General features: G+C 42.7%; 1 protein-coding gene and 1 long non-coding RNA gene across 2 annotated transcripts; one reads left to right on the forward strand and one right to left on the reverse strand.

Annotated features, from left to right (window-relative positions):
* Positions 1-27,201: 27,201 nt before the first annotated feature.
* Positions 27,202-34,109, reverse strand: TUSC1 (tumor suppressor candidate 1). The gene is made up of 2 exons (XM_045021951.1): positions 34,027-34,109; positions 27,202-31,391 (listed from the first exon to the last, which is right to left on the reverse strand). The coding sequence occupies exon 2, from the start codon at positions 31,297-31,299 to the stop codon at positions 30,730-30,732; it is 570 nt and encodes a 189-aa protein (XP_044877886.1). The 5' UTR covers positions 31,300-31,391; positions 34,027-34,109; the 3' UTR covers positions 27,202-30,729.
* Positions 31,737-37,587, forward strand: LOC123373130. The gene is made up of 4 exons (XR_006580575.1): positions 31,737-32,077; positions 34,027-34,196; positions 35,261-35,313; positions 35,891-37,587. It is a non-coding gene; the product is annotated as an uncharacterized LOC123373130 (long non-coding RNA).
* Positions 37,588-72,089: the final 34,502 nt, after the last annotated feature.

Raw genomic sequence — 72,089 nt, forward strand, 5'->3', positions numbered from 1 at the left:
CATTTTTCATGCTCTCGGATTAGTCTGGCATTTTATCCTTAGTTCATCACAAATACAAAATCACTTAGTCTGCTGCCTTCGCGTACGTTGACAGTTGCACAAGCATTGGTTTATTCAGAGGCCTAGCTTTGGGGAGAAGAAGTTTGTGTGTGGCCAGAAGGAAAACTCTGCATGATATTCCATCATACACATACATTATACTGGTATGTATATAGGGCTTGAATCCCCTCACACTTAAGCTGACTATACTACGGACTTCTGCTGTCATAGCTAGGTTGGTCACGTGTGTGAGGGGATGTGATCTCTGACTGACAAAGCTGTGCCAGCAGATAGCCCTAGTGCAGATGCACTTATATCAGAAAAGCTGCACTTTCACTAGCATAGCTGATTTCATTTGAGGGGCGTAGTTTGCCTTTACTGATAGAGAGTGCAGCTTTGCCAGGAGAGCAGCAGCCACAGTAGAATTTCTTTGCCATTATAGTACACCAGCCTAGACCAAGAGAGAACTCCTAGTGTAAATATAGCTTTAAACTAGTGTAATTCAGGACTAACTCCACTGATGTCTCTTCAGTTATATCAGTGTCAAACAGGTACAAATGAGAGAAGACGCAGGCCACACGATTCTGCTAAACTACCATTTACTTTGCTGCTTTCCCTTCTGTCAAATCTGAGACACCAATATTTGTCAGAATAAAAAGGTTGTTTCCCCGCTCCCCATCTTTGCTACTGACCAAGTCTTCTTGCCTCATCCATTCAGTTAAGATTCTGTTCAGGGTTTACAACATTAGTCACCTCTATGCTGATAATTTTGTATATGTCATTAAGACTGGATTGAGGTGGCACTGGGGAAAACAGAATGAGGTTTTATTATATAGGACAAAACTTTCCCCTAAATAGACACAGTGGCCAAAATGTCTTCTCAGTTACACCAGTGTAAATCTCTAGCAATTTGAGTGGTTAATTATGCCAGTGCAAACCCATAGTAAGTCCATAGAGATTCCCTGTATTTACATCAGCGTAAACCACGAGAATCTGGCCCTAAATACTGATTGTGAGCAATCATGGAAAAGGAAAATAAGTGCACGATAAAGTAGCTTATCAAGGTATATTTCTAAGTGTGGGTAAAATTTTAAAAGGCCTAAGGTCTTAGGAGCCTAAGTCTATTTTAAAGTGACTTTGGCATTTAGCAGCTTAAGAGTCATTGAAAGTCAACGGGACATAGGAGCCTAACTCACGTTTGAAACATTTACCCATCCTTTTCACAAATTGCCGTTACGGTTGGGGAGGACAAGCTGTATGTTTCATACAAAACAGAGAGACTGAATCCCTGCCACAAGTGCGAAATGGAACACAATCTTAACTATAGAGTTAGCAGCAGCACCTCCACAATATAATGTGTACATCCAAGTTGCCTATTAAATTCACCAATTAAAGAATTCTCAACTGGCAACATGATGGCAAAATTACTGAAGTTGGTATAAGAAGATAAATTTTGGCATTGAAAAAACCAAACAAAAATAAAAAAAACCCAGCAGGTCTGCCCCACCCCTGTCCAATTGATCCCGACACGCAGTAATAACTCTTTACGTTAACATGGGAAACATCTGGAACTAAAAAGTTCTGCTTTCTAATTGCATCTCATTGTAGCTTTATGCTGTAGTTTACCATTTCTTTTAATATCTCATTCATTCAGATGTTCAAAGGCTGAAGTGTGTCTGATTTGCCATTTTCAGGCACTAATTGCAGGCTGCTTTTAATTGCAAAATGGACAATATCAGTGTAACGACAGTTATCTTGTTTTGGGTCACAAGGCTACTAATACTCTAGGCTGTAGAACATGTCCCTTCATTATGATTTAATGTTATTTTAGTGGGCTTAAAATTTTATTTTCAGGTGCTAATTGGTGCACCCTTGAGTCTAAGCACTGGAAATGTCAGCCATGGCAGACATGATCTTGTTTATTGACTATTGTTCTGGGAACCTCTGCCCCTATTTTCATCTCCACTATGAACAATTCTGCAGTACTACATGTTGTTCTATCATGAGGAAATAATACAAGCTTGTTTATACAAGGGCTAATCCTGTCCCTCTATCCACAGCCATGGAGAACCCTATTTCAATGGGAGTTAAGGGTCCTAAGCACCTTGTGGGATCAAGGCCTTGTTGCATGGAGGGGGCTGGATTTGAAGTCTTTAATGTAGGAACGGTTGATTTTCTACAGCATACATAGCTCTGCTCTGCAGGGAGTCCCTGCAGCCCAACACACATGGTCAAATCCAAGAGGGCACCATATCTGCAATTGCAAGGCTCTATTGGTCATTTCTCTCCAATGTGTCTGTTCAAGAACCAGTGATGTTTGTCTAGCCTTGCAGTAGCTGCAAAGACATCAAGATGGTGGAAGAAAACTGAGTTCCCAGAAGCAATACAGGATCCTCTGTACCAAACTTCACTACTCAGGCTTGGGCTGGTGGGAGGAATAGCCCCATACATCTTCTCAAGTAGGTCCAGATACTTAGACAGCTGTCCCTCTCTTGCAAACCACAGGACATTCACCTGATGGAGAAGGCTCTTCCTCCACATCAGAGCTGTAAGCTATGTTTGTCAAGCATTTCTGACTAGATGTTTCTTCCTTCTCTTCTCTTTATCCTCCTCCCCCCCGCCACACACACACACACACACACCATACCAAGGCCTAAAGACAACAGCAGGTAGAAACGGCCAATCCCTTTGCGCCCTCTGAGGTCAGACAACAGAAGTATATACTGAAAATTGCTACATCTAGCAATGGTGGTTAGTGCTTCTAGCTCGGACACATCAAGATAATTTTTGGTGGGTGAGTTTAACCCTTCCTATCTATAGCACATGTTTTTAGTTGTAGTGAGCAGAAAGAATGGTGCCAATTCGGAAGGATACTAGTCATGTTCATATTCTGTTTACTGGGCGGTGGGGGCAAAGAAATGTCAGATGGTCAATTTTCAATGACCATTTTTTAAAATAAGCAGTTTATTTCTGTGAATATGGTGAAATATATCTTTAAAAATATCAGTTTGGATGCATTTGGAAAAGAGTGGGTTTTAGTCCTGCTTTACCTGCTAAATTTGACAAAATCTTTACTGCACAGTCATGTCTGGCTTCTCCATACCATTATAAAATGAACTATGCACTACGCCAAGTGGAGATGGAAGTAGCCAGGGACAAGCTGGCCTGAAGAAGCAGCATAAGGATCTCTCTACTGGATTTTGATAGTACAGATCACCATGATGTCAGTAGGCTGGAGTGGCACGCTGAAGCACCAAAAGAAAGTGTAAGGGAGAGTGGTCAGATCTTTCTGCTGAATGGGAGTTAGTGTTGGTTTAGATGAGAAGAAGTGAAACCTATTTAATGTTATTTTAGTGGGTTTAAAATTTTATTTTCAGGTGCTAATTGGTGCCCCCTTGAGTCTAAGCACTGGAAATGTCAGCCATGGCAGACATGATCTTGTTTATTGACTATTGTTCTGGGAACCTCTGCCCCTATTTTCATCTCCTCTTTGGGAACCTGTGAGCAGTGATTGTGCCCAACAATCTTCTTAAAAATTAAGTATTTTTATTTCACAGTTGGAACAAAGCATTAGAGAACAAAGGATTTGGTAACAAGACCCAGAGCTCCCATTCACAGCAGAGTGTGGAACTGTAGCTTCCTCACCATGCTCTTCAGGCTACTCTCGCCATAGAGGTGACTTGGCCTTCCAGCCGAGCCACTTTAAAGCGTTCCACCCCTTCCTTTAGTTCAAGTCCAATACAAAACACCCAAACAAGGGTCTTCAGCCCCCTGCGCTAAGCCTTCAGGGCCTTCCTTACAGGTGGACTCCCAGTGGCAATGGCCATTACCAGTGTAATATTGTGGGTTGGTTTTATTGGGAGGGGAGATGTAAAACAATTCTCTAAAACATTTTTTGTAATAATTAGCTATAGCTGACCCTAGGATTCCTTTTGTTGGGGTGGGATTGGGGGGGGCAGTTGCTCTTTTTCTTCATCTCGGCAGTGGCCTCCCTACCTGTTTCACTGTCTAACCACTGGCTCCTGGCTCCAATCCACCAACCAATCAGGTCAGCTTTACCCATCTACCAAGGGCCTCTGGCAGCCAGTTCTAGCTCAGGGACAGCTTCTTACCCCACATTGGAACAGCCTGTCTGCTGTCCTTCCCAGCAATCCCTCAACTGCTGGGTTTCCCCCCTCTGAACTCCAACAATCAGTGCAAGCAGAACAGGGCACTGCTTGCTGACCAGGGCTGACTGGCCTCAGACCTCCTAGTCCATAAAAAGGCAGGCCACCCTGCCACAGATTTAAAAACAGAACAGCCTACATACATCTGTAGTACTACCTAATCTTACATTTCCCTACAAGCTGGGTTAGACGTACTTTCCTCAAGTTACAGGAACAGAACACAACCAATTTATGTTCTCCTAGCAAGACCAGAACCTTCTGAGCATCTTTTGGTCTCTCCAATTGGTTCTCTCCAACCCACCTATTCAAACTGGTTTGTGTGCTCTCCAAGAACAGCAGGTTAGAGTAATTAAGCCTGCTCACTTGGGCATGGTTTCTTAATACCTGTCATGTGTAAACTTTTAGGCCCAGATCATCAAATGCGTGTAGGCTCTTAACTTTCAGTGGAAGTTCTTAGGTGAGTTTTAGAAAGTGCCTCCTCTGTTTTTCCCTAGGTGGATAGGTTCTGCTACCCAGACGGTCCCCTTGGGTGAAATACTTTGTATCATGGAATGGAGTGGAACACCACACTAGTGACAGATCAAGACATAATGTTAAAGATCACCAAGGCACTTGTCACCGATACGGATCTATTTAGGACTGCCTGTGCAAAAGAAGCACACAAAACCAGAGTGTGACCGCAATGTCCCATTACATCATTAACTGCAAGAGTGACTGGGAGAGGAAAGTATAGGAAACTGATTTTTGTCTTCTTGTATTGTTCACAAAATTCACTTGCTTTCGGTGTTATTACACACTACATTTTTAAGGGCTCCCCACTTGTCTGTCTGGAAAGATCACTTGCTCAGTGTAACTCCAAGAATTGCTCATGCATGAATCATGGTTCTCGGAACTGCCCAGACAACAAAGCTTGTACTCCAGCAGCTGCATGAGGCAGGCAAAGAGTCAGCTCTTTCCCTTCCTTGGCTGGGTAGCACAGGTTCAGCAAGGGCACCACTTGTGGGCCCCACTGTTATAATGAATAGCTTAATTCAAATAGAAAATCCAGGACAAGACTGAAAATAAGCCTGTTACCCAATTCCCCCAGGTAAAATACTCAAAGATTTATTTTCATAGCGGCTTTTTTTTGTGTGTGTGGGGATAGGAAAAACCATAAAAACATCCAGAGTCCTTATGTTTTTTGAAAAAGAATAAAAGTAAAACAAATCAAACACCACATATACCAAAAGAGTCAGGCTGTGGCAGGGTGTTGGCCACTAGCACTCTCCTGAAAGCATGTGCCAAACACATGTAGTACAGGTAAGGTTGCCAATTTTGGTTGGATATATTCCTGGAGGCTTCATCACATGACAGTCTTTAATTAAAGATGAATCTTGAATTCCTAGAGACTCCAGAACAATCCTGGAGGCTTGGCAACCCTAAGTACAGGGCTGGAAATTTTTTCACCACAACGTATGGATAGAGAACTCCACAGAGGTTGTTGTTTTGTTTATTCACTGTGGATCCAGAGCAGGCAAACGCCTCTGCACCCACATACCTCGGCAGATTTTTCTTGTCAGGGGCAAAAATTATCTGCATGGGGCATCATCCTGGGGATGCTGGCTGTCAGACAGACAAGACATGCATGTGAATGCTGCTTTCGAAGCATCATGTGAGTCCACTTAGGGCACTTTTGTAACCCATTTGTGCATTGAGCCAGACTTTGCCTCAAGACGCTGTAGGCAATGCCTACATGTGCCAAGTTCTTACTGCAGTGAATGAAGCTCAACATACTAATCCGGAGCCAGAATATGGCTCCTGGTCTCTTTCTAGCAGTCTGATGAAGAGACTAAATCTTACCTAATATTTCTCATGTTTTTATTTTGCTTACATGACGGCCACTTCTATATCTTTGTGCCTGATCCTCCTAGCACTGCACAGTGCTAACTATCAGGTTTGGTCCCCCCCCTGCAACAAGTTACATGCCCAGAAATAAGCATCTGGATTGCGCCTTTTGTCATAAAAGTACTTTGAGCATGGGTTTTTTGAAAGCATTTACCATTAATGGGAACAGAGTTAAGCCAAAGTCAGTGCCGAGCACTTTTGAAATCCCATCCTGAATGACTTTTGCCAGAGTTTGTTCCATTTCCATTAGTGCATTTTTTTAATTTATTTTTTGCTTTTAGTGGTGGGATCCCCTACATGGACAGTAATTTAAAGAACAGTCCAAAATAATATTTGAAGACTTAAAAAAAAACAAAAAAACTTGTTGCTGCAGGAAAAACTTCCTGGCCAACCTTTCCATTCCTTAAGTATGACCTTACTTTTCTACTGTGGGATGTTTTTTGATTGCAAGAGTCATTATCATGTCATCTCTGATATTAATGTTTGGAATTCCAGGTACTGTAATGGTCTCTACCTAATGCTTTCATTAAAAAAAAAATCCATAAAGTTAGCCAATCAACAAGACAAATAGTATGCAGCCTATTTTTTTTCCTATTAACACCCTTGCCTTACTCAACTTGTTCATTTATCCTTATGTTTTAAAAGGAGCTCTTAATTACTTCCAGTCCCATTTCAGTTGTAAATGCATCTTTATTGCCATTCTTTCATCAGAATAAATCCTCTGGCCTATTCAAAGAGCTGACACTTCACCACTGATTTACAAGTGACCCATTTTTATTAATCAGATTTTGCCCTGGCTTTGTTGTACCTGTAATGCTGTCGCTGATAACTGTTGATGAAGAGCCCCTTTGCCACCTCCTCTCAAAGATGCAGATTTTGCATCAATTCACGGTTTGTCAAATGCCACCTTGCAGGAGCAATATCAAATTTTTTCTGTCAAAAGGCTCAAGTAAAAACAGTACCAGAAAATAATATTAAAGAAATGAGGCCTGATCCTGTTGCCTGTACGTGAATAAGTCTATTGAATTCAATGAGACAACTCAGGGGTAAAGACTGTAGGCTAATGCCCTTGTATTCAAATTAATCCTAACATTTCTCGTAACAGTCAGGCTTGGGAGCAGGGTAGGAAGAGAAGACAGAACTGGTGAGCGGGAGATTGCCAGGGCCAGCTGCAGTAGAATCCATGGAACAGGGAAGGAGGATTTCTTCTTTACACTGGCAGAGCTCAAGAAAACCCACTGCATCAAGCCCCACTGCTCAACGTGGTCTCAGTTGTGGGACAGAGGTGTCTGATGAATTTAGCACTAAGCAAGAGAGCCATGGAAAGCTTTCTGTAGCAGTGCTGATGAATCACGCCATGTGGTCAAGCTTCCAACTTTTGCTGCATGGAGGATCGGATGCTTGCAGCACATGCAGCCTTGTGACTGCTGATGGGCCAAGTGAGATGATGAGACAGGGATAAAGAATGAGTTGTGTTTGAAGGAGAGTAAATAGAAGGGAGGAAAACAGTAGATGTTTGGCACTTTGCTTCCTAAATGCTTTCCTTTGAGAATGGGAGCTCACTAAATGGCCAAGAAATGAGGATGTCTCAGTCTGAAATACACGGGAGTTTATTCCTGCAACAGTCACTTTCAAAGAAATGCTCTACATATATCAGCTGAGAATCTATTGTGCTGCCATTGCAGCTCCAGTCACTTCAGAGCTATGCTAATTTACACCATCTTAGGTTCTGGCCTGTTACAAATAGCAGGTGATGCCAGTAAATAAAGTATTAGCAAAATTTGATAATCTTGACAGGTTAAGTCAGAAGAACTGCAGCCATCATATGTAATGCATATTTCGATTAGAGCTCTGACAGCCAGTTCAACACATTGAATTCAGTGGAGCTATACACAATTTACACCATGTGGACTTCTGAATTTCCCTGTCCCTCATTTTTTCTACTTTATTCTCCAGCGCGCCTAACCTGAGGCAGTATTAGAGGCACATTACAACTCGATTCTGGCTCTCCTATACTGCAGTGTAGGGTGCTATGAAAAAATTGGTTTGTTGTTTGAAGTGATCCACATTCGATAATCTACTGTATTTCTCCCACTGTACTGAATATGATTTTTTCATTCACAAGCTTCACAGATTGAATCTGGAGGTTCCCAGGGCAGGTAGGGTCTGTTTTTTAAAACTGTGTTGTGGATTCACTTTGAATCAATTTGTATTTTGAATTGCTGCCACTGAAAAAGCTCACCTTTACAACCAGTCACTACACATTGTGGTAGTGTATCTATCAGCCAGCAATGTGGCTCCTCATCAAATAAAAACTGGAGCGTACATCAAGCTTGAGTCTTTGTTTGCTCCTCCCTAGCTTTAAATGCCAGTCCTGAATTTGCAGCCTGACACTAAAGTGTAAAAGGGGTGCCTGAGGCAAAAATGATTGGCCAACTAAAAAGGAAAAAAAACAAAGAGTTGAATGGCACCTCACCTGCTGATCCTTACAATGTAAACAAAGGAAACTGCTATTTAGCTCAGGAAAGTGCATAGAATTTTAGTGAGCTGTGATGTTGTCATCTAGGCTCTCGAAAAGGGGACTGGAAGTGTTGTGAAAAAACCTGACTTAGTACATGGACCATTATGATCTAAATGGGCATCACCCAGACTCCATTCAAGCCTTGCAGGACAAGAGAATGCCTGCAAGCTTCTCACTGCCCTCATCAGTACTCGGAAAGGCTAATGCGAATGAGTTGGACATGTTTGAGCCTGATGTATCTCAAATTAGAGACCCTGTGAATCTGCAGCCTGTTGCTTGTAGCACGAAAACTAATAAATTGTAGCTTAAGTGTTCCAGCAACATAACATGGAGAGTACTAAGAACTTATTCTGGAACCACTTTTTTCTCTGGAAAATGTATTCAGTGTAATGGACAGGGGCATATATTGGAGCTCCCACTTGCCACCAAAATGATGTTTTTTAACTAGATTTTCAAAGTTAAGTACATGGCATTGCAAGCATACAAATATATATGGGTGTTTTATGCATGCAAATGTTATTTTTGCACATAGAGTTCAGGAATTTGTAAATGTATATAGCTAGTTGAGAACCTTGGGCTGTCTGACCTTGCGAACTTTTATGTATGGTATTTCAAAGGACTATTCAAATGCTTATTTGCAGATCCTTTTCCCCATTTGAACATGCAGGCGTACAATTTGTACATACTCACTTAGCATGTAAAAATTAAGTGAACCAAAACACAAGAGCAAGGTCCCAGAATAACCAATCAGGGCTATTAGGGCTCCAAATCAGAAAATACAGAGACTTGAACCAGGATCTCCCATATGCCTAACTTCTGGGCTAGTGCCTATTCAAGGGTGGGTCTTCTTCTTGTGGGTTGTTTGTGTTTTTGTTTTTTGTGTTAAAAAAAAAAAAGCCTAAGCTCTTGTTTTCATTCCAATATGGAACAAAACAAAATTCTGAAACCTTGACTGTTTCCCCACCGAAAATGGAGTTCTTGTTTTCTGGCCAGCCCAAATCACTGACTACAGTTCAGCCACGGTCATTAATGGTTAAGAGTTATTGCCAGCTGAAGTGGAATCTGTGTGGAATGTGTTAGTGGTCTCAGCCCAGCTCATAGCGAACAAGATTCCACATCAAGAAACTCCACTACATTTAGCACCCCTGGCTGGCACCCTTCTAAGAGGGAGAGGAACTAAACTCTCTCACTCACTCCTGTCCCAAGAGAAAATCCCTCTGAATCAGAATGAAAAAAGGATGGGGGAAGCTTGCACTGCTATGGACCATGCCTCAGTACCTGTTTTGGAGATGGAAGATTTAAGTATCCTGTGCTGTCAATCTGGCACCTTTAAATGAGCACGATATTATTGTAACGAAATGTGCCAACAATATTATGGGTTCTTAACAGCTAATTTATAAGAAGTTGAATTCAATTCATTTTCGGCATAACAACAATACAAAGGCTAGTTACTGATTTGAAGTCATTTGCTATTTCTCCTCTTTTTTCTGAGAGTCTTTCTACTGGATATTCAGCATCCGGTTATATGATCTCAATGGCAATGCTTATCTCAAATACTCAGTAAGTAATTGCAAAAGAAAAAGCCCACTTCTAAATGCCATAATATTATCATGTTTACTTTATGAATTTTTAGTAATGTATGGAATGACTGAGTTGTTTCTCCCAGAAGTTTAATATGTATTAGAGTTTATTTTAATTTTACCACATGTAAAACGTTTCTTCAAATCAATTAAGTTACAGACTAAGTGTTCAAATGTCATTTCATTATCATTAAAGTAAACATCCTCAGCAATATGCATTTATGAAGGCAATGAGACTTAATATGAACCTTTAATAATGATGGAGATTGCTTTAGTGGCATACAGTCCATTAACAAAGAAATCTTACAAAGGTTTAAAACAGCTACAGAAGACATTTTCAAACATGCATAGTAAGGATTTTTAACTTGATAGACATTTGACAGTTAAGCTACAGATTTTTGTAACGTGCAAACTTTCCTACCAATATAATAAAGAACAAAGATTTTAGGGCCCAATCCAACACCCAGCGAAGACAATAGAAAGACTACCACTGACTTCAATAAGCATTGGACAAAGCTCTTACATATTAAGGCCCTGATCATGCAAATAGTTACTCACATAAGTAAAGGTCTTTGCAGGATAAAGCCCTAAGCACACAGCCATGGAATTACGTGGGTAAAAACTATCCATACATATGTGAATATAATTAAGGACAAGTTAATCAGCTTTTCCAAGGAGGAATGGTCATCTAGGATACTGAATACTAGGATAAACAATACTAGGATACTGAATCCCCTTTTTCCAAGTGCCAGGGCCCTGGATAAGATATACCAATGATTATCTCTACCTTTAGATTTCTACCTAGCATACCTATGTATTGGAATTCGGTGGCTGTGTTTAGTCTTTTTTCTGTGTTAGAACTGATTGTCAATATAGTCTTTATTTTGTTCTCTGCATTTTCACCAATACCTTTTCTACACAGGAATGGTTATTCTTTTTATCTTTGTAAAAAAAATAAATCTTTGTATTCCAAGCAGTAGACTCTGTGGGTGAGATTTTTTTTTTTTTAAATAAGGGGGTCAGGCACCTCAGACAGTTGGGTGCCCAACTGCCATTGAGAGTAAATTGAAAGTCGTTGCCTACTTCCTGTAGGAATTTTTTTGAAGATCCTACCCTTTATATACTGTGTGGATGATCTTCATTTCGGTGAAGAGGAGCCACACTAGATATACACATCACTAAACACCTCAAAATCGGACTTGAGATTTAGATGGTTCATACGTCTCACATGAATCTTCTGCACAGGGCAAAGATCCAGCCTGCATGCATGTATTTTGAGAAAATGACAGACATAAAACATGAATATGGGTAGAAGGCATAAGTAAGAAAATGGTAAGAAAATAAAGCAGAGCCAGTATCCCATTAACTCTTGTGCTTTCAGTTACCTTCCTCACTATCTAGTCTATCTGGTTCTGATATCACTCATTTCTATGTAGCCATACATCACTGAACACATATATACCTACTGTGGTTAAGGTCTCTCAAAAATGAGAATGGTTACTTTGTTCTAAATTGTCTTCCCTCTTTCTCCCCACCCCCTTTAATACACCTTTATTATTGATCTCTGAGCCTGATCTGACATGCTGCTGAGCATCCTCAGTGCCAACTGAGCTACGTGGAATTGGAAAGTGCTGAGGGACTTCAGATATCATTTACTCTATGGGATTTGACAGTGCTCAATACCTCCCAGGCTCAGGCCCTACACATCAGTAAATATACATCAGCATCCGTCACCATGACCCTATTAGGATGACTCTTAATCTCCCTCCCCGTATCCTTGCCCTACACACACACACACACACACACACACACACACACACTACAGTGTTTGACAGCAGAACATACCCCATGGTTGTCTTTCACCAGACTCCTTGCTCTGTAAAAGCAAGTGACCATCTTGAACTCTGTGATCTAGTCCCCAGGTCTATTTCTTTTTAAATACTTGCTATTAATTTTAAATGAAAATGACTGAAAGTGATATTCACTAAATGTTCTGGAAATTTTCCAACCTAACCTGCTTTAATACTTAATTGGAATGTGCCTTAGGCACTTAACATATATTAGCCTTACACTCATGGTTGTTTAGCTTTGCATAGGATGAAGGAAAATTGTAAACAGCATGCCTTTTGAAACTGGATAGTGCATGTCTAAGGTTAATGAAGGTGACCTTTACACAAAGATGTTACCGTCAAATACACATATAAATAAAACACTTGTCACTATCAGGAGACAATTTTGTTCTTTAGCTTTTTCTTGGCCCTCCTGGCATGTAATCAGTATTGCCGTCTCTTCCTAGCTGATTTTGGGTTAAAGCTCATACTTTAGACAGAAGTTGGGCCACCAAATGCAAGCACATAATGGCAAGTCTTTACTCAAGTGAAACTCCCACCGAAGACAATGAGTGTTTTGCCTGAATAACGACTTCAGGATTTGGCCTAGTCATTTGTTTTCATTTTCCTCCCTCTATTACCAAGGTGTCATGTCTGTTCTCTGATACTCAAAATGTGAGTTCTGTTTTTGAGTACTGAGTTTCCAAGGGTACAGCTGTTAAAACAATAGCCAGTGGAACCAAGTGATTGTGAAACTCAGTTTCCGATGAAGTGAAGTGCTTTGGCTCAGTGTAACTCAACAGTTTCACGCCACTTAAAATTTTTTTCTACCTGTAAGAGTGCTCCCCTCAAACTGCAGCCCTACTCTGAAAAATGGTTATGTAAAGAAGATATCGTCTCACTCAATAGATAAGACGGTTACTCACCGTAGTAACTGTTGTTCTTTGAGATGTGTTGCTCCTATCCATTCCAGTTAGGTGTGCGCGCCGCGCGTGCACGGCTCTTCAGAACATTTTTACCCTAGCAACTCCAGGGGGCGCCCAGCCGGCCCGCCGGAGTGGCGCCGCCGTGGCGCTGACTATATACCCCAGCCGGCCCGTCCGCTCCTCAGTACCTTCTTGCCGGCTACTCCGACAGTGGGGAAGGAGGGCGGGTCTGGAATGGATAGGAGCAACACATCTCAAAGAACAACAGTTACTACGGTGAGTAACTGTCTTTTCTTCTTCGAGTGATTGCTCCTATGCATTCCAGTTAGGTGATTCCGAAGCCTTACCTAGGCGGTGGGGTCGGAGTGAGACGTGGCAGAGTGTAAGACTGCTGAGCCGATGGGTGCATCGTCTCTGGATTGTTGCACCAACACGTAGTGGGAAGCGAAGGTGTGGACAGAAGACCAGGTGGCCGCTCTACAGATGTCCTGGATGGGAACATGGGCCAGGAAAGCGGCCGACGAGGCTTGTGCTCTCGTCGAGTGAGCGGTGAGGCGGCATGGTGGCACGCGAGCAAGCTCGTAGCATGTCCGGATACATGCCGTCACCCAGGAGGAAATCCGCTGCGAGGAGACCGGCTCGCCTTTCATGCGGTCGGCAACCGCCACAAACAGCTGTGGCGAACGCCGGAAGGGCTTCGTCCGCTCGATATAAAAAGCGAGGGCCCTGCGGACGTCCAGGGTGTGAAGCTGTTGCTCACGAGGTGAGGCGTGCGGCTTCGGGAAGAAGACCGGAAGGAAGATCTCCTGATTGAGGTAAAAGGCCGACACCACCTTAGGGAGGAAGGCCGGATGTGGTCGAAGCTGCACCTTGTCTCCGTGGAAGATGGTGTATGGTGGACTAACCGTTAGTGCCCGGAGCTCAGAAACTCGTCTTGCTGATGTAATTGCGACTAGGAAGGCTGTCTTCCAGGAGAGGTAGAGTAGAGAGCACGTGGCCAGGGGCTCGAAGGGTGGTCCCATAAGCTTGGCCAGAATGAGATTCAAATCCCAGGTTGGGGAAGGACTCCGCACCGGCGGGTACAAGCGGTCCAGGCCCTTAAGGAAGCGGGAAACCATCTGGTTGGAGAAGATGGACCGACCTCCCATAGACGGACGAAAGGCGGACACGGCTGCCAGGTGTACTTTCAAGGAGGAGACCGCGAGTCCTTGTTCTTTAAGGTACCAGAGGTAGTCCAGGATTGTAGGGATAGGGACTAGGAAGGGATTAAGGCCGCGCTGATCGCACCAGAGCACAAAACGCTTCCATTTCACGAGGTAGGTGGAGCGAGTGGAAGGCTTCCTGCTTTCAAGTAGGACTTACTGTACTGCCGCCGAACAGCCCCTCTCTGCGTGGGTCAACCACGCAGGTACCAAGCTGTAAGATGGAGGGACTGTAGGTTCGGGTGGCAGAGTCTGCCGAAGTCCTGTGTGATGAGGTCCGGCCATAACGGAAGGGGAATGGGATCCCGAACGGAGAGTTCGAGCAGCAGGGTGTACCAGTGCTGCCTCGGCCAGGCCGGAGCAACGAGTATTACGTGGGCCCTGTCCCTCCAAAGCTTGAGTAGCACCCGGTGTATGAGCGGGAACGGAGGGAAGGCGTAGAGGAGGTGATCCGTCCAGGAGCACAGGAATGCGTCCGACAGGGAGCCTGGGGAGCGACCCTGGTACGAACAAAACAGGTGGCACTTCCTGTTCTCCTTGGAGGCAAACAGGTCTATCTGGGGAAACTCCCACCTCCGGAAAATTGTGTACGCCACATCCGGACGGAGAGACCACTCGTGGGAGAGGAACGATCTGCTGAGATGGTTGGCCAGCGTGTTCTGCACTCCTGGAAGAAAGGACGCTTCCAGGCGAATCGAGTGGGTCACGCAGAAGTCCCACAGGAGCATCGCTTCCTTGCAGAGCAGGGGGGAGCGAGCTCTGCCCTGCTTGTTCACATAGAACATCGCCGTCGTGTTGTCCGTGAACACCGCCACGCAGCGGCCTTGCAGACGGGCGCGGAAGGCGAGACACGCCAAGCGGATCGCTCGCAGCTCCCGGATGTTGATATGGAGGGAGAGCTCTTGGGGCGACCAGAGACCTTGTGTGTGAAGGTCGCCCAGGTGAGCCCCCCATCCCAACGCTGAGGCGTCTGAGGTCAGGGTGACGGAAGGGCGAGGAGGGCGGAACGGGACTCCTGCACACACGACCTCTGGGTCCAGCCACCAGCTGAGCGAATCGAGGGTAGGCTTCGTGACCGTGACCACCATGTCTATGGGGTCGCGATGCGGGCGGTACACCGACGCCAGCCAAGATTGAAATGGGCGAAGGCGCAGCCTGGCGTGCGTGGTCACGAATGTGCAGGATGCCATGTGGCCCAGGAGGCGCAGGCAGGACCGAACTGTCGTCGTGGGAAAGGTGTGTAGGTCCCGAATGATGGAGACCATTGTCTGGTGCCGAGACCGAGGTAGGCAGGCCCTGGCTAAACTGGAGTCGAGGACCGCTCCGATGAACTCCACTCGTTGTGATGGAGTTAAAGTGGACTTCTCAGCATTGATGAGAAGGCCCAGGAGCTGAAATAGGGATAGTATTTCCGTCATCTGGTCCATTACCAGCTGTCGGGATGTCCCGCGAACCAGCCAGTCGTCGAGATACGGGTAGACGTGTATGCGACGACGGCGGAGGGCTGCGGCCACCACTGCCATACACTTGGTAAAGACCCTTGGCGCGGTGGACAGGCCGAAGGGCAGCACCGCAAACTGGTAGTGCGCGCTGTTGACCATGAAGCGCAGGTAGCGTCGATGGGGAGGGTAAATCGCGACATGGAAGTACGCGTCCTTCATATCGAGGGCGGCAAACCAGTCTCCCGGATCCAGGGAGGGAATGATGGTCCCCAGGGTGACCATGCGAAACTTGAGCTTGAGCAGGTACCTGTTGAGCTCCCGGAGGTCTAGTATGGGTCGGAGACCTCCTTTCGCCTTGGGGATGAGAAAATATCGGGAATAAAATCCCCTGCCCCGCATGTCGTGCGGCACCTCCTCTATGGCCCCCAAGCTCAGCAGAGTCTCGACCTCTTGTAGGAGGAATTGCTCGTGAGAGGGGTCCCTGAAGAGGGACGGGGAAGGTGGGTGGGAAGGAGGGGGCGAAACAAACTGAACGCGGTAACCATACTGGATAGTGCGAAGGACCCAGTTGTCCGATGTTATTTGGGACCACGCTGGGAGGAAGTGGGACAGGCGGTTGTAAAATAACGGGGTAGGATCCGGGAAGGAGACTGATGGGCCGTCCTCGGGCGTCCCATCAAAAGGCCTGTTTGGGCCCTTGAGGGGCCTTGGAAGGGTTCTCAGCTTAAACGCCGTGCAGATGGGACACTTATCTGGACGATGGGTCTCCCTGAGGCAGCGCAGGCAGGAGTCGTGCGGGTCCCCGACAGGCATGTGCCGCTGGCAAGCCGCACAGGGCTTAAACCCCGGTGCCTTGGGCATGAGCCCACACCGGTTGTGGAAGAAGAGGGGCTAAACCCCCCTAATTCCCTAACTATACTATATCTAACTAAACTCATTCAACTAATCTAACAACTAAACTAACTTAACCAACTATGAACACGTAGGAAATGGAGAAACGCTAGGGCTGTGGAGGTAAAGGAGCACTCCACTGTTCCAACTGGCCGTCACGGGCGGTAAGAAGGAACTGAGGAGCGGACGGGCCGGCTGAGGTATATATTCAGCGCCACGGCGGCGCCACTCCAGGGGGCGCCCAGCCGGCCTGCCGGAGTTGCTAGGGTAAAAATGTTCCGAAGAGCCGTGCACGCACGGCGCGCACACCTAACTGGAATGCATAGGAGCAATCACTCGAAGAAGAACTGTGTATTCTGATTCATTTCTGATAACTATGGTTTACTTCTGTTAGCCCTTCAGAGCTAAAGCAGAGGTATAGAGGTATTAAGTTTTTAAAAGGAAAGACTGGATGTTTGTTTAGCAATTCAAAGTATAAGTGGTATCTTCACCCACCTACTGGTAGGATTGGTGGATCTACAAAGTACAATTCTCAGGTTGATCCAAGCTCATTAAAGTAAATGGAAAGACTCGCACTGACTTCAGACAAATTTTGGATCAGGACCTCTAACATGTTGTGTATGTTATGTGAACTCTTTTGCAAATACTGCAGCTGGAGAGCATGGAATTCTTACAGCCTAGAGATATTCATTATGACCTAGTGCAGAGCTCAGTTATATCTTCAATGCACTACACAGAAGTGATGGGGAGCAGAAAAGACTTCATGACTGTTGTGGATTTAATTGAGAGTTGAAAGGCTAAAACCTACCCACCAACTCTGAAATTCTTGAGTCTGGTAATATAAGCAAATGCTACTTATTACAAACCTACTCTTCTCAAAACAAAATAAAAGAATTTGTGGTGTTTAAACTTAAAAAAGAATTGAAAAATTCCCCAAAAATCTTCCCAATCACTATTAAAGAACAACCTTTTACCTCTTAGCCCTACAGTAGCTCTCACTCCTAGTTTATCCTATGAATCAAAGATTCCTTCTTCAATCATTATCTACTGGTACTTTCCTTTGAACACTTGGGTCTCATCAAGTATTTCTTTCAAACTAATGAGTTAGCAAAAATACATGAGGACTTGTGGAGGATAAACAACATGATGGTACTCCCAAGACCTTTTATGAAATAGCTCTTCAAACTATCTCACCTTAGCATCAATGAAAATGGTAATTTTCCACCACTATGTGCATCTAATTTTAATGGTTCTGTTGTGTTCAGTTTAAAATCCCAGACCTCCCATGTCAGAAAATTTTAAATCTGAATAAAAATAAAAGTGGGAGGAGAGTGGCCAGTATTTAACACAAAAAATATAATAACCATCATCATTTCTAATTATCAAATCAGTCATGGGCAGAATTTTTTTTTGGACAGGTTTGAACAATGAAGGCTGTCAAAGCCACCAAGTGCTTTCCTTATCACCTTGAAAAGTGACAAACCAGGTTCAGTCAGAATGTAGCAGTGTCAGATCATGAATGGCCACATGTGCCCACATGACTTTACCTTTGAAATCCTCAAGTTTATTAGCCCATTAACAAAATGCATGTCTATTCCCTTTTTGTTTCCCAAATCTGAACACTTTGAAATTTGTAATTCCTTAAGCCAACGGAGAAACAGAGCCAAATCCTCTACTACAATCTAGCTGCTTTGTGCTGCTCCAGCAGTGGAAAGCCACCTTATGCTGCTGCTGGAGAATACCGCTTGTGTCGCACAGAGCTGGTTTATGCCCTGCAATCAACGCCGCTTTGCCAGATCCCTGTGCTTGCTCAGGGTTCCAGTGACTCTAGAGGGACTCCAAACATACTCAGGAATCTGCCCATGCACAGCACATTGAAGGATCAAGTCTACAGTGGCTCTACATCATCCCTCTCCTAGATGCAACACTCAGGGAACATGGGGTACTCCTGTGATCTGTGGCTGCTAGAATGGCCCTTTGGAATGGAAGGAAGCAGAGCACAACTCCAGTTAGAGAGCGTAGTTCCTGGATGTCCCCAAGAAGAAGGAATATGCTTACCTTTTAGAACTCCAGGGAGGCCAAAACTGGCAAGAAAATTGCCAGGTGGGCATTCAGGCAGAGCAAAAGAGCGGTACCATTTCCCCACTAATGGGTGCCCCTGGGTGCTTCAAGGACACTGACCAAGATCAAGGGGAATATAGGAAGCATTTTGAAATATGGGTCTCATTCTCTCACTTATTCCTAATTTACAGCCGTGAAATTCCATGCAAGTGAATGGAGTTACACAAGCTGACCCAAAAATTCTGTTGTGCAGTGCTCATATTCAGCATTTGTATCCAAATATCAGGCCTAAGTCCAACAATTAGTCCCACGCATCTCTGAACACTAAATACAACTGTGTTTTAAATAAACAAATATCAGAGCTTTGCTAAAAAAAAAAATATTTCCATGCTGACAAAGTAGATTAATTGATTCCTGGCTGGCATTGCACAGATATTACTCAGTCCTGTTCACCATGTAAAGATTGGTTTAAGTTCTTTAGCAAGTGGGATAACTACAGACAGTTAATATTAAAGACATCTATAAGTGTGAAGCTCTAAAATAAGACAGGGCTTACCAGAGCTGTCTTGGGGATATTGTAGAAGCATCTTACTGTACCTATAAAGGCAATAAACCTTCAATATATTTGGGTCAAGAGAGGTTAGGAAAGTTTCTTTTCAGCAATCAACATTTTAAAAAATATACACAGTCAGCAGCAGACTGAGAAATGTCCTTCTGGAGAAGCTCTGTAGCTATGCATAACAATTTTACAGCTGGTTACAGGTTATGAGTTCAGGAAATGAAATGCATACAATCTGAGAAATAAAAATAGCCTGATGCAATATTTGTAGAGTGCTTTGAGTATTTTATTTCACCATTTTAATGGTTAATCGAAAACTGAAACCTAGCATAAAAATTTGTTACTTACACCATATTATCTGGATTCCCTCGTCTCCATTTACTGATCCAGCACGGCAAGCCTTCCCCAGACACTAAGAAACTGCACTTGCTTATAATTCCTGTCTTTATGAGACTTAAGCTGAGTGCTGCACACACAATTTTCTCACTCATCTTGTCACCCGTTCTTGGGCAGACAGAATTAATTTTAGTAACAACCATTATCCAGCGGACACCCAACATTAGTAGTAGATTGTTACTCTAGAAGGACCAAATTCTACTCATCTTTCTCACGTGAGTAGTCCCATTGGGTTCAATGGCATTTAAGGCACAAGCACACAGCAAATCAGACATATACAATGTATGGAAGATTCTTAATTATAAATACACAGAATAACAGTAAAAAATTTCCAGCCTATGAGCACCACCTAAGTTTACAAGCAAGTTAACTACAAAGCTAACTGCCTGAGCCCTGGAACTGCACCTAAGGAAGGCTTTGCTGTCCATGTGTATGTAGCTAAGTTAGCTTTGTAATTAAAACTACCACATCTCCTGAATTGCACCTAAAGAAAGCAGTGTTTCTGGTTAAAAAGAATTTTCATAGTACACAGTTCCTTACTAAACTATTAAAATGCATGTCTTAGAAATAAGGGATCTTACCATATAAAAGGTCTAAGTCAAGAGATACTAGACACTTATGTCATTGAATATAGCGCACACAAGCAAGAATTTCAAAGATGTTACAAGATGCTACACATGGATATCTAAGGTTGTAGGTGGAAAAAAGAGTCTGATGTTAAACCCCAATTCTGCAGCAGACTGCACAGGTGCACCCTTATGCGCAATCAGTTGCAAGATCATGGCCTTATACTGTTTTATTTGAGTAGTAGTATATGGTCATGAAATTAAAGACTTTTGTACTACATATACACAAAGATGCACGGTCAAGACTGCATGTAGCAAGACAGACAGAAAATCTTTCCTTGTGCAAAATGACCCAGAATGTCAGAAGTTTTTACAGTGATTACAGTGGGTGCAGAAACAAAATATTCTTTTTCCATTGTTTCAGCTGGAAGATGTCTGACTCAGGGTCTAAGAGCAGCTGCCACGTCGTTTTTGCTTTTATTTTTCTGAAGAAAATTGTTGGATTAATGTCACATCCTGTCAGATGCAGTACTAGTGTAAAGTCAAAGGGTGTACCATCCGTTGACAGTTAATGAATGAGAGAGCCTCTGTTGGAGCAGCGAAAAACAGGTAGGACTATATTATTTATGTACCTTTATTTCAGAAGAGGAGCTAGCAAGCTTTTTAGCAAAGTGCTTGAGCAGAGTGTGCATTAAGGAACTGCAGAATGCACTTCTTAGCAGTTAATTAATTTCAGAAATATTAGTGACTTAAATGTTCACACTGAAAATAGAATATTGAGACAATAGCTATGAGACTGAGCCTCATCTTGTGACAGAGGAGAATGATTGTGGGTGCATTAGATGAATGTGTGCTTGTTTGAGCCTAGATCTCAATGGTCACCCTTTGTTCTAATTTTCAATTTACAGACAGCAGTTGGATGATTTTCACATTTGCTTTCTGCTGGAGAGAGTGACATGATGTAGGTTATCTTTCCCCTTCACCTGGCAAGTGCTTACTTAGAGGTGATGTGCTTGGTGATGCAGTAGTAGTGATATTAAGGATACTAATTACTAATCATACTAAGGAGATCAAGGTGTTGGTTTTAACCACAAGGCCCTTGAAGGTAAAGGCTTGGTCACCTGAGAAACCATCTCTCCCTCTCTATTCAATATGTCCACAGGTCCAATCAACACAGGCACTCAAAGTGGAAACCATTCAGTCCAAGAATAAGGATTAAAGGACAAGGCTGGAGAACAGATGCACCAATGAATACATTAACCCCACGACAATAATCAAATACTCCTTCAGATAATCCTATTTCTCCTTTTACAACTAAATAGACTCTCAATCACTCAAACAGAATAAAAGTAAAATCAGAGCAATCCCAAGGCCTACATACAGGTTTTGGATCATCTGCGTGGCAGCGGTGTATTATCGCCTAGGCCAACAAGGCCTAGACTAGGGCAGCAAATTTTGCGCTCTCAGAAAATTTTTTTTTTTTTTGCTTTGGCACTTGCAATCTTGGGGCAGCAAAAAAAACCCTGGGCCTACAGGCGGCAAAATCATTAATCCGCCACTGCTATGTGGGCTGTTCTCTCTTGTGTCTAGTATTACCTGGCGGATTGAGCACTGGACTAGAACTCAGGAGGCCTGGGTTCTGTTCCCCATTCGGCTGGACTGCTGGATGAGTTTAGACAAATCCTTCACCTCCCTGTACCACAGTTCACCCATCTGTAAAATAGTGATAATTGATATTGAACTCCTTTGTAAAGTACTTTGAGATCTAGTAATGAAAAGCACTATATAAGAGTTAGGTATTATTATGTGAACCCCCATTACCATCATATTTCACCAACCCAACCTTGTGAAATAGGGATACCATTATCCTCATATTACAGATGGGGAATTGAGAGGCTATGTGATTTACCCAGTCACACAGGAAGTCTGTGGCAGAGCAGGGACTTGAACCCAGGACTCCCAAGTCCTCAGCTAGAGCTCTAAACACTGGACCGGCCTTACTCTTGTGCTGAAGCTCTCTAGGACTGACCAAGGAAAGATTAAATTTACAATACACAATGGAATAAATGTTACTATTGCTTAGGTGCCTGGTGGTGCTAGCACCCCCCTGGCACCAGGTGAGCTTTCACATGAGTGTGCACACTAAGACTAGGTCTTCATTTGCTCCAGAATTCTTCCTGTCTATCTGAACAGGAGTTAAGCAGTACTCACTGTTGTGTTGTCCCCCTGCAAGGCAGGAAGATTTCTCTGCCTGAAGCAGGTCTCTGGGTTGCTCAAGCCCTTGGGCTTCCAGCCTAGGGGAAGCCTAATAGATGAAACTAGCAGTCAGACCTCTCTCGTTGGATAGTGGTGTTCAAGAAATACTTCCTAATCCAGACTTGTTTGCTTGCCTTTCTCCCTACTGTATTTGGCCCCTTGATTGGGGAGAATGGGGACCGGCCAGGCTGGCTTCTCTTTACTACTTGTCTCCAGTAGCCATTTTGGAGGCAGGTGGGGGTGGTTAAAGAGAAGAGAGACACCTCTTGTGAAGGTGAGGGTAGCTAAACTCTTCTGAGAATTAAAATGGACCTCTCTCTCCTACCCTGGAGAAAACAACTGAGGGTTACAACTCTTTCTGCTGCTAGAAGCCAACTCCCCTATCTCCTCCCCAAATAATAGGCTGGGGTAGAGTTGCTGTGAGTACCTGAACAGTCCCAGTGTCTACAGGGTGTGATTGGTTTTTCAAGCATGTCAGTCAGGCTGCTGGCCTAGTAACTCTTCCTCTTCTGTAGTCCAGCCCCCATTGTCCAAGTTTCACCCACACAGTTAGGATGTCAATTTCTGTATCAATTTCCTCACCTCTACATCCATGGTGCTTCTTCAAAACAGCAAAGAGAAAACACCAAAAATAGGGAGGAGGAGGATGATGATGATAATGATAGGCACCATGTGTGATTCAACTATTATTGGCATTTTATTTCTGCTTTTCTTTTTCTCCCTTTTCCCTTATTGCAATTTAAATGAATGAGGAGGAGGAGAGGGAACTATAGCTCTTGTCTACCGGGAGTTTTCCTGGAAGATTCTATAGTCATCAGGGGAGACCTAGCAGGGTGACAAGGCAAAAAGAAAAAAAAATCTTCTGTGAAAATTAACAAATCTGGAATAGGGTGAATGTTCACAATTTCAGCAAAATAAGTTTAGGTACACAAATGCTGACATTTTGCACCTATGATCCCGGTGATAAACTACCTAAAGCCCAGATCTTGCCAAGCTTGCTGAGTTAGACCCAGATTTTAAAGATATTTAGGTGCTGCTCTGCTCAGGGTTGCAAGGTCGAAGGCCCAGATCCTCAGAGGTATTAAATTCAGAAGCCTAATTCCCATTGATTTCAGTGGGAGTTAGAGGCATAAATACTTTTGAGGATTGGGGCCTAAGTGACTTAGGTGTTCAAGTTTCATTTTCAGAAGTGATTTAGGCACTTAGGAGACTACATTTCATTAAAAGTCAATGAGGCTCAGATCCACAAGGGACTTGGGTGTCTGAATCCCACTGCAAGCCACAAAAAACCCTCATTTAGCTACTGCCTAACCTTGCAGGTGCCTAAACTCACTAATCACCGCATTTTTCATTATACAGTTCTCTAACTGCCTAAGTTTCTGCCTGTAGGCATGCCCATTGCTCAGGAATATGGCTAGACATTTATCTCACACCTAAGCTCCAGCAGGATCCTCAAATTAGGTAAAGACAGGCTATTTTGCCTGTGGGGCTAATTGGGCAAGTGTGTTCTGAGCACACAAAATGGCCAGAAAGCCCAATTAGCCTGTTTAACCGAGTGGTTAGGGGACTCTCCTAGGATGTGAAAGACCTTGGTTTAATTCCCTTCTCTGCCTGATGACAGACAGGGAATTCAACAGGGGTTTCCCACCTGTCACAGGGGTGCCCAACCACTGGACTATGGGATATTCTGTGTGGGTCTCCCGCAATCTCTTCTGTTGAAGCCATTCCTTTGTAAAAATAATTAAATGCACATTGGTCCAGACAGAGAGTGAGAATGACTCTATAGTCTGGAGGTAAAGAATCCCTGTTCAAATCCACTCTCTCATCAGGAAGAGGGAGAACTCAGCCAAGGTCTCCCATATCCCAGGTGAATACCCTAACGACTAGGCTAAAGGTGTTCAGGAGGACTCCTCCTCTACAAACACACCCTCCCATTTTGTGTGTAGGTAGGTGCAACACTAGGTGCCTTCAGTGCCTGACTCCAGAACTGTTTCCAGCCATGGGTCCCTCCTGCCTGGAGTCAGGCACCAAACTCTGTGAGAGAGGCATGACTTTGGGCACACCCCTCTCTTCAGCATCTGCTATTGACTAGCTTAGGTAGCTCTGTGCCTAACATGCTGGATTTGTGGATCCCATTCTCAAGTGCCTCTCTCTCTCTCCACACATTGTATAAGGAGCTTAGGCAACTAATGCAGGGTTTATGGATTCCGCTGGGTGCCTAAAAATTAGGCAATGCTACATTCAGCATTGCAATGCCCAAGTGCCTTTGTGGATCTGGTCCTGAGCCTTTACCAAAACAAAACTGGGACCACGTCACTTTATTAATAAAAGAGACTGTTCTGACTGCCTCACACAGGGATAAAGCGTTACTGAACATGGTTGTGACTAAAGCTGAGGGAAGGGTCTAGAGTTAATAGGAATAGAGGTGTAGCTAAATTTCTGCAATTAGTGTACAGGCACATCAGCTGCATTACCTCAGTGGACTACTATCTCTATAATTTTCATAAGTAACCATTATTAGTAACAATCATGACCACTAATATATTAGGCATGATGTATAATATGCTTTGCAGCTATATCACCCAGCCTATGACCTACTCAGTGCTTACAACCTCATCAATGGCAGGTTAGGTAAAGCACTTGGATGTGAGATCTTCAGGGAACACCTAGGAGCTGTAAAAGTGACATTGATCACACTACTCTTCCTTTTCAGGTTAATACTGAAATAATGCTACAGAGCATGGGGTCAGGAAGCACTGTGCTAAAATAGGTGCCAAGTTTCAGAAAGAATGTAAAACAGAGGTCCTGCCCCCATGTAGTCATTAAAAAAAGGTCCTACCCACTCAGGGTCTACAGCACTTGTAGGAGAGCTGCTAAGCTGGCACACGAATTTCATCTGAAGTAACTGGTCCTAATGAATGCTACTGCTAATAGTCTCTGCCAATGGTAGGGACTAGGGATGAGATCCACAAAAGGACTTAGGCATTGTAATGCCGAGCATCAAGCCCAATGACTGTTCCACTGTGGATATTTAGTCACTGGACCAAAGAGAATGGGAATTACTCTGTTACTCTGTGGGTAGGACATGCACCTGGGAGGTGGGAGACCTTGGTCAAGTCCCTCTGCTCTTTCATAATTTTCCACAAAAGCTTCAACAGGAGAGACTAAGGGAACACCACAGCAAAACATCCCATAGCTCAGTAGTTAGAGAACACTCCTGAGAGGCAGGACACCGTGTTCAAATCCTCTCTTTTGTCTCCTGGCAGAAATAGAGGGAATTGACTAGGTCTTCCACATCCCAGGTGAGTGCTCTCACCACTTGGCTATAAGTTTAAGGTGGGCCGCTCCTTCTCCAGCTGTATTTTGAATGGGACCCAATCTAGTAGGCACCCTGAAAATACACCACATGCCTACCTTCCCCTTGTTTGTGGCTCGCTCTAGGGCTTAGTGGAAGATAGGTACCCAGGAAGACTAGAGGAAGGCAGCAGTATGCATACCCAGAGACTGAAACATAGGTGTATATAAAATATTTACCCTGAAAAACTTTAGGCATCTAAACTCACTCGGTGCTTAAAGGATTGGAAAGTGTTTTATGGATCACAGTGGAGCCAAACCCAGGATTTAGGTGCCTACATCCAGGGTTTAGACACTTAAGAACTTTTGTGGATCCCACCCTACATAGGTATGAAGACTCAACTATGCTCTTGCTGTAATGGATTTTCCTTCAGGAGCTTGCAGTCACTGCATGCCAGACCTGTGTTGCGCATGACAAAGTACTTTTTCCCAGTGATGCTAGTCTGACACTTTCCCATTTAAGTTTACACCTTACATCCAATTTAAATCTTTTCATTCAATTAAAAAAAACTACTTTAAACATAAATTCAATAGCTCTGCTTCAGTGATATATCACTCCTGTATGCTTTCATTATATATGTTCTTTTTCTGAGCTACGCAACTAAACTATGCTCTCTCCCTTACTGCTCACGCTACCTACCCATTTTGTGCTGTGTCACTGACCCCTTCCCTCCTCCTGCATAGTCACTCCTCCAACAATCTCTCTACAGCCTCTCATCACTCTTCTAGTCTTACCTTCTGCTAGTCTAGCTCAATCCTGCTCTGGTATGCATGAAGCTGGTAGGCAGAATGAGCAAGGGATTCAGCAGAACTGGTCAAGGAGAAACATTAGTAGCAAAAATTTAAACAAAAGGTTTAATTTTGGCATATTACTATTTTACATTCTAATAAGGTCTGATTTTTTGGGAAAGGAGTTCCATAGGAAGAGCAGTAGAATATAGTAACTGTATAGGCACACAATTACTTTATTGAAACTCACCAAGCTCCAAGCTCATATTTTAATTTTAAACTACCACTTTCAGCAGTCTGAACAGTGACTTTCCATATAGCTTACTTCCTAGTTACACCATTAAAGTACAAATAAATTGATACAGGAGAGGAGATTGTGAAAAGGGAAGAGTAACAGATGATTGCTTTTCAAACTAATCTGAACTGCTTTAGTTTATCACAAAGACATTTAATTTATTTCATTATACTCTGTGGGCAAGTTAAAGCACCCCAAGGCCTTAACATATTCAAGGAGATGAGTGTAGCGGACACAGGCTCCTTCAGAAAGCAATATTTAATAAAACTTAAATTAGGTCTCAGAAGAGTCATAGAATGCATATTAACTATGGCACCACACTTGAGATATTATGTTCATACACATGTGTTTTAAAGTAATTGCCATCACACACACATCCCAAAAATTATTTTAATATAGGTATGGATATAGCTTCTGCTGAATCATCCACTTAATTTTTGGAGGGGTGAAGAGAGGCCACAAGAGAGATGGATAATGTACAGTCCACAGATAAGAAGGCTAAATGTTCATGTAAAAACAAGAGACTTTATTTCATTAGTTCCGATGGAAGATGGCAAATCTACACCCAGATCTAAAGGTTTTCATTTTTCCAAATGGAGTGGGATATTTCAGCAAATTAGTTAAAATAATCTAATTTGTCTTTCAAGTGTTGTAGAACACGTTTGTTACTATTTAGCTAGAATAATCAAGTTCATTATTTATTCTGATCAATATTTACAGAGAAACAGGAAGAAGCCTAAAGAAGTATGGGAAAAAGCCCCACTGTTATAGAAGTCTGATTTTCCTCTAAATTCTTCATACATGGTACTACAAAATACTATGTGAGAATCATAAGGCAGCCAAAAAAAGAGTGTGTGTGTTTTGTTCTAAAGAGGGAAGTGATTCACTGGTCCAGGGAGTTAGTTTATTATGGCAACCAAAATGAGAACGCAACTTTCCCCACCAAATACTTGAGGGAGGCATGGAGGAAAGGAAATTAGGATATATAATCAAGTTTTCAAAACGAGGAGGGCAATTTTTAATTGTATGAAAAATAAATTAGTGAAGAAAATGGGAGTGGTACAGCTCCATTTACAGAAAATAGTTTGGAGACCACATTCTGCACTCCCCCCCTCCCCAAATAGTGAAAGAGCAGGTATTCAATAAGAACATAAATGTAGAAGTGCAATAGCCAATGCCAGGCACAATAAAAGACAAGTAAGGATTCCACAGCAAGTAGATCAAAAGAAGAATGAAACAGACTGCTCTGGAGAAAGTGATAGATAGACTTCAACATGGGAGCTGAAGGAAGTAAAAGATGTAAGGTGTAAGACAACTATGATTTCTGGTCCTGAGTAGACATCTAAAGTCTGAATTACTGAGAGTGAGAGCAGAACCAGAGATATAGGACTAAGAGGATCAAAATAGAAAGACCAAGCAAGTTTAGAAAGAGGGAAGGTTAGGTAGTCTATAAAACTAACATTCCTTCCCATCACCTTAAAGTCTTGATGCTGTGAGTTCTAACATGAAAAACATCATCAAAATTCTTCTTCTACCACTGATGACAATGAGGATTTTAATGTACAGTACACTGCACTAGAGCCAGAAACAAGTTACTGTTGCTATGGGATTAAAGGATAATTTTAATATTGAAAATTGTTAATGGCCTGCTCTTGCAGCTCTTAGTGATCCTGGTAATCCAACAGGAGAGTCACCTTTTCATCAATCTTTAGCCAATGTGTTCTAACAGCAAGAGACAAAAACAGGGGTAGATCCTTAGCTAGTGTAAATTATTATAACTGACCTGAATTCAATAAATTTATACCAACTAAAAATTTGACCCTTTAGTGTACCAATGTTAAATAATGCTTGAAAGACACTTACATACTTCAGCAGACCGCTAGTAATGAATCTGAGCCCCACTAGAATAGAAACTCCTGGGTGAATTTTGTTTGAGCTTTCTAAGGTGCAGGCCAGACATACATATTACATTTTAGAACCAATGATCCTTCTGTTTGAGTTCACTCTGTTTATCCATTAAATCTCTTTAAAAGTATGCATCAGCTATATAAACTTATCTATAATATTTAGATACCTTCCTTTAAGGCAATAATTAACTGCCCTCACTGTATCTGACATCTATAAGCTGCAATATCTGATTTGATTGACTGTCTTCAAAATGGAACATGCTATAAACAAACTGTGGAGCACTGAATAAAATCCTGGAATCAGGGCCCTAATGCCTACAGCAATATTTTGTCTTAAATAATTTCTGTGTTCAGATGTTTTCCATCATTATATTGCAACAACACACGATCACAGAATCACAGAAATGTAGGTCTGGAAGGGGCCTTAAAAGGTCATCTACTCAAGTACTGTAAGCCTCTATTATACTATTCTTCTGCTAAACCATACAAGTTGCTTGGGCATTTTTCCTTTCTAAATCCCTCTTTTCACTTGCAGTTTATACATCTACTTTACTGGGAATGGTTCACAGAACACAGTAACTTTTATTTAAATATAAAACATTTGGACGTGTCACTGATTTTTTTGTACCCATTGTACTTCACTTTTATTAGCCAATTTAAAATGGCTAGTAAGGGTAGTTTCAACCTAGTGAGCAAACAAGACATTCAGAAACGGACATTCTAGAATTCCCATTAAAGACTAAGGAAGATGAACTGCACAGCAGAGGTGCTCTTTAGACCTATCACATTAAACAGGTCTATTCCCCTAAAACTTAATTAAAAAGCTTTTTATGTATTGATATTGGTTTAACAAATGATACTGTACATTTTATATCACAATTAAATTTGTATGCTGGATGCTACACAGACTATTCTAAACCTCAATTATATTAAACAATAATAGTGAAGTTAGTACAAGCATTCCTCTTTTCCCATAAATATATCTAACTCCAAACAAAGTTTGAAGTTATGTGAGTGGTTTATTTTGGTTTTTTTAAGGTTACATAAGTACCGCCTTCTCTCAGTGAAAAGTTTAGTAATTAAGTTTTAGGGACCCATCCCACAAACAGTGGCATTCAACCCTAACTTTCCTCATCTGATTAATCCTACTAAAGGCAATAGGACTACAGATGCAAATAATGTTACTCATATATGTTTACAAGGTTGGTCTTTCAGACAGTAAATAGAAACTAAAAATTAAAATAGTTTCCGTTATATAAGTGACAAATAGTTTTTACTTAAAACAGAAAGATAAGTAATTGAGTAGCTTGTTTCTTAGAATTTTGAAAAAACCTTGGTAGCAAAATTTAAGAACTTTGAAGAGTAGCTATTTACAGTATAAAACAAATGTGATTTGTAATATGCAGATGAATATATACACATCTAGTAGAAGCATTTTGGTTGTCAAGGATTTATTTAGTATGACCTGTGGTTTTATGAATTGGACGTGCCATGTCTAGACCAATTATGCAACAGACAAGGATGAACATATCAATAGTCAAAGATATACAGAGAATGGAGTGGCAGATGATATCCAACCAATTCAGAAGGATTCTGAGGATTATCAGCTTTCATTTAAAGTGCTGTCACAATAAATCTGGCGCACAAACTTTTCATTTTTTAAACTGATATACATGGGTACTAAAACCTAGTAGCAGGCTAAAAAATGTGCCATTGTTGGGTCATCTACAAGGCTATTATGGCCTCTGTGAGATTTGTTCACTCCTGCACAAAGATAACTAGAGAGACAGGTCCAAACTCAAAGCTGAGAAGGCAGACAGGGCAAGGCCAGGAGGCGGCAAAGTCCAGAATCCATTTCTCCCTCTAGGACGAACTTCTCCTCAACACCCAAGGGCACGAGGCACCTGCGCTGTGAGGCCCTTTCCCTCCTGCCGCGTGGGGCTCCTCCAGCCGCTGCGGCTGCTCCTGCAGGAAGCTCCCGCGCCTACTTCTGGGGCCCGAACCCCCTGTGGGGCAGGGGAGCCCCGCGGTGAGGCGGCCGCAGGGTGCAGCCAGCTGGGTCCGCCTCAGGCACCAAAGGGGGGGGGTCCCCAAAGCACTGCGGAGCCCCGCCAGCCTCCCCCGGGCTATAGGGGCGGCGCCAGGCTCTTCTCCGGCGGCGGCGGCGGCTGCTCCCCGTCCAGCTCCCGCAGCAGCTCGTCCAGCTCCCCGTCCTCCTCCAGCCCGTCCTGGGCGCGGCGGCGCCGCAGCTGCTGCAGGGCCCGGCGGTGCCGCTCCTGCAGCCGCCGCAGCTGGGCCGCCAGCGCCGCTTCCTCCTCCCGCGGCGGCGGCGGCGGCTCGGGGGCGGAGCCCGGGCGGGGCGGCGCGTCGGGCTCCGGGCCGGGCCCTAGCAGCGCCTGGCGGAAGAGGCTGCGGTTCTCCCGGCGCAGGCGGCGGTTCTCCAGCCGCAGCCGCGCGTTCTCGTCCCGCAGCCGCGTGTTCTGGCGCTCCCGCTCCTCGCGGGCCCGCACCGCCTCGCTGTGGCTGGCGGCCAAGTCCGCGTATCGCTCCGCCAGCTGCTGCGGCGAGCCGCCCGCCAGGCCGCGCCAGCCGCCCGCCGCCGCCTCGCCCCCGCCAACGGCTGCCCCGCGACCCCTCCGCGAGCCCGCGCCGGGCCCGCAGCTCCAGCGCCGTCCAGCACCGCGCATGCGCCTCATCCGTGCTGTGCCTCCGCCGCTCCGGCTCCGCCCGCCTCCTCGGCGCAGCCGCGGAAGAGGGTCGCTTAATGATGACGCCGCGTTATGCAAAGGAGAGGGCGGAGCGATAGGCTGCTGGAGCGGAGGGGCGGGGGTGGGGACAGCTGTGGAACAGCTGGTGCTGCCAGCTGTCTTTGTGCCTGGCCTTCCAGGGCCAGATGTGCAGGGGGAGCCGCAGGGGAGCCACCTCTCCCTTTTTAAAATAGCAGAATTCACCCACTAAATCATCTGGCGAAGGTCAGGGCACCTGCTCTGAAAATACAAAGCACCACAGCGATCCATCAGGCCACCCTTTCCAAAATTATTACAAAAAGATGAGTATTTCATCATCATTTATTTATTTAGTGACAACAATATGCCCCCACTTTGTACAGCGTACACGAAGTCCCTGTGCCAAAGGGCTTACACTATAAAGGCCTGATCCTACAAATGCTACTGAGCATAGCGATCATACCGGGGTCTGCTTTGACAAAATCCAGTGCAGGCGCTAGACCTGAAAATCTAAACTGACAACGAAATATGTTTGTACAGATTACTGCCAGGGATAGTTCCACTGAAGTCAGTGAAATTTTCTAACTGAAGACTGCCATGTGAAAACAACTAATTTATGAGTAATCCCACTAGAAGAAATAAAAGTCTGTATTGTGAAGAGCTCAAATCAATGTAATTCCATGGAGTGCAGATGTAAATGCAAGTAGGATCTGGGCCTTAGGCCTCAATCCTTCAAACATTTATCCATGTAAGTAACTTTCTATGACTGAGTAGTCCTACTGGGTTCATTGGGACTACTCATATGTATGTAGTATTACATGTGCATATATATATATTTTCAGGATTGGAGTGTCAGATTGTAAACTTGTGATAGAGACCATGTGTTACTGTATGCTCTGCACAGCACTGAGCACTGTTTGAGCCTGAGCCAAAGCCCCATCAAGGTCAGTGGAAAAAATCCCATTGATTTTAATGGATTTTAGATCAAGTGGTTGGTGCTCAACAAAACAGTAAATAATAATTTTTAGAACTGTTCCTTCCATAACAGGCAGGTGCTTATTTACAACATTTTTTTAAAAAATTGAAAATCACTGTAGCCTGGAAGTAATCTCAGTATTGCTGTAAAGTCATTTTGCCAGATCTGCTGGTCAGCAAAAATGAATTTACAGCAAATATTTCCAGTAATAAACTCCAAAGGAGAGGCTGACTGAGAGTGTGAAAATAATGCAAATAGGTGACCAATCTGATTTTGCACTGAAATAAATAGGCACTAAAATTTAACAGTTTTACTGTTTCTGTTTAGAAAATTGGTAGACGTGCCTATCATCAGGGCACCCTGGCACTTTATATCAAAATAAGGGCCTGATCCCAAAAACTGCTGAGCCCCCTGAACCTCTGTTGAAATTAATCAGAGTAGAAAGTACTTAACCCCAAACTGGATTAGGCCCAAGTAATTATAGTGGGAGGGAGTGCAGTTAGGGTGACCAGACAACAAATGTGAAAAATTGGGACGGGGGGTAATAGGAGCCTATATAAGAAAAAGACCCAAAAATCGGGACTGTCCCTATAAAATCGGGACATCTGGTCACCCTAGGTGCAGTGTAGTTCTTGGGCTTTGTGTGATCAAAGCTCTTCGGGTAAAACTGTGATAACCTTATTCACAATGAATTGTACCTTACATCATTGAGCTTAATGGGATTATTTGTGGGTAAAGTAATATTCAATATGAGTAAAGGTATCACAATCTGGCCCTTATTTTTATTTTATTCATTATTTCAATTTCTTTTAAAAAAATGCATCTACCCCATATTGCAGGCACATATACAAGGAGTTAGTAAAATACAGACAGAAATCAAAGGACCAATTTTCACATAAACACCATCCTCACATGCCAAAACTAACTTTGTCTGTGCCTCAGATTCCCCAGCTATCTGTAAAACAACCCATTGAAATCCTTAGATGAAAGGTGCTATATATGTACAAAGTATTAAAGTTATGGTTTGGGGCAGGATTATATGCAACAACATAGGCAAACATGAGCATAAGGTACCCTGTACTGTGCAGGCTACCTGCAGGGCAGGTCACAGTGAGGAAAAGAGAGTAGCCTCCACAGAGCTACTCTACCTTGTCCCACAAAATTGGGCAGGGAGTGGGCATGCTGGGAAAGGGAATGGGCACAGTCTTGACTCTGCACTTAGTACATTGCTGGTGCAGTTTACTTGTTCCCTGGAGCAAATGGGGAACAGGGCTGAATAGTGACTCAGAGTCACACCCCAGCCCTACAATAGGTATTGTTTAAAACAATGGCACTAACTGCCAAGAATTAAAACCGGCAGATATAAAAACAAACTAATCCTATTTCTCTGCAAAAAAATCTCTCAGAAGCTAAATCAAATAAAAAAATCTTACATTTAAATTTAACTAGGCCCCAGTTTCACAAGTGCTACATGCATAATTTAATTTGTATATATAATCCCATTGACCTGAGTTTCTCACGTTTGCAGGAACAGGGCCTTACTATAGGCTTTTGGAGAGAAAAGAGTGGTACAGGAGACTGCTCAGCATTTCCACAAAAGCTTTTTTTCAATGGAAAATTGTTATTGTGTGTTTTCTGGTTTTTTGGACATAATTAAAAATTTTACAGCAAGTGTCTGCTTACCTCAAAAAAATTCATTCCCCTTGTTCTCCCCCCCACAGAAAACTGAACACCCACTACAGGCTGCTCCAACAACTGGAAATAGCCTTGGCATAGGAATGCCACACCAAGTCTCCCTTTGTCTCCTGAATGGAAAGCTTCTGTGCAGAGAGTGGCCAGCTATGGTGACTCTGTGCCTACACGAGGACACCCCTGATGCCAGGACAATTCTGTGGGTACTCTCGGTATCTTTATGATCACTTTGTGCCAGGGTAGTCAGTGTAATGTGACTGTGGGGCAATTGTGACTCAGATCCATAGACACCATTCTGAAACATTTTCAGGATTTTAAGGTAGCCGTCTGAGCTGACCTGGAGACAGAGCCACTCAGTATGGACTTCAATCCATAACCTTGGCTCTGTTATGTGAAAGAGAGAGAAAGGTCTAAAAATAGAGTACTGCATTTACACTACAGAATTTACAGTAATTTCAATACCTACTTAATAGATGCTGTCAAAATATTATGGATCAGGGATGATATATGCCCAGCCTGAATCCTGCATCCAGTCCATTTGATGCATTTAGGTGGCCCAGAGAGATGCAGATTCTTCAGAATCTAAGCAGTCATTTCAAATGAATAAGTAAATAAAGTTTCTGGATCTTCTGGCTGTGAACCTAACTTTCCAAGTGAGAAGAAAGCGTTCACTAATTCAGTGTTGTCTTCTTGCGCCTGCAGAGAGCCTGAAACAATGGCTTTGAGAGACATGAACCAACCCTGCTGCAGCCCTCAGCTGCATTAATCAAGCTGGAGTGTTGATTCTGAAGCCAAACACCACCACTTTAAATGGAAGCATTAACTATTTCACTGCTTGTCAGTTTAGCAGGTAGAAAAGGAGTAAAACTCATAGAGATGGTAGCAATTGGAAATTACAGCAGGGAAAACGATACGTAGGGAAGAAAAAACAAGACGTGAAGTTAGAGATATTGAAGAGAAACACAGAAAGGAAGGAAGGAAGGGAAATAGTGGTGATCTTATAGAGGAATATATTTTCCAGCTGAATGAAGCTGAATGTGACAATGAGGTGCTTAATAAATCATAAATAAACTAAAAGTGTAGTTACTATGTAAAAGTCACATTCTGTCCTTGATATTTGTGCAAACCCCTCATTGGCATCCTAGGGCATTCCTCGGTGGATCGAGGCGAGTATGCAGTCTTAAATTTATACTTTGGCCATGTACCACAATGAAAAATAGAATTTGGCCACTGCCAAAAATAAGTTTGACACTCCTCTCATAGGTGGAGAGAAAGAGAGATGGATAGTAGCAGCAGTGATCCTAGCAGACGTAGAGGTAATGTAGAAAAATCCAGATCAAGCTCTCTTTTTGTGGGGGTGGAAGTCGGGGGGTGGATGGGAAACAACATACACTTAACACTAAGAATCCAGGATGAGATGAAAGTTTCCTTGCCACTTATATGTAATTTGGAATTGCGTATTCCTGTAGCTGATCTCACCTATCAAAACCAGTTCCAAGTGTAACCAAATTAATCAACTGACTTTTGTAAAACTAGATAGCACTTCATAAGCAAATATTAATCATAGCTCCTTTGATACAAGGAAGAACACTGCTGGCACTCTGAGGAGAAGTCTGTGACAAGATGATAGATATTCTGATAGCATCACACTGCTGACCCTTTTCATTGGTCTTCATAAATGTTTTTTGAAATCAGGAGGAAATTCAAGCATTTTAAACTGATGATTCCTATATAAAAGAGAGCCGTGTTGATAAAGCTTATGATGTCACCTGTATTATCATTGTACATTAGTCTGAGTGTGGGGAAGCATAGCATACCTATTCTCAGCAGTTCTGCACAATGAACAAGTCAGCCATGAATAATGAGAGCCTGATTCTGCTCCCTCTTTACCAGTGTATATCCGGAATAACTCTGTCAGCGTCAGTGGAATTATAGTGGTGTTGACCTGGTGTAAGTGAGATCAGAAGCCAACTCTGAAACTAAAGATTTACATTGCAGAAGAAGATGGGGAAGAAGACTTGGTAACTGCTTTACTTGTATCCTCCTTGTCAACCAGCCTTAGGCATTCTGTTTGAGTTGTCATCATTCCTTGAAAGTCAGGAGTGTTAAGAAATGGGGAATATTAGATTGCCTTGTCATCCCTGGAAGAGCTGTAGTTTTGGGAATTACATCAAACCACCTTGTTTGAAGTACTGAGAGGATGGGGTGGGTGATTTGAGAGGTGCCCACAGGTATTTTCTGTTGGCAGGCTTGCTGATCTTTATTATATATAACCTCTTGGTCTGAATTGCTGCTGCTTCTTCTTGTTTTCTTTAATCTATGATTTTATTATCATTATACACTGAAAAGTTTTATAAACTACTCACGGCATTGTTGCTGCTGTTGCTAATATTCCTTCCAAAGCCCCCACTGAAGATGGTTTATTACCAGCAAATAGACTTCTTAGTTGCTATCAAGAGGCCTTATTGATACTTGACAGAATGAATACCACTCTATTGAAATAATTACTACAGAGTTAAGATTAGGTAATATTGATTGTGTGTATTTATTCCTTTGATATGGGCAACAATATTAAAAGCCATCAAACACTAGCTTCACTATTTGACAGCATCATTTAATTCTAGCCATGTGTTGCCATAAGAAGAATTAAGATATAAATAAAGAAAGCATGACTTCCGAGCTTTAATTAGGATTCATGTTGCCGTGATATTCTGCCTCAGAATACCATGGATCAGAATGGAGAAACTAGCTTTAAAGCAGAAAATGCTGTGGTGGCAAAGGGGAAGAGGAAACAGTTCATTAAATATCAACAGCCAGATGTGGGGTAGATAATTTTCTGCAAAAGGAGAGTTTCTGGAGAGGATTGGAAGGAGTTGCACTACAATCAGGTCTCCTTCTGCACAATTAGCCATTTCATCAAATAGCAACAATGGGGCAGAGTAGCAAACAGAAGGAAAGTGGACAACTTTGCCCATTCTCATGCAGAGTGGCCACAGTCAGTATTTCAGATAAGTACATTTCTAATTCCAGCAAGGTGACATGTATTATTGGTTGCACCCAAAATGCGTGTTCATTCAAAGTTGCATTGTTCTGGGTCTACACTAATTTTGAAACAATATCTACGTACAACACATGGACGCTGAAAGAGAAGAGACATTTCTGTGGCAGCAGGAACACAAGTGGCTCCTTTGCTGAACAGCTGCTCTATGTTGGATATGCAAAGGTACAGCTGTGATACTGTTCCTCCCTCTGTGGAATATGCTTCCTGTTTGTTTTGAACTCAAAATGGATTGACATACGAGTCCACAAGATTAAAGAGTCTTTTACAGAAAGACCGAAAGACAATGTTCAGAATGTAAATAAGAAGCTCCCTCTCTTTTCAAAGATGTTGCTTTATCTTCTGTCCTTCAGGCTGTGGACTTTGTTTACTTTAATGCTATTATTATAGTGGTGATGGGCCAGAATTAGAAAGGTAACTGATTTCCAGATAATCTATTTATTTATTGTATCGTTAGGCCCCAGGCCTGGAATCCTTTACCTACAAGAGAGTAGGGTTTGCAAAATTATTCCCTAACTTGGTGACTCTACTCATTGCCCACAAATGTCTTATTGGTATCATAGAATATCAGGGTTGGAAGGGACCTCAGGAGGTCATCTAGTCCAACCCCCTACTCAAAGCAGGACCAGTCCCCAAACACATTTTTGCCCCAGATCCCTAAATAGCCCCCTCAGGGATTGAACTCACAATCCTGGGTTTAGCAGGCCAATGCTCAAACCACTGAGTTATCCCTTCCCTGCAAGCAACTGTATCAAAAAGGGACAGATTGAATATTGTGGTATCCTTTGCTCTCTAAGCAGTGAAAAATAGGTTGTTTGCATATGACATAACAAGTGAAAAGTTCAACTGAGTCTAGTTTCAAGCATTCTTTCAGAAACAGTCAAGCTCATCAATATCATGGTTGGCATTGCTAAATAGTCTGCCAAGTTCCAAAGAATCCTTACTAAGTTTATACTTAGTCCGGTAAATCACCTACTAAATTTAATGAGGAAACAAGGAAATATCAGCCAAGTTCCAGTGCACAAAAAAATGCTACGGAATTAGAATAATGGATAATTTACACATATGTAAATTACTTCTGTGGGGGAGATTTTGCAAAGGTACAATTGGGAGTTAAATTCTTAACTCCCATTGATGCCCAGCGGGAGTTGAGTGCCTGACTAGTGACTACCCTTTGTGCATTTGAAAATCTACCCCTAATTCAATAATATGCATGGGTGCTACATAGATGACAACAGAGTAGAATAGCTCTCTCCTTTGTATGTATGTAGGGCAACAATGTAGGACAAGTAACTTTCTGTTTATAAAACCCAGTCCCCACATTTCTCACCTCATTAATTTTGCTTCATTCCATCACAATTATTACAGCAATTTCTGGAGAACCTGAAGTGAATCAGGGCCCCGCTCTGCTGGGAACTGTACTAAGATAAAAGGCAGTCCCTGCCCCGAAGAGCTTACAGTGTTAAGGACAGACTGTAGCAGGTAGGTGTATTTTTATAACAGAACATCAGAAGAATAAATTGAACAATGCTAGGTAAGTTATGGAGCATAAATGTGTTGGTCTACAAAACTTAGGCCTAATTCTGCTACCACCAAAGTTAATGGCAAAACTTCCAGGATTGTGCCTTTGGTGCCTGTGACCAGCGGTGGCTCCAGGCACTAGTGCTCCAAGCGCGTGCCTGGGGCAGGAAGCCACGGGGGGCGCCCTCCTGGTCCCTGCGAGGGCAGCAGTCAGGCAGCCTTTGGTGGTGCGCATGCAGGAGGTCCACTGGTCCCGCGGATTTGGTGGCAACTCGGTGGTGGGTACACCAAAGCCGCGGGACCGGAAGACCTCCCGCAGGCAAGCCGCCGAATCCACAGGACCAGGGACCTCCCGCAGGCAAGCCTCCGAAGGCTGCCTGACTGCTGTGCTTGGGGCGGCAAAATAGCTAGAGCCACCCCCTGCCTGTGACTGGAGCTTTCTTGTTCACTGTGCTATTTTCTCACCTACAGTAAAACAAGCATTGTCAACATTTTTCCTGGTGTATACCACATCTTAACAGAAACATATTTTCAAGGTCATTTCCCCACCATTCACAGTTGTCCAGACCACTTCCCCTTCCATTCACAATTGAGGAGACCACCTCCTCTCTTTCTCTCTCTCTCTCTCTCTCACACACACACACACACATTTGTGATTATATAATATCCCTATGGCAATGAGAACTAATTGCATACATGGAAAATTAATATTAGGAAAGGATATAAGGTTTTAGTTTCTTTGATTGTGATAAGGGAGCTGGAAAAAAAGGAGAAGAACATGTGGCAAGCCAATTCTCTGTGGACCATCAGCAATATTCCATGGAGCACAAATGGTCTACAGATCACAATTTGAAAACCTCTACAGGAGAAAGTTGTGTACTCAAGAGTAAGAACTGTGAAAATTCAAATTCTGAGCCAGCTTCCTCTAGCCAGCCTCCATTCCCCACACTCTCACCCCTCTCTCCCACCATCCACCCACCCACACCCCATAACTCAGAATGAAAACAATTCAACAGATGTGGTCAGTTTCTAATATATCAACCAGCTGGTGCAAGTAACTCATATATATTTAGGATTAAGAAACACCAATTATTCTTCTCATGACTTGTCAATTTGTATCAATGGAACTAATCAACCCCACATCCATCATAATAGTGTAATAGACTTTACGTCTGTATATCAAATGTTCACTAAAGTTAATAACTATTTTATTGAAGTCTAGGACATTACATGGTCTACTTCATAGACATCTTCAAATCCAACGTGTTTTGTGATGTCATGCCATGAAAATCTATATTCTATTTTACCGGAAAAAAAACTAGATGAATAACAAAAGGATCTAATGCTCAGAAAACCAAGAAACATCAGGATGGGGTTGGAGGGGATCTTCTAAACCTTTAAGACTTTTTAAAAGCTTTAGGAGTCTGATCCAAATCGGAAGCTTTCTATTAACTGCAATGGTTATTGGGTATAAATTAAAATAAAAGTTTTTCATGTGGAATTTCTGTCCTTTTTCCTTGTCTCATCCATTTCTAAAAAGAACTTTAGTCTCAAATGTCATAAGAGTCTGAATTCTGGAGCTAAAGCAGTGCTATATTGTTTGAAAGTATAGATTTGGGGTGCTTTAAATTTTACCAGAATGTGTAATGCTCAGATTACTACTCAGATTTTTTCATTCATATTTTTGTTCCTGGTTTATAATATGGTTATGTACAATTAAGTTAAAACTTATGCCTGAATCCAATGACCTCAAAGCCCTGAAATAAAAGTAGTTATTCCAAATTAATTAATTTTGTAAAATCAGGAATTTAAAGACTGTAATAATAAATAATGGCTTCCATTCAAGTATTAAAATCAGTGCTAAGATTCATGAATGGCATTTAAATCCAACAGTAATAATCTATTTTCGACATTCTCTCTATCCACTGTGGACCAGATCTTCAGCTGATGTAAATCAGCATAGCTCACTTGATCTGCCCCTATGTATCTTTATTATATATGCATGGTACTTAGGCATCTTTAACATCATGGAAGAATAGGAAATTATATAATCTAAACATATTTCAAATCACAGAATAATTTTAAAAGCTCTGGCTCTGCATTCTTTGCTCATAACAATACACCCTGTGAAGTCAATGAAAGTTTTGCCTGAGCAATGATTGTGGGGAAAGCCCAAAATGTCTGGGTTTGGAGTGCTTTTAATTTAACAAATTTATTTTCAAATATGTTTGATTTCTGCAGCTGGAACATCCTAGGATTTCCCCATGGCAATTTAAATAATTCTAATCTGTTGTGAATTATCAGACCTCTATCGACAAAGAATAGAAATACATACCTTACATCTACCAGTAGAATTGAAATGAGTATTATAAGCCTGGACCAGCTCCCTTCATTAGGGATTACTTCATTAGATCTGATAACTATTGTGGGATTGTCATATCTTTTGACCATATTTTTTTCAGTGCTCCAGTCCTCTGATAACCTCTCATCTTTAAATGCCAAATTTAATGGGAAATTGCCCTTTTATTGTGTGTACCGCTTTACCAGCTCACAGAGAATTTCTTCTGCAAAGGATTTTGAATGCTGTTAAACCCTATTTATGACTTTAATAGCTTTGCATTAATGAAAAAATCAGATACCCTTTATATACCCACCTCAGGGGTTCAACTAGATGTTCTATTGATGTGAAATAGAGCCAAATTGATTTCTGCTAAAGATGAGACAGTAGTAAAAAACCAAACTGCCTGTGGATAATAAAATGACTTGTTTTATCACAAATATTCACCACAAACTTTATCAACACAATCTCTCAAATGGATGTCCAAGGCTGAATATTGCCCAAGCTATATATGGATGCCCCCAAACATGTCTGCCTATGGAAAAAAAAACACCCTCTATAAACATCTTGATGGGTTTCATAAAGTGTTCAAATTAGAGAGAGTGACTATCAAAACATCCACTTATCTGAATGGCTGATTTAATTCAAGTGGTTCAGTATTCTCATTCACCTGAAATATCCTTTGTACATTGTAGTAGATCTCAGTCACCAACAGCTGGGCAGATATTAACACTTTCCAAAATATTTGTTCTTAAATTAGGGGATCTGTTTTCCCCTTACATAATACCCAAAGACCTTGACATAATAAACATTACAAAAACTTGGTGTAATGACATAAAACAATGGGATACTGTAATACTCGGACACAGATTATACAGGAAAGACAGAGTAGGCCAAAGAGGTCAGGAGTAGCAAGATTCCATAGACTCTAGGGAGATAAAAATTCTGATTGAAGAGGACCACACAGCTGAATCTATATGAATACAAATCCCAAACTGTAAGAATGTAAATATATTAGTAGAGCTGTACTACCTGCAGGGCCGGCTCCAGACCCCAGCGCGCCAAGCGCGTGCTTGGGGCGGCATGCCGCGGGGGTGCTCTGCCTGTCGCCAGGAACTTCAGAGAGATGTAAACAAACTAGATGAATGGGGAAAATGTGGGCAAATGAAATTTATTGTGATAAATGCAAAGTAATGCACATTGGAAGAAAAAAATTAAGCTATTTGTACACCTAACATAGTTCTAAATTAACTGTATCAACTCAAGAAAGAGACCTAGAGACAGCTCAGTGAAGACCTCTGTTTAATGTGCAGCTGCAATCAAAAACTCAAAGATGTTAGATTGCATAAGGAAAGGGATGATGAATAGTATGGAAATATTATAAAACCATGGTGTGGCATGGATACTGTGTGCAGTACTGGTCACACCGTCTGAAAAAGGATACTGCAGTACTAGAGAGGGTTCAAAGAAGGGCAGGAAAAATGACCTGGAAAATCATACAAAGAGAGACTGAAAAGATTGGAATTGTGTACTTCAGAAAGGAGACTAACAAGAGGTCAAATGCATAAAATAATGAATGATGTAAAGAAGGTAAATCAGAAACTTCTGTTCTCCCTGACTCATCACAGAACAAAGGGCCATTCAATAATATTAAAAGGTGGGAAATTCAAAACTGACAACAGGAAATCTTTTTCACACACCATGTGATTGAATTGTGGAACTCATTACCACAGGAAGTTGTTGAGGCCACAAACTTAGCATGATTCAAAAAGGGACTGGACAGTTATATGGATAACAAGAATATCAAGAGTTGTCATAATCAATGATAAAAAATTGTGGAAGTGATGTTAAACCTCAGATTCAGGGTTTATACCAATCTCTAACTATAAGAGACTGTGTGAGACCTAATGTGTTGGGGGAGGGAAATTACCCCATATCTGTCTAGGACTGTGTTCTTCCTTCCTCTGAAACACATGGTATTGGTCAGTGTCAGGGACCGGATACTGGACTAGATGGATCTCACATCTGATCCGGTGCAGCAATTCTTATGTTCCTAGTACAGTCAGTGTACTTACTTCCTATTTTAAGTACAGTATACGGAAAACTATGAGCATATGTTGATTTCTCAATGTCAGTCACTGTCTGTGCAGCTGGAATTGGGCTATAAACAGACAACACAGAATTTCAAGCAGTAGGTCTCAAATGAGCTGTCTGATTGTAGGGATGCTAGAGGATGTGAAGAACAGAGAAGCTCCCTTAATTGAAATAATGTTTTTATGAATTGGATTCCTTGACTACCAATAAATAAAGTGAATATATCTTTTTAAAATCAGACCCAGGCCATTCTGGTTCCTACACTGAGGCCTCCCAAGAGCTTCCACTAGCTTCCTGGGTTTCCATGACCCTCTATTCTGCTAATATCTGCCTCTGGCTTTCAATCAAATTATTTCCAGCAGCTGGATTCCCCAAACCCAAAGTTTCCCTATATGATCCCCTCTTAGCCTGCCCCCACCTGCATGTTCTCCTAACAGTCCACTCTCTTGCACTTACCTGCCCTGTTTCCTCTCTCTCTCTTCTGCCCTAACCTTCTGCCACTCCACCAGGCTTCAGATGACTCTCTCGTCTTTACAGATCTATTGTTTAGCTTGGCTACATTTCTACTGGCCCCAAGGACACCATCTTAAATTCTGATGAGAGCTGGCACACTGTGGAGCCTGGCTTACCACCTCACACTACACTACCGCATGCCAGACCTGAGTGTGGACACCTGGGGTCCAGTAGAGACAAACGAACGTCACAATATTTGTTAAAGGCAGAGAAGCTTGCCAGTGAAAAAGTGGATGCTAGATAACTGGTAGGGTGAGGATGTGGGTGTTTTAGGACAGCACCAGGAAGGAGTCAAGCTAGAGTAGATAGCGGTGAGGAATCAAAAGGAATAACTGGGAATGGATGGAGGAGATTTGTTTCAGGGATTTGGATAAGCATCTGAAATTCTGTATGCTTATCAGAACTACCAAGCTTTTTGTACAAATTTCCATAGTGTTCTCAGGAACACTATCAAGAAACTGAGTCTCAGCAGCAAATTTAAATATGATACATATACAAAAAAAAAACATATTCTGGATCTTCCCATGGGCCAGAGGATAATTTTGGGTTTGGCAGTAGCTGAACCTTCTGTGGGATAGCTGATATATATGAAATAAAGATGGATGCTGTCCGAAATACTCCTTACATCCATCAGATTGTATCATCTGTATGCAGGAAACACCATTCAGGCTTGAAAACCATATTGCTAAAGCTTTGGCCTAAACATTTCCGTGAGTTCTTTCAAAATATCCAACATACGTATAACAGCAAGCAAAAATACAACACACTCTTGCAGACCCTTCAATTGTTTTTCAGGCTCAGGCTTTATGGAGATGCAGAGAGACCATAGTATAACCTTTAGACCTGAATTCTTAGCTCAAACACCTTAAGTACAGAGATGAAATGTAATTCTTAAAGGTTACATATTTTTATATTAACCAAGGGATTGGTAGCATAAAAATAGTCCCCTTTGATCTCGCCTTAAGGAGAAAGCATTTTTGAGCTCTAGCAGCCTGTCCATTTCCCTCCCCCCAGTTCAATTTTCATGAATAGTAAAATATTAATATTTAATCTGGTTTTCTTTTGGTCAATACATTATTTCAGAATGATCTCACACAGCGTCCAGCCCTTTCTTATTGGTGACCAATGCTACCTTTCAGATCTTTTAATTAATTTAAGGTAGATCTAGGTGAACTCTCAGAGACTAATAAAAATGTATTTTCCTTGCTCTTCTTGCATAAATTAACCAGCCAAAGCCCTAGTATGGGCATACGAGAGTCCCAGAGAAACTGTGGAGGAGTGGCTGCTGTGGCCAGCAGATCTGATGTTAGGCCATGAAAGCTAGTAGCTGCCAGGGGAATGCAGGCAACAGCAACCGGGGGAAGGACTAGCATTATCAAAATAACTTTACAGACATTAGCTAACGAAGCCCCGCAGCAGCCTGGTGAGGTAGATATGTGTTACTATAACAAATCTTTAGGCTGTGAATTTAAGTGAGTTCCCCACATTCACCCAATGAGTCTGTGGCAAAGCTGAGAATATAACCCAGCAGGCCTTACTGTCAGTCCTCTTCTCTAACCACAAGACAAGCTTTAAAATACACATTAGATCAACCACAATTATATTTTCATGACTTCTGGATTTTAAACTTTTTTTCTTGTTCCTTCTGCTTTTGATGAGACCGCAAAGAGTCAGTAATGAAATGTACTGTGTGCAAGCAAGAGCGGATTCACGGGAATGCTGTTTGATTTGATTAGTAGGGTCAGTGTGGGTTCTAAAGCCACTTTTAGAAGTTACCCACTGGATTCCAAATCTGGTGTCCATGCATGAGTCTTGTCCTTCTGAAAATAAAATGTGTCACTATCACAACAACTTGTGTCTGCCTCTTTTGGGGGAACAAGAATATAAACAAACAATCACATGATATCTTTGCCTCACTCTCTCCTTACCTCCTATTACTGAGATGAGCTTGTTCGATTTACACTACCCAGGGAGGACTTTTGTATATTGGCTTGTCTCTTTTGATTTCATGTAATGAGCATTAATTTCTGTGAGATTTCTAAGCCATTGTCGAAGAGCCACTTGAAACAAGGAGGGAGGAAAAAGAAGAGAAAGGAAAAGACTGTGTGGAATATTATCTTGCTCTGTCAATATTCATTTTGTTAGCACTATGCCAGAGAACATTCTAATACTATGTACAAGTACCCTGTTCCAATTTTTTTTTAAAGGAAGAAGAAAAGATATGTTCTGGTTTTATCATTAATGAATTCTAGATCATGTTTTAGTTTTAGGATTTTATTGAATTTGCAAACACACTAGACACTGCAAATATCACACTGAAATTTTATATCAGGCAATGATCTAGAAAAAAGGTAGCAAAAACGACATGGCTGTGTGAGATATGCAGAAAGAGCAAGAACAAAAGAAACAAATGTAATCCAGAGATGAGGGGGCGAGAATAATTTATTAATATTTAGTTATGTCTTCAAACAAATAGCTGCTAAGAAAGGAACATGTCAGAGCAAAACAAATAGAAAGGCAAGAGAAAAAACTCAAACAACTGAGAAAAGTTGATCATATAAAGATCCTGATTCGCAAAAGCACTTAAACATGTGCTCATATCCAGCCCTGTGCAGAAAAGCACTTAAATGCATGCTTACATACTTTCCGGAATAGGGATGCTTTCCAGAATCAGAGCCTAAAAGAGGGGAAAAGGCTGACCTAGAGAAGAGGACCACTTAGGACAAATTGTGATTACTTTAGGTGTACTTGTGAATTCTGAATTTGGTCCTTCATTCATTCTTGGATTTAGAACTAGAAACTCAAAAGAGTTTTCTTCAAGAAAAAAGAAAAAACAGCAGCCCACAGAAGATGACTGCTTATACAATAATAATATCCAGAAACCTGCACTTGAGTTACGAAAGAGTAGGAGGGGAGCAAAAGAAAATGGTGACTCAGGCTGATAGGTAGGATGCAAGGTTAGGTTATCAAATAATAAAATCTCTGGTAGCCTGGCTTCCTAATGTGCTTATAATGAATCACCAGTTTATTTTTGAAAACAGAACGTACCGTTTATGGTACTTAGAGTAAAGTGTAGAAAGGGAAGAAGTTGCTAGGGAGTCTCTGTAAGTTTTTTTTTCCAAATCATCTGCCACAGATAACAGAGTGTTTCAATTTAGAACACACAATTCACAGTTGATAACGAAGAGTGCTACAAAAGTTTGAGCTGGGACTATTTGATTCAGGATCAGACAGAATTTAAAGCAGGAAGGCTGAAAAGTCTTGCTTTAATATAAGGAAAGACTTTCAATGTTCCCATTATGAGGACATGGGTGTGAGAAAAAATAACTAACCATAAGAGGATACAAAACCCTAGCTTTTCTTGATTCCCAATTAAAACTATAGAAATAGCGTCAATTGGTCTATTACAATACAGCCTTTATCAAACATGAAATTGAAACTTTTGGGGCTAATAATAAACGGTGTTTGATTTTCAAGAAACGTGATTTAGAAACCATAGACACCCACACAATTAAAAAAAGAAAAAAAAAAAGGATAGTTAACTTCCAGAGGACTCTGATGCCTGGATGGTTAAACTAAAGCCAGTGAAAGGCAGTGTATAACACTACGTTGATACAATATTTTAATTATAGTTCTAACCAACAGAAACATTTATCTTTTCATAGATTTTAAGATCAGAAGTGAGCATTGTGATAATAGTCAGTTTTGCTCTGCATAAGTGATTTCGTAAAAATGTGCGTCAGACCCAGGTAGATAAGGTGGGCTGGCTGTAAGTGAAGGTTGCTGTCTCTCATTTCTGATTGTAAAACATTAAGAGGCAAATCTTGAGGGCTTTAGATCCACTAAGGTCATTACAACTAATAGCATGAGTAAGGCAAGCTGGATTTGGTGTTGTATCTAGACTCTAAGCTTCCTGAGGAAAGAATCTGTAATTTCACATATCTGTAAAATGCCATTCATCTTTGTGGTGCTGTATAAAAAAATAAATAATATTACGTTGTTCTCTTCGCTATAAGGTCATTTGACTGCCTGCTTTGTCCACAGCTGGCAGCCCTTCTATCAGCTCCCCTATGCCCCACCCCAGTGCCTCCCGCCTGCCGGCAGACCCCACAGATCAGCACTTTCCCCCTCCTCCCCCTGCCTGCGACAATCAGCTGGCTTGTGGCGTTCAGGAGGGAGGGGGGAGGAGCGAGGACTCAGCGTGCAGGCTCACCTTCCCTCCCCTGCCTCCTGAATGCCAGAAACCAGCTGATTGCCATGGGCAGGAGGCAGGGGAGGGAGGGGAGAGGAGTGAGGACACGGAGTGCGGAGTAAAGGGGGAGGAGAGGGAGAAGAAGTGGCGGGTGGGGGCTTGGGGAAGGGTGGAGTGGGCAGGTCGAGAGTTGAGCCCCCCGCCCCTGGTGCTTACAGAGTAGGGAAAGCTGCCGCTGCTGCATTGTGTGAAAAAATACTCCCTTTTCTTTGTTTTAAACCTGCTGCCTATTAATTTAATTTGGTGACCCCTAGTTCTCATGTTATGAGGAGTAAATAACACTTCTCTATTTACTTTCTCCACCAGTCATGATTGTATAGACCTCTATCATATCCCCCACCCCGTTAGTCACCTCTTTTCCAAGATGAAGAGTCCCAGTCTTATTAATCTCTCTACATATGGAAACGGTTCCATACCCTTAATCATTTTTGTTGCCTCTTTCTGAACCTTTTCCAATTCCAAGATATCTTTTTTGAGATGGGGGTGACAATATCTGCATGCAGTATTCAAGATGTGGGTGTGCCATGGATTTATATAGAGGCATATGATATTTTCTGTCTTATCTATCCCTTTCTTAATGATTCCCAATATTCTGTTCACTTTTTGAACTGCCGCTGCACATTCAGTGGATGTTTTCAGAAAACTATCCACAATGACTCCAAGATCTCTTCCTTGAGTTGTAACAGCTAATTTAGATGCCATTATTTTACATGTATAGTTGGGATTATGTTTTCCAACTGCATTACTTTGTATTTATCAACATTGAATTTCATCTGCCATTGTGTTGCCCAGTTACCCAGATTTGAGGGATCCTTTTGTAGTTTTGTATCATCTGCAAATTTTGCCACCTCACTATTTAACTCTTTTTCCAGATCATTTATGAATATGTCCTGCCACAAGTGCAGGGGACTGGACTAGATAACTTCTCAAGGTCCCTTCCAGTTCTATGATTCTTTGTTGACTAGGACTGGTCCTAGTACAGACCCCTGGGGGACACCACTATTTACATCTCTCCATTCTGAAAACAGCATTTATTCCTTCCGTTGTTTCCTGTCATTTAACCAGTTACTGAACCATGAGACGACCTGCCCTCTTATCCCATGACAGCTTACTTTGCATAAGAGCCTTTGAAAAGGTACATCACCAATGGCTTTCTGAAAGTCCAAGTACATTATATCCACTGGGTCACCCTTTTCCACATGTATGTTGACCCTCTCAAAGAATTCTAGTAGATTGGTGAGGCATGATTTCCCTTTACAAAAACCATGTTGACTATTCCCCAACAAATTATGTTCATCTATGTGTCTGATAATTTTGTTCTTTACTATAATATCAACCAGTTTCCCTAGTACTGAAGTCCAATTTACAGGCCTTTAATTGCCAGGATTACCTCTGGACCCCTTTTTAAAAATTGGCATCAAATTAGCTATCCTATAGTCATTTGGTACAGAAGCTGATTAAATGATAGGCTACAAACTAGTTAGTAGTTCTGCAATTTCACATTTGAGTTCCTTCAGAAGTCTTGGGTGAACACCCATCTGGTTCTGGTGACTTATTACTGTTTTGTTTCAAAACCTCCTCTAATGATACCTCAATCTGGGACAGTTCCTCAGATATGTTGCCTGAAAAGAATGGCTCAGGTTTGGGAATCTCCCCTCACATCCTCAGCTGTGAAGACCTATGCAAAGAATTCATTAAGTTTCTCCATAATGGACTTATCGTCCTTGAGTGCTCCTTTAGCATCTCGATCGTCCAGTGGCCCCACTGGTTGTTTAGCAGGCTTCCTGCTGCTGATGTACTTAAACATTTTTTTTGCTATTACTTTTTTAATCTATGGCTAGCTGTTCTTCAAATTCTTTTTTGGCCTTCCTAACTGTATTTTTACACTTCATTTGCCAGTGTTTATGATCCTTTCTATTTTCCTCACTAGGATTTAACTTCCACTTTTTAAAGGATGCCTTTTTGACTCTCTCTGCTTCTTTTACCTTTTTGTTTAGACACGGTGGCACTTTTTTGGTTCTCTATGTTTTTTTTAATTAGGGATATACATTTAAGTTGATCCTCTGTTATGGTGTTAAAAGTTTCCATGAAGCTTGCAGGGATTTCACTTTTGGCGCTGTACCTTTTAATTTCTGTTTAACTAACTTCCCCCTTTCTGAAATTAAATGCTGCAGTAGTGTTTTCCCTGCCACAGGGATGTTGAATTTAATTATATTATAGTCACTATTACCAAGGGGTCCAGCTATAATCACCTCTTGGACCAGATTTTGGTCCAAGGTTAAAAGGGTCTGTGAGTAAACACTGGTGAAACACTCAGTCTGAGATTATTTTTTAAGAGCGGAAGAAGGGTGTTTCATCCCACAGTGAGACTCGAACTCCAGTGGGACGTGCTAGCAGGAAGTGTCCCTGTTTCTAGGTCTCGTTCTGACGTATGATTGTCAGCTTTAAATTGCAGGCTGCCTCTTGCCCCTTTCTCCTCGCCTCTGGGCAGCTAGGCTCCCCTCCTTCCTCCACACACTCTCAGTGAAGCAGCCATCGTGTGAGTAGAACACAGAGACCTGCTTTCCTTAGCGGGCCTCTTTCCTCTCCCTGTTCATGCTCAAGACAGCAGACAAAGGAGCCCTACTGAAACACAGGTCACTGTGGCAAAAAATATAAAATAAAATAAAATAAAATAAAAAAAGAAAGAAAGAAAAGAAAACAAGAAGCTAAAAGGGAAGAGGACAGACTGCTGCAGAGGGTAAGAGCACTGCTGAGGAAATTTTCCTGGTCCCAGTAAGACAGACTGGGAAAGGTGTGGGGAGAGGAAGAGTGGAGACCAATTCAACAATGCTCCTGCCTTCTCATCCCTCGTGAGAGGAGCAAAACAGGAACATGAGGGTGGGAGTAGTTAAAAGTCAGCAGGTAGCCTCTAGCCTCACAGAGGTTTCAGATAGTTCCCATCACCCTTTTCCACCACTTGTGTATGTTAGAGTGAGTGTATGTGAAGTGACTTCATAGCCATGGGATGTCAGGATTATCACACTTACCTGCTGTGAAGGTTGGGAAATAGCCAACCAATCTATGCCAGTCTGGGAGATGCCTGTGCTCCTATCCTGCTCTGGGAAGAAATAATTTATTAAGCCATTTAAAGCATCCATCTTACTTTCCCCTGCCCAACCAGCTAGCACTAGAAGCCCAGCACATAGGTGAGACAGCGCTCAGTCTTTGGTTACTCACCTCCTCTCTCCTGTACCTCACTCCTTAGCTTGGAGCCTCTGGAGTAAAGCCCCTGCTATTTTCAGTCTATTTGCGTTGCAAGATATTAGAACTTAAACCTGTGTAGTCTGAGATGGAATAGCACCGGTCAGGAGGCTTGGGGTAGCGTAAGTTAAAGGGAAAACAGTTTACATCTGGGGGAAAGTGAGAAACATTTTTACGGCTTTATATAGATAAATAGGGGCTGGCTGTCATTGCTAAGAGGTTTGAAATATTGGGGGAAATTGATTAGTGGGCAGAGCACAGTGAAGCAACCAAAGGTGGATGATAAATGAATGTTAGCATGTGACTCAGCAGTGTACATATGTATACTATTTTACCTTATGTACATAAAATTTGTATTGATCTTTATGGATCTGTCCCAAAACACACACAATATTTTTAGATTCTAGACAATATTACTGCTGTGGACATCAACTATTTCAGAATTTGCAAATGTTTGTTCTCCCAGTCCCTTATCTGCATCTCAGGAAGTTGGACACCTTTGTGTACCTTATGTACTTCACATCTTTCTATACAATGCATTGTTCAGAGAAGACTGTATGAACTGTCATGTGTATGCATTAAGAATGCAGCTTTAAACTTCTTTTACTAGTATATTTCATCAAGTTTTCTGTTCTCTCTCACATGCTGCAGTTCCCCCCCCCCCCCCAAGGTAGGGAGAGCCTTGTGTGGGAGTGAATTGATTGCTACAGTAGATATCGCAATTTGTTTCCTTTGATTTTCCTGTCATTTAATACTGTAACTCTTTATCCACCTAAACCTGCAAACCTCACTTTATTTACAGCATTTCAATGAGAAAGGGGCAAAATCATGTGTCTGGTACAGCGTTATTAATGTATAGCTGTCATATAGAAATGAGAGTAGAATGCTGTTGATATAATTTCAGCGGAATACACCTAGCTGCTAAATGGGGACATACATTACATCCACTGTTCATATTGTGACTTGGTGCTATTACTGAAGACAGTATAAATTCTACACTCAAAGCATGTTAGCAACCATCGTCAATAAAGATCCAGCTCTGTATGCCGATACCTCTGCAGAATAAAACTACAGTAATTAGAGTATTATGCAAGTGACAGCTCAAATTTGGGGGATTTCCTCAGTCCTGCAGAAGATGTAAAGTTCATTTTGTCCTTATTAGTTTACCCATCAAAACAAAAGGAGAGAAGAATGTTTGTTATTCAGGGAGAACCTTTTACATGGGAAACGCTCTCAGTATTAGGCACATTTATGGAGGTCCTTACCATGGTAATAGGGCTACAGACCCCTGCTAGTTACAGTGCTGGAGAGTGACAGACATTATCCCCTTTGTCCATAAAGACATATTGAATAGTATTAGTCCTCTAGGTCTTGCTCCTGAATAGTTTAGGGGGAGAGGGGAATAAACACAGTTCTGTAAAGGACAGCTGCAATCATTTAGTTGAAATGTATTTCCTTTGTAGTTCCCTAATTCTACCATTTCAATGGCACCACCTGTCAGATAAATAACTGGAAATAGCCTCTGCTGCTTTTACCCTCATTTAAGCTAATGGCCTGCTTTGAAAAGATGCTGTGCCCCTGCCGCTCCTATTGACTTCACTGGGACCTGTGGATGCTCAGAACCTCTTCAGATCAGGCTACGAGTGCTTATTTGTGGTGTGCGCTTTAGCTTTAAGATGCCAGGCTCTTTGGCACAGGAGGGTTTGACTCTCCTTTCCTCTCAGTGAAAATAAGTTCTTATTTTTGCTTCATAGCTTTAGCTTGCAAGCTCTCCAGTGCTGGGACTGTCTTGCTTATTGTTCTGTAAATTGCCACTCGTCAGTATTTAAATAAATAACCTTTCCCCACCCTGTTTCAAACGCAGCAAACCACATAATCAGCCCTCAGTAGGAGAGCACATGTAACAGCTTGCAAGGAAGTAGCAGCACTCACAAAGCAAACTGCTCTCTACAATAGTTGAGCACTGGGTCCAATTACAGATGAAGTGAAAAATCAGTCCAGGAGATAAGACAAAAGCAGGACCTTGACTCCAACTTTTATCAATTTCAGAATTACTAGAGTGAGTAGGGTCGGAGGAAGTGTAAAGGGATAGACTGGAAGAAAAAGAAGTAGAAGGGACCTATTTTTCAGGTCTGGTTTGGATATGTCTGAAATCTCATGAGAACAACTGATCTCAGGAGATAGATGCTTTACATTCAGGAAAGTAGAAATTTCATGAGCTCAGGTGATCTCATAAGGTGCGTGACTTTTGGATGAAATCTCACTCAAAACATCTGATAATATTATGGTGCCATTGAATCAGAACCCAAACTAACTTTGATCCAGCCTCTAACCTAATCCAGTTCCTATGACTGCCTCCTTGGCCCATCTCTGATCAATTTTATATGCCTATATTAGCTATACTGACTCATTTGCTGTAAATTCAGTGCAGTGGAATTCAGATGTTTGTGCAACTTAAATGCTATCACCAGGATCTATGTACAGCTTCAACTGAAACACAACTGGGAACTTTTCCTTTGAACAGTAGTAAGGGTCTGTTCCTGCTTCTACTGAAATCAATAGCAAAACTCCTACTGTGCAACTCCAATGTGCAAGATCAAGCCCTAAGTGTTCCATCTCACAGTGACTGGGGAAATCAGAATCACAGAACTGGAAGGGACCTCAAGAGGTCATCTAGTCCAGTCCCCTGCACTCAGAGCAGGGCTAAGTATTATCTAGACCATTCCTGACAGGTGTTTGTCTAACCTGCTCTTAAAAATCTCCATGTCCTCATTGAATTTCATCCTATTTACTTCAGACCATTTCTCCAGTTTGTCCAGATCATTTTGAATTTTAATCCTATCCTCCAAAGCACTTGCAACCCCTCCCAGTTTGGTATCATCCACAAACTTTATAAGTTTACTCTCTATGCCATTATCTAAATCATTGATGAAGGTATTGAACAGAACTGGACCCAGAACCGATTCCCGATTCCCAACTTGTTATGCTGTTCCAGCATGACTGTGAACCACTGATAAATACTCTCTGGGAACGATTTTCCAACCAGTTATGTGCCTATCTTATAGTAGCTCCACCTAGGTTGCATTTCCCTAGTTTATGAGATGGTCATGCGAGACAGTATTAAAAGCCTTACTAAAGTTAAGATATACCACATCTACTGCTTCCCTCCTATCCACAAGGCTTGTTACCCTGTCAAAGAAGGCTATCAGGTTGGTCTGACATGATTTGTTTTTGACAAATCCATGCTGACTGTTACTTATCACCTCATTATCTTCTAGGCATTTGCAAACTGATTTCTTAATTATTTGCTCCATTATCTTTCTGGGTATAGAAGTTAAGATGACTGGTCTGTAATTCCCCAGGTTGTCCTTATTTCCCCTTTTATAGATGGGCACTATATTTGCCCTTTTCCAGACTTCTGGAATGTCTCCCGTCTTCCATGACTTTTCAAAGATAATTGCTAATGGCTCAGATATGTCCTCAGTCAGTTCTTTCAGTATTCTAGGATGCATTTCATCAGGCCCTGGTGATTTGAAGACATCTAACTTGTCTAAGTAATTTTTGACTTGTTCTTTCCCTATTTTAGACTCTGATCCTACCTTATTTTCATGGCATTCACTATGTTAGAAGTCCAATCACTACCAACCTTCTTTGTGAAAACTGAAACAAAGAAGTCATTAAACACCTCTGCTATTTCCACATTTTCTGTTATTGTCTTTCCCCCTCATTGAGTAACAGGCCTACTCTGTCCTTAGTCTTCCTCTTGCTTCTAATGTATTTGTAGAATGTTTTCTTGTTTCCTTTTATGTCCCTAGCTAGTTTGATCTCGTTTTGTGCCTTGGCTTTTCTAATTTTGTCCCTACATACTTGTGTTAGTTGTTAATATTCAAGCTGTGCACAAGTAAAACACTTGAATGTTACCAGAGCGTAACAATTGTGTGTGTGACGGGTTACCCCCCAACTCTGGTGTGCCACCTGATGTACTGGGGTACCACTGGACCTGCCTGTTCCACCAACCTAGGCTCCCTTACACTGTCTCACTGAGCCAGGACCTCAAGCCTCTTCCAGCACATACACAGGTAGGGACACACCCAGCTGCAGAAAGACAGATACTGAAATCAGCTCTGCATGGGAAGGCTTCTTCAGCTAGAGAGTTGCCCAGCATTCAAGTGCACACCGCCTCTGGAGTGTAAACCCCAAATTGTATTGTCTTGTGCTGCACAGAGAACTATACAAATTAAGCTCTTGAAATCGTCCCCCTCCCTCAATGTGGAGAAAGATATGCACAGGTTTTTGCTGTCCAGTTATGAATTCCACAAACTGGTACTGAGAAAACAAAAACAAGTTTATTAACTACACAAGATAGATTTTAAAGAGACTATAAATGATGGCAAATAGATCAGAGCAGATTACCATAGTAAATAAACAAAAACCGCAAACTGACCTTAACATGCTAGATAGGTAGGAATATAAATAAGCAAAATTCTCACCCTGAGTGATAAACAGGCTGGCAGATTCTTAAGGCACAAGTTGCCTTGGCTTTCCCAGGTTTTCATACACAGGCTAAAGATCCTTCTAGCCTGGGGTCATCACTTCCCACAATTCACTCCTTGCCCCTCACGTGTTTCCAGGTGTGTTGTTGCAGGGAGAGTGAGGTACCATCATGATGTCATTATCCCCCTTTTATATCTTCTCCCCACTTGTTGGAAAGCTCTTTTGCTGTGACCTGGTCAAACAGTTCCCATTGCGTAGTGCTATCTCTGAGATGTTTCTATTGTACACAGTCCCTGGGGTAATCCTTGTACTTGTGTGCATTTTTTCAATAAGCCATTAACATTGTTTGGCCTTTTTACTGTTGTACCTGAAATGCTGCTTGTGGGTGTTTTCAACCTCACAACATGTTTCAGTAACATGAACAGCCAAATTTCATAACTTCACTACAATGATAGCACATACCATCCAACGGAATATTAATGTCTAGCAGATCAATACTTTTAGAATGATATTTTATAAAACATATCTTAATTACATGACAGAGGTGAAATACTGGGGTGTCAGGGTGTCACACTATTTTGTATACATTCACTGTTAAACAAGCTGATCATTTTCCTCCAAGAAATCTGAATTTGTCCATAACTGAGCTACTTAGAGTGCTGTTAAAACTGTAGACTCTAGAAAGCTCAGGGATTATTGTCTGAAAATACACCATTATGGAAGATATTGCCATTTAAAATGGGTGCAGGTTTACCAACTAGGAAGAAAAAGGAATACAAAATCCTTGAGACATCTTTCAAATTGGACTTTCACACAGAGATTAAATACAGTATATAAAATAAAGATTTATTTATATTTCTGCAATTATAAAAAACAGGTGGTAACTCAAGTATAGTGGAGTAATAAAGACCAAGCTCAATCATGCTGGCAGAACACTACAGTCACATGAAGCCCAATTAAAGTCAGTGGGGCTGTCCTCAAACTGAGGGGGTCTGTCCACAGGTTGCTTTTTGCAAGACTGGGGACAAAATGCTGGCAGATGGGGGAAGGATAATTTCTTTTAAATGGCCATAGTCAATTGAGCCCAGCTGATTGGGAACAAATTGGGATGCTGGCCACCAAAACAACTCATTCAATACAAATTCACTAACAGAATAGAGCCTCCGTTTCTCCCAACCATTGCCTACACTTTGAGAAATGGGACACAGTCGTTGTGGGAAATATACTGTCCCTGGTGAAATGTGGGCTCATATTACTATAAGTCTGTACTCTGGGTCTTAGATGAATTGCTACAGAACCTAATTCCAACAGTACCTGCAACCATGGGACAAAGATAATGAGAAAAGAAAGAATTTGAATTTCTTCATTTAACATTAACTGCAACCATATATATGTTGGTCAGGCATTGGCAACATCAGGTAGAAATCTTGCTAGTAGGATGGGTTGAGTGCTTAGATATAGGGGAGCCATGATTCTCATCTCACTACAGGTCTGTCTCATCTTACGCTGGGATTACGTTCCGCAGTTAGCGCATAAAGCGAAAATCGCATATAGTCAAAATTATATTTGAGTGTAATGGCGGGCGGAATCACCTGCACTATAGAAACAGTATTTAAATTGTTATTTTTCCCTTTTTTTTGTTTTTTTCTTGTTTTTGCGCACCGCATAAAGCTGAAATCGCATATGTTAAATGCGCCTAAGATGCAACAGACCTGTACTACCAGTTTTACTCCAGTAAAACTCCTGATTTAGAAAGGTGTTAAAGCAGAATTAGGCCTGGAATTCTGGATCAACAATGTTCTTGTTAAGGATACAAGTGAAGATGCATGTGTCTAGAGTATTTCAAACAGCTAAAAAAAGTTCTCAATTATAAAATGTAATTAAGTATAGTGAAAAATGTTGTAGATAGGCTTGCCAAGCCATGCTATGTATTGTTCATGGAGTAACACCCAACTTGCTCAATGAACATAACATTTTATTTTTTAACAGTTTAATAATAGCATGGTTGCCAATTTCATTCACTTTACAAATGTACATTGTGAGATTGGCAACCCAGAAAAATAATTCTTTGTCAACCCAAATCAAATGCAGCAATTCTTGACCCTGAGTCACTTCGTGTTGGTATATGAAGTTGCAACCTAACAAACAGCTAAAAACCCGGCCAGAAATAGAATGGTAGCACAGATTAAATTTATACTCATTTTTCTCCTTCAAAAGAGATTCCAGTTAATGTCGACCGCTGGTTTTGCAAAGGGTTCTTGATCAACAGCGAGTTAAACACATAACCCATTATCTCTCTGGTATCTATACGGCACCAATCACCACAGAATTGAGACATGTAGTCTAGTCATTACGCCACAGCTTATCTGCTAAACCCGAGTGACTAATACATGAAAACATATACATTCAGTTTTAATGTTATATTGCTTTCAGGCCAAGATCTGTCACAATATTCTTCACCTTGGACTTTATTTTTCCATCCACAACTCCCCAGGGCTGCTCCAGTTTTCAATTACAGTGGTGTAAATCGGCAGCAACTCCACTGAAGCCAATGGAGTTACATCAGTGAGAGTGACATCCAAATCAGGCCCCTCACCTGTAAGCCTGCCTATCACGGTCTCTGAAGCATTGACAAAATGCATTCTTTCCTTGACTTTGGCACTGTTGAATCTTTTTTAACACCTCAATCACTTCCTGCTTGACTATTACCATCCTTTCTTGTATAATCCTCTGCTATCCCTCCTCTCTAAATGTCAGGAGGGATCATTCCAGGAAGTAGGACCATCAGCTGTCTCCTTTTCTTCCTATTCATCTTTGAATCCAATTTCAAATTGTCTTTCTGATTTTGAAAGCTATCCAACCTACTGTATTTTTCCGACCACATGACCACCTACAAAACTCTCCAACCCACTCACTTTACTCCTTCCTCTCTGTCTTCCCTCTAATTTTGGGGTTACCCTATTCAGACTTGTGCTGCCCCATTTATCTGCTACTCTTCCCCACCCCCCCACTCATTCCTTCCATTTTAAATTTGCCCTCCAAAAGCTCCTTCTCTTCTTAGGCTTGCCCGGTCTGGAAAGCATCTGTGCTAGCTTGCAAGCTATATTTACGGATTAGTTTGTACAGCACAGCCAGGGTTTAAGCCCCAACAACCACCCAAAGATATTTTCTCTTTTTGGGGGGGGTGAGAGGCAGGGGAGAAAGAAAAGAACTCCTTACGAGAACCATGCATTTATTGGTGCTGTTCAACAAAAGTAACTACATAAAAAGATACTAATCGGAAGCCACTTAAAACTACCATAATATTTTGGAAAGGCCAAACAAGCAATTTGAACTGGGCAAAGAAGACTACACAAAGATTGTTACCTGGGGTGCTAAACCCAGAATTCTGCCAAGCCTCTCACTGCCTGCAGGAACGTCTCTGTAACCTTTTTCTAAGCACAAGCCTGTATTTTTTTTAAAACCCACCTTGAACTCAGAATGAGGCCCAGCTCAGCTGCCCTAATTGCCTAATCAGGCCTCATTAGAAAGTCAGCTGCCTTCTCTTAGCACCTTTGAAGTAAAGAAGAGGCTTCTTTGGTACCTTAGCCGGTTCTCCGAATTCACAACTGCCTGATTTGGAAAGGAGTGTCTCGGCTGTGGGTGCACCCTCACTGAGGCTGAAAGACCTTCCCATTGCATCCAAGCTTGACAGTAATGAACTTCCCCATCACAGCATGTGCCTGGCCATTTAAATAGGCACAAAACTAGTTGCCAAATACATATTTGTGCTTGTGTGCACGCGCGCGTGCGCGCACACACACACACACACACGAGTTTGAGTCACTGGAATTTTATCAGATGGCATTTCATATTGTTCATCTTCAATGCAATTTAAACAGATATTTTAATTTTGAAAGCCCAGCTTGCGTCTTTTAAATGTTAAATGTTTCATCTTAGGCATCTTATTTGCACTCTTCACAAATATGCTTGCAAAAACAATTAAGGGGACATAGTGAAGTCTGACATGTCCCCAAATTAACCCATCCTGAGAAAGTATATATTTCTTTATCTTAACCACCCTAGTCTCCTCTGTGGTTAATTTCGTACTGTAGACGTACCCTTAGAATATATGGTATTTTCCTAGCTGTCCGGCTGATCTGTTAGAGTCTAGGGGATTATTTCCAAGAATTTCTGCTCTAAGTTACACAGGTGTAAGGAGAATTATTTCATATTTGGCTCTATGAGTGTATAGTTAGTTGACCACATATACATTTTTGCCCAAGCAGATGTGCTCACAGGCCCAATAACGTAGCCCTTGTAGCATGCTTTTCAATGTAAAAATATCTTACAAACATTACACCCAACTCATATTTGATCCACACCTTCAGTTTTTCATTATTCGGATCAGGGTGCTTAAAATGGACCTGGAAAAAAAATCACAACAAAGATCCTTCACGCACTGCATCTGGATGACTCCTTTCTCTCCGTATATTGTGGTGACTGTTCTCTAATCAAATAATGCTGGCACTCAGTGACAGAAATAATCTTGGACATAGTTAATATTTGTAACTGCCACCAAAGAGTTTTGTTTTCTACAGATTACAGATAGCAGCTAAAGGCCAGATACCATGCAAGATTCCAGGAAGTGCACCCATAATAAGGAACGCTATTCTAAGGACTGGCGTAAGATTCATTGACTCAAGAGTTGGCAACAAACTGTGCTCAGTCAAAACTGTAACTTATGTTTTTCATGAAAAAAACACTCCAAATTCAACGTTCTACAAGAATTCAGTCAGTCGACAGAAACCAGAGATTCACGCTTATCAATTTCACCCCTGAAAATGCTTTGAAAAAAGGGCTTGAAGAAAATGTCAAGCACTAGAACCATTTGTCTCATGACCCTTTTTAAAACAGTCATAGGAAACCTCAAATAACATTCCACAGACTGTTATAGCAAAAGCAAGCAGTGCAGAAACAACAATAAATGTATGAATTTGTGGTGTGTAGCTGTAGTGCATGGCAGAGGGATTAGTTGGAACAAGAGGCCAGACCTTATGAGGCAAGTTGTAGCTGCATCTCAGTATTAGGGATTCCTGGTTTCTGTGTTATGTAGATTGCCTGAGCAAAGGGCCACAATGGTGCACTGTCACCATGGTGACTTTTAGCTGTATGGTGCACGACATGAGACTGCACTCCAGTGCCCACTCAGATGTAAGTGAAGATAATGAGCACAGGATTCCATCTTGCACAAGTGTAAAGGGGCGGTAACATCTGAAAACTCTGTGCAGAGTATGCTAGTGGTCAAGTGTATCCCAGGTGTAGCCACCTGTTGTTCACTGAAGCTAATATCTATTGTGGGGAAGGAGGAGGAATTTAGAAAATCAGTCAAAGAGGGCAGAATTCAGGTATGTCTGAATGTCAATCAGAAGTGTGACTGCAGCATGTGTATACATACCAGAGCTAGCTTTAATCTAGCTAGCTCAGATAACAAATAGTGGAGCCACAGCCGCATGCATTTAATCAACAGCTGTACAAGCCCACCTGAGGCCCTGGGTATGTATTCAGTCAGCTAGCCCACACTGGAGTCTGTACAGCCACGGCTTCACTGCTATTGGTACTTGAGCTAGTTATGTTAAAGCTAGCTCGGGTATGTCTAAATGTGCTGCAGTCACACCTTCAATTATAATATAGATATACTCTAAGGTTATGGGGGCAGATATTCGACAGGCCTTGAGGCTTAAAGTCCTGGTTTTCAGAGGTTTAAATACAGGTGAACTTAACATTCTGGAAAGGTCTGAGGTACTAGTGGTCAACTTTAATTAACTTTTTGGCCAATACATGTGAGCAAAGACCACACAAACTTTTACTGGGTATGTTAAAGTGTAGTTTTACATACCAGTACCTGTTACTGTGGACACTGAGCATGTCAATACAGGCAGTGGACATGCTGTAAGACAGTATCTACAAAGTTTGTATTTACTGGGACTAAGCTAAAACCAAATAAAAATAATTTTCTAAATAGTAGTATGATTTATCTGACCGAAGAGCAGTGCAATCAACTCCCAAATTAAAGCACACATTTTTAACAAATGTGGAAGCTAGCTTTTTTTTTTTAAACTAGGATTCCAAATGACTCCCCAAGGCTGTCCTTAGCCCAATAGTTATTTTGTTTTCATGTACCATTTTTGCTTTTAAGTTGGAAACGCTCCCAAGAGTAAAACTTGGGCAAAGATGCCTCAGAAGGAGGGATGGGAGCAATGAGGGGAGCGGGGGGGGGGGGGAAAGAACATGGCAAAGAAGATAGAAATGGTCTAGTAGGAAAAAGGAGAAGCCTGGGAGCTTATATAGCAGCTGTGAAGCAGAAAGGGAGGCCCAAGAGTATAGAAAGGAACGCAGAAGCCTTTGAGCAGGGATAGAGAGAGAGAGACGCACACAGAGCATACTGGAGGTGCAGACACAATACAGAGATAGTGAGGGACTGAACCGCGAAGTTGACAGAATGAATGAGGAAGTTATTAAAGCAGAGAGAGAATAAGATGGGGAGTGGGAGAAGGGACGAAGTTATAGTAGCAGATATTGAGGGGGCTAATCTCATTGAGTTAAAAAAAACACACACACAGGCAGGGGAAAAGCTTTCAGAAACATCTTTGTAAGGGAGAGCATCATCCGTGCCATCTGCTTGAGAACAAGCAGCCCTGTTAGGCAGGAGAAGTCAGACTTATCTGGCATGTGGGTGGGTGATGCACACACTGAAAATATTCCCTTTAACATGGGCTAGGAGTGCAACCAGCCATAGAAACAGAGTAAATCCATGTGTTTCCAGAGGGGAGATGTTTCTGCGAGGAGAGGGAAACTCCAGGAAGTATGCACCGGGGTTCTTTGGTTTTCTCTCTGTCATGTTTTGGGGCCTGTAACAGGTTGTGCTCACCACCCTGGCACCTCCTGCTGGTTGGTTAGGGAATTAACTCTTTCAGTGTCATGCCTTTGCTAGTGGTGTCTTGCCCTCTGTTACTTTCTCGGTCTCCACCGTCGGACCCCCGTTACTCCCGGACCACAATGTCCGCTTTGGACACTGCCCTCCGGCTGTGCCCGCTCTGCTGGCTCTCCCCCTCTTCCGGGGGACTGGCAGCTTCTGGTTCTATCACTCGCCTTGGTGGCTCACTGCAGTCCTCAGTCTAGCCCCTTCCTGCAAGGCCAAACTGCAGTCTGGCATCGCCACTCATCACTGGAAAGTGTGGAGGAAAAGGATGGAGGCCCAGGCCCGCCTGCTACCCGGGGCCCCGACCAGTGACCCTCTAGCAGCAGCCCCTTACTGCCCTCCTCCACCTCTCCTGTGTAACCCACACACCTTCTGGGCGTGGGGCTCTGTCCCATCTAGTGGCACTTAGACCACTTAGAGAGAGAAATTAATGAGTTTGCTCTACAGCCTTATCTAACCACCAGTTGGTTTTTAGCTCATGCAGTAGAAGCTCATGCACTAACTTCTTGAGTCCTCAGGTTCGATCCCGACCACCGATGACCAGGGTCTGTCGTGTTACACCTGCTTCCTTGTGCCACTTCCCCATAACCCCAGCACCTTCTCTGCCGCTTTGTGTCAGGGGCCCAGTCTGGCAGTCATTAGCCTAGAGCAGTGGTACTCAAACTTTTTTTTCCCCCTCCACGGACCACTTGAAAATTGCTGAGGGTCTCGGCGGACCATTTAATGATCTTTCCAAATGTTTGTACCATTTGCTAACTATTGTAAAGCGCTTTAGATAAAAGCACTACGTAAAAAAACCCTTAATAAACTTTTTTGGTTCTACAAATAAAAGTGCACAACTCATATTTTAATATCAGTAGTCTACCTTTCTAATGACATGGATGTGCGCTTTCTCCCCCACCACAGCAGCCCCCAAGCTGGGCAGGGCCGGCTCCAGACCCCAGCGTGCCAAGCGCATGCTTGGGGCGGCATGCCGTGGTGGGCGCTCTGCCTGTCGCCGGGAGGGCGGCAGGCGGCTCCGGTGGACCTTCCGTAGGCACGCCTGCGGATGCTCCACCGGAGCCGCGGGACCAGCGGACCCTCCACAGGCACGTCTGCGGGAGGTCCACCGGAGCCGTGGGACCGGCGACCACCAGAGCGCCCCCCGCCGTGTGCCGCCATGCTTGGGGCGGCGAAATTCCTAGAGCTGCCCCTGAAGCTGGGAAGGAGGAGGGCCTCTCCCTCACCACAGCAGCCTCTGGCCACCGCAGCCCTGCACATCCCAAATTTCCCCCACCCCCTTTTCTAAACCCACTGCCCCTTCCCATCTACCTCCTATTCCCCCCAAAGCCACCACCTCACCTTACATATGCGTCTTCTCCAGGGTCCAGGCACCTAATTAGTGGAGCCATGCCTGCGCAGTCTTAGGTCTGCCCCTCTTTTGGCTCAGGGGGTAATGCCTCTTTCTATGGCCTTTGTTGTGGCACTGGAAGCACCTCCTGTGCCTTCCCTGTGTCACAGTCCTCCCACAGTCCATTACTGGCTTAGCCCTTCCCTCAAGGCTAGCTTGGGCCCTGCGAGTCCCATGGGGGAAACGCTCTTTCTGTGCCCAGGCTCCCACAGGCCCAACAAGTTCAGGGGCCCCCTCGTTAACCTCACAGGGGACACTCTCCCAGTTTCTGCCTTTCCCAAGTGGGGTTTCTGTGCTCCATCTCTGTTTCTGTGTCCCCTTTGCCCACAGGTGAAGCAGTCTTTAGGCCCTGCCACCAATGAGGTCCATGTGCCTCCCCCCACAGCAGCTGGAACAATCCCCATTGCTGCTCAGTGAGCTGGGCCACACAGGTCCTCCAATAATGGCCCATCTCTACTTCTCCACCCCTGGTGTCTTAGTCGCTATTCAGGCAATGTTCTTACAGTCTTCTAACTTCCCCTTGTATCAGGTGTGACCGTGTGCCCCCCTTCTCCACCATGTGTAACGCGTTGTGCTTGCCGCCTCCTGCTGGCTGGTTAGGGAATTCGCTCTTTCAGCTGCACGCCTTCACTAGTGGCGTCTCGCCCGCCGTTACTTTCTCGGTCTCCACCATCCTCACCGTTGGACCCCCGTCACTCCCGGACTGCAGCATCTGCTTCTGGACACTGCCCTCCGGCTGTGCCGACTCCGCTGGCTCTCCCCCACTTCCAAGGGACCTGTAGCTTCGGATTCTATCACTGGCCTCAGTGGCTCACTGCCGTCCTCAGTCTAGCCCCTTCCTCCAGGGGCAAACTGCAGTTTGGCTTAGCCACTCTCCCACTGGCAAATGGGCGGAGGGGGAGACCCAGGCCTGCTACTCGGGGCCCCAACCCAGGGACCCTCTAGTGGCAGCCACTTCCTGCCCTCCTCCACCTCTTTACTGCCTGCTTCCCTGGGCCACTTCCACATAGCCCCAGCACCTTCTCTGCCCGTGTGTGCCCAGTCTGCAGTTGTCAGCCTAGAGCTCTCCCAGCCTCCGTGGTCTGTGATGGGATGTTAGATGGGGTGGGATCTGAGTTACTGCAGAGAATTCTTTCCTGGGTGCTGGCAGGTGAATCTTGCCCACATGCTCAGGGTTTAACTGATCGCCATATTTGGGGTCGGGAAGGAATTTTCCTCTGGGGCAGATTGGCAGAGGCCCTGGAGGTTTTTCGCATAGGGCACGGGTCACTTGCTGGAGGATTCTCTGCAGCTTGAGGTCTTCAAACCACAATTTGAGGACTTCAATAACTCAGACATAGGTTAGGGGTTTGTTATAGAAGTGGATGGGTGAGATTCTGTGGCCTGCATTGTGCAGGAGGTCAGACTAGATGATCATAATGGTCCCTTCTGACCTTAAAGTCTATGAGTCTATGAGACCCTGCCCTGCCTTAGGTGCTTCTCTCTAACAGCCAGTTCTTCCCCCTTTGCCCTCCAGGGAGAGACTCCCCTCCTCTCTGCCCTGCAGCCTTCTTATAGGGCCCAGCCTGGCTGCTTTCAAGCCTCCACTTGATTGGCTCCCAATAATCCCTTCCATGATTGGCTGGGGCTCTGCCAAGCCTCTTCTGGCTTGCTTTAACTCCTTCCACACCAGAGTGGGGCAGCTGCCCCACGACAGGGCCCAAGAAGTTTTAGGACCAGGATAGTCTTGCTAGGTTCTAGCCAGAGTTAATCTGACTATATATTTGCCATCCATCCTTAGTTTTGGGCCAGATCTTTACTAAAACTGTTGAAGAGACACATAGCTATGGAGGGAGGGGCAGGTCTATAAGACCATATTGTAAATGTAGACCACTTTTTAAAATCTGGGTGTCTACCCCTTTCTCACCTCTTGGTAGCCTCCAGGGATCTAAGAACCCTCAGATCCCATGGACTCTCCAGAGACTTTCAGCACCAGTGTTGTTTTTGAGGTAGCATACACACAAGTCCAATGTGCCCAGCAGTGTAGTATCTGTAAACTGGTTTCACATTCCCCTTTGAACCTATGGCAACCAGCCCAACAGTAGCTACTATATACTGTGTAAAACACAATTACTTCTAACTGCCATCCTTCTCCACAGGTGATCACTGCCTTCTCTTTCATTACATTATCCTTCTTAGCAGGTGAGCAAGGTAAAACTGGAAGGTTTCACATACCTATTAATGCTCTAGGGGACAGAAGCATCAAGCTCCTACCCTTTCAAATACAGTTTGGGAAAAAAAATGATGACGTGCTCCCAGGGCATATATCAGCATCATAAATCAATGGCACAGAGCAATGTCACCAGGGAAGCTTGTTCAGATAGCACCAGGTATAGGTTAGCTACCTTGTTTTGGGTAAGTTATAATATCCCTCTCTGCTTGGGACCACCTGGACGTAGTCCCATCTAAAAAAAAAAAAAAAAAAGAAAATTAACGTGAAATTGAAAGTAATGAAGCGAAATAAGCTGGATCATTACCTGCAATTTATTCACTCTCTACCATTTGACTGGTGCACCAACCACTCACCACTGCAAAGCTCATTGTCTTTAATTTTCTTTAAACAATTGCACATCAGCCCAAGAGACTGACAAACACCTCCGGAAAGTGTGTGCAGCAGAAGGGGGAGCTGGAGAAGGAGAGAGGGACTGTTTAGCAGAAAAACCTTTCAATTATATAATTTCAATAACAGCATTTCATTCCCAGCCACTCGTAAGATATGTCATTTTGTACTAATGTGATTTTTTTTATTCTTCACAGACTTTATTTCCTCCAAAGAAAATTGATTTGTGCTTTTACATTGTACGGAACAGATCTTGATGTAAACACTTCTTTCTCTTTCTCTCTCTTTGCATGAAAAGGGAGAGTACATATTTAATGAAAGTACCATGAGACTATTGGCTTTTTAGTTAGCCTGAATTGATTTCTTCCTCCAGTATAAATTTGTATTCTCTGTGATATACCTGTAGGCTACACTATTAAAGGTCAGCCGAAGATTTGCTCTGTTACTTCTACTCAATTTAAAGTAGCAACTTTTCTGGGCAGACTGGGAACTGCATAATGGTTATGGTCATGCAATGACCAAAAGAAATTAACCAAAAAAAAAAGTCTTTAGAAGAAATCCAGTCCTACTTTGACTATATGTCCCAATGCTTTTGGATGCAGGCATGCAGCTCCTGCTGAAATCAACAAAAGGCACACATGCATATCTGATGGCAGAATTTAGCCCTTAGTGACTGTTGAATTTTAGGTTACTGGAAGCCTATAATTGTAACACAAAGTCAATATCCACACCTGCTCTAAATAGCTGCCACGCCACCAAAAATAATGGAGTTTCAGCTGCTTACATTAGGACTGCAATTAGCCCTAAAATTCTGGATTTAAGTAAAGGAGAAAAGCAGACATTTTATTCAGTATATCCATCATTATCAGTTGCCTACTGAAAACTAACAGACTCCCTAAGTGTCCAGTCACAGCATATATTAGTTCTTATCATTTATTATTTATTTCTACTAGCACTCATAGTGTACTCAGTGCTTTTGGAACAGGAAAAGGATGTGGTCTGTAACTTGAGGAGCTCACAATCTAAGAGAGACTAACAGGCTGTGGTTAGAGGGAAGAATCACAATACGTACATACTGGATTTGAACCAAAAATATATTATATAGGTTTTTCATACAGCACTAAGTTATATAGGAAATGTCCCTTTTCTATCTCTATACACAGGGGTAATTCAGCAGTGCTATAAATGATATCACAGGAGGACCACATTCCATAGAACCACTCTGCCCTTACACTCAGACATGTCCTCTACATTTTTTACCTGATGCAATGGGGATATCGGACGGGGAGACAGATTTCCTCTTTGACAGGGCTATGCTGCACATGATCCAGAGAAGTGGAATATTTTGTGCTAGCATGCATGTGCTTTCATTTGTTTCTTCTACTTTGAATTCATGAATTGTGTATCCTGTAATGGAGAGTTTATTTCAGTGGTCCTCCAGTTGCCCAGTAGAGATTCCACAATCAGTGCCATCATAAGAGTTTGAGAGCTTTAGAACAGGTGTGGGGGAATCTGCTCAAGTAAAGTAGTTGGTTTTCTATCTTTGCTACTTAACATAGGCACAAGACAATAGGTAAAGTTCTCAAAAGCACAAGTGATTTAGGAGCTCATGTCTCAGTTTCAAAAGTGACTTAGGAGTCTAAGACCAACTGACTTTCAACAAGATTTAATTTCTAAGGCCCAGATTCTCAAAGTGACTGACCCCCCACTGAAATCAATGGGCGTTAAGTGCCTAAATCCATTGAGGACTGGGACTAAGTGTCCAAGTCACTTCTGAAAATGGGACTTGGGTGCTTTGAACATTTTGCCCCACATTTTTCACTGAATTGACAGGTTTTTTTGAAAGCACTGCCTCTTTTTGAATCTGTACTTTTGGAAGTGATTTTTCATCCTCAGAAATTCATATCAGTATCTGAAGACTATTGAAAGACATATTTATCTCCCCACACCTTTAGCTCTTCACGGAAATATATTGTCCCCCCCATCCAGTGGGGCAGAATAAAAACATGCTTAAATATCTGCAAACATTTAGGATCTATTCCACCCAAAATAGGGACAATTGGTATCTATGACGAAATGCACTGATCACCGAAACCTTATTTCATGGTGTACAGCACCCAACCATCATGTGGAAGCAAGGGTCACAAGACAACAAGGCAGACAAAGAAGGTGCCAGATGGGAATGCTTAGGTAGGAGGTGTCTTATTGTGTGCGTTTCAGCTACAAAAATAATTCAGTCATGCTCCCTCCATCAATTAGGAGAGAGGGTATGGAGCAAAACGATTTTTCCCATCAATTTTGCAACATCCCTTTGAAAACATCTTTCCAATGAAGCAACTTTAAAGACAAAACTTTACAACCAGAGTAACAAACTTTGAAATGAAAAACAGTGTTGTACTCTTTGACTGAATTACAACAGAATCTTCCTCATTACGTTACAGCCAAAAAAAAAAAATCAATCAATAAGCAAAGAAATAAACCTCATTGGGCTATTTCAGCTACACTAAGTCAAGCCAGCTGCAAAACATTTGCTACTTGCTACTAACGATGGGTTAGCAGAAGAGGTGCCTGTTGAGTAATGATCTGAATTAGAAAAAAAAGGGGGAATTGGTGCAGTTCTTTTGCAGCTCTTGGAGCCAAACAATTTCCATGCTATAAATATTTATCACTTATAATACATCCATCCCCATTGCCAATAATGGATTTTCCCACTGAAAAATCCAATCCTTGAGATAGATTTCCATAGTGGTGGCCTTGTATTGGGATAACCTCATGGAAGACTCATATAGCAAGGAGAGCCCTGTGTGTCATGTGGTGTATCTGCATTATACATTCACTCGGACTGATGTTTAAGCAGTTGCTATAAGGTAATTGCATATCCTAGGGGTCTGAACTAATACCACACAGGTAAGTCACATAGGGCCAGATTATTACTGGCCCTAACACAGTTGTATGGGAGTGGGGGAAGAGTGTGCACAAGCAGCCTCTACCCCTTGCATGCTCTGCGCAAGGGTCAAGGATAAGCCCAGTGCAGCGTTTAGAGGAGTCCAGGGACTCCTTTTGTTGTATGTCCCTGGGGGAGGGCACATATTGCCTCTAAGGAAAGAGGGAGGAAGCAGAGTCATTCCCCCTCCATTCCACCCTGCTCCATGGGCCATACTGCATCAGAATGTTGAAACTTGCACACATGTAACCCTGTACATTGGGCTGTTCTGTCTAAGCTCTTGCATCATGCCCATCACCATGGTATCTGAGCCCCCACCTGATGGACAATCCTTTACCAGGCTCACCTGGAAGATTGGCCTACCTCCCACACCTATAGAGGTGCCTTAAAGACCCTGTTAATCTCATTGGGCCTGATTCAAAGCCCACTGAAGTTAATAGGAGATTTTCCATTGATTTCAATGGGCTTTGGCTCAAGCTCTTTTCATCTCATTTTTGCCACCAGTCAAGTGGCTATAATAGTATTTACCACCTTGCTGGGTTGCTGTGGGATCTTAAGTCATGAATATTTGTAAAGAGCTTTGAGATGCTTGGATGGAAGGTGCCAGGGAAAATGTTATTTAATGTGCTCATCAATTTAAGGGAGGGTAACAGAACTAAACTGACTTCTGACCAATTAGGCTGTACCATAACTGCACAAGTTGGGATCCTAATTAGCTATTCTGATTGCTCTCTCAGTCCTGGTCATGTTATTAGTTTAGTCTAACCTTCACGGAGACCGTATAATGACTATCCAAACTGCCGGTGCACTGTCTTCAGTGGCCACTGAGGGCACTCAGCGCCTTGTAGGAAACACACAACAACTTACAGGATCAGGCCCCACAAAGGTAGCCGGTGCTACCGCCTGGCTTAGCATGCCTGAGTAAGATACTTTTCAGATCAACTCAATTATGCATCATCTGAATAGCTCACCCAACCCTTCTGTCCCTAGATGACTTCCAGCTTCACCAGGCAATCATTCAAGAAAGAAGGTTTATACAAGCCACCAGATGTCATTGTTTTGGTCTCCTTTCTTCTGTTCGCAACTACAGCACCTGTCCCACAGAACACCTTGGCCATGAAGGCTGGATGCATCCTGCAGCCTCTATGGCAAGTAAGCAGCCTCACTGAAGCTAGAACGGCACTCTATACTTAACCTCCAAGGTGCACAAACGATCAGCATGAGATATACCTGTGACACGATCCCCCCGGGGTGCAACTTGGGACTGTGGGAGCACTGTGCCCCCTTAACTCTCTCCAGCCTGGGCTGTCTCTCACAATGCCTTGCTAGCGACCAGCAGCAAACCCCTCCAGGTGCTGTTATCACTCAGCACAACCACATGTGGAGCCCCACAACCACCTATTTTGCATGAATGCTCCCAAAGCCACTCATGAATCACACAGAGAAAGGCACCAGAGCCAAATCCTCCCAACACTGTACCCCAGGAATATACTGTCTTGCACTGCTCAAGATGGGCAGTGCAAATTTACTAGTTGGTTCACCACTTCAACACTCGATAGTGGACATACACCAGCCTTTGTCACACCTGAGCAGATTTGCCCCACGCTTCATACAAACTCACTGGTAAGGATAAACAATTAAATACATTTATTGAGTATAAAAGGTAGATTTTAAATGATACTAAGTGATTGGGTAACCACTCTGACTTTTTGCCTAAGAAATAAAATATAAGCATGCAGTCTAAACTCTCAACCCTATTAGACTGGGCAACATCTAGATTAAGGAGTTTTTCTCACCCCACTGTATACTGCAGTTCTTAATATGTAGGTTTGTTCCTTAAACCTGGGCCAATCTCCTCTATTGGAGTCTTGTCTTCTTTTCAGTGTCTTAGTTCCTTGCAGCATAAGTGGGGGCAGGAGACAGGCCCAGTATGTGTCCACTCTTTCTGTTTTATATCCTCAGTCCCTGTGCTTGGAAAACACTAGTCCTGGGATGTGGGCTTTGCTCAGCCTTGCCTAGAGACTCAGCAATTTCCCTGGTGTGGCCTCACGCGGATGAGTCATTGCATTGTAGCTCCCTTGCTAGACAATGGTTGTTGATGGTTGATTGATACCCCACCCAGGTATTCACTATTTTCTTTGCTGTTGCCTCTGGGGAGCTAATGTTTGGCTGATTCCCTAATTTACAGCATGTTTTAGTGTCCACCCTACAACACAATTCTCATAACTTCATATGCATTAATGATACACGTAGATGGATAGAGAAATGACTTTCAGCAGGTCATAACCTTTCCCCTGATACCTTACAAGGCATGCTTTATATGCAAGATCACAATCATATGTAAATGAGGAATATGGGGATTACAGGGCACTCCCCCAAGGTATACAATGTCACTATACCCTGTGATCCAAAAGCTAGCCTGATGGACACATACCATCATGACAGCCACCAGCAGTCCTTTGGAGCTAACTGTTGTACTGTAATTCAAACAGTATTGTAATCAACTGGCTAGTGAATAGATGCTGCAAAGCCCTCCACTGGCTAGAATTAGAATTGCTCAATTGCGTTTCATGGGCCCAGTCCTGCCAGAATCTTTCCAATAGAGATTCTCCTCGATCTCAAAAAGGGGCGAGTACTGTGGTTTCAGAGCAGCAGCCTGTGAGTTATTCTGCTAGTACTGCCATG

The sequence above is a fragment of the Mauremys mutica genome, chromosome 6 (assembly GCF_020497125.1).
Source record: "Mauremys mutica isolate MM-2020 ecotype Southern chromosome 6, ASM2049712v1, whole genome shotgun sequence".
In the NCBI taxonomy this organism is placed as follows: Eukaryota; Metazoa; Chordata; order Testudines; family Geoemydidae; genus Mauremys; species Mauremys mutica.

What these genes read in the sequence shown, in the direction of transcription:
- TUSC1 (XM_045021951.1), bottom strand. Translation starts at nt 31,299, where the DNA reads ATGAGGCGCATGCGCGGTGCTGGACGGCGCTGGAGCTGCGGGCCCGGC.